The following is a 63,641-nucleotide window of genomic DNA, read 5'->3' as shown; positions in this document are numbered from 1 at the left end:
AATATATAAGTATAAAAAAAATTTCAAGCTAGAGAAAGAAAGAAAGTTTTATTTTCTTTAAGAACAGTTATAATGTGTAAGTTATTATCATGTTTGTTAGAGTATAATTCATAATATTAACCAGTTGAGTTCTTTCTATCATTGTTAGAAGATTTCCTTTCTAAGAAACAAGCTTAATATAAATGATATTAGTAAGTAGTTGTAAATAAATTTAATATTAACATCAATATATTTCCTTCATGTATTGTTTTGGATAGCATATTAACAGCTTCAAAAAATTCTTAATATGTCTACTTTTTGACAAAATCATTTTAGTTAATAGATATGATCTTTCTAGCTAATATAACAATTTTATTAGCAAAACTTTTAGTGATGGTTTTACATTTGAAATAAAAATAACAATATGAGATTTTATCACAAATTTAACTTCAAAATTTTTAGTGGGAAGAGAAATAACAATAACATTAATTTTAGTGAGAACCTTGTTAAGAGTCTAAACTGTGTAACTATGGTGTAGCATCTTCAAGAGAGTGTTGATAATAAACAAGTTAGTTGGAAGAATTAAAACACTTTTAATAATTGTGCAAAAGAATTATACAAATATAGGATGTTAATACACTAAGCAATAAACATTATCATCGCTATATGATATAACTCAATATACGCTACTAATAAACATGTTATATCATATGATTTAAGCTATTAAGATCTAGATGTTCTTGAATGTAGTTCAATATGCAAGGTCGTGCATTCAATAAGGAGGTAAACAATTTTCACTATATATATATATATTAAAGTAAGAGATATCTCAATTGCTAAATGAAATAAATTTAGCCTTAAGCAACGATGCTCTTAAAAAAAAGGTAAGATGCAAAACATCACATTTTCATCAATAATGCGAAATTTGGTGTACGCATTAAACGTCTAATAACTTGGAGGCTATAGGGTATTTAAACTTTGATTTTTCTGAATATCAAGAGAATAAACATTTCATATCTAGATACATGTATTTGTTGGTTGAAGGAGTTATCTCTTAAAAGTCTACTAAAAAAACTATTGTATTTTCTTCAACCATGGTCACCAAGTTTATTACTTGTTTTTGAAGCATTCAACATTTGGATATGATTGTGAAACTTTGCCATAAGTTTGCATGTCGTCAATGATATTGAAAGATCATTGAAACTATTATGAATTTCTAATCATCAATTATGAGTTATTTGCTTCAACAATAATTGGAGTATAACCAAGTCAAAATCAATGACATAAAATGTTTAGTTAATTTTTTTTTCATAATATAAAATATTTCATATAATATCTAAGAACTAATTTCATGTTAGTTGACTCCCTTGCTAAAGGTTTAATGGTTAAAGATTTTCATAAGGATATTACTCATACGAGTGTAATTTCTTTTAACACCTTAGTTTAGTGGAAATCAATGTTATTTGTCTTTTTATTTTATTTGGATTATTTGTGTGCTTTTTAGAATCAAAGTTAATGTTTATAATTTTATTCTAAATTTAATTTAGTGCAACATGTATTGTGTCTGAATTCATATCTATATAGATTGAAGATTGAATTAGTTAGAATGTTTAATATCACATCACATGTAATTTACATACCATTTTGTCAAGTAGAGTAAGAATGATGATTATAGTCATAATCATGGTTGATAGTAATGAGTTTAGTGATTCATCATTGTTATATGATGTTAGATGGTTTAATGAGAATCTAAAACTAAATAACAAATATTTGCACACCAATTTTTTTTATATACATTTTGTTGTTGATTAATATAATAGTCAAATTGAAAATCACTGAAAGTTTTATAATCCTAATAATAGACTAACATAAATTACGTATTTTACTAACATTATAGTACTTTTTTACATATGGATTGAATCAATATAAGTTATCTTATATAGTGAATTTTCTACGTACCAACAAAAAGTGATATGATTTGATAAAGAGAAACTAAGGGTGTTCATAGATTAGATTTTTCAAAATTTAGTCTACATACAATCTAAATCCAATAAATATATTGGATTTAAATTCTAAATCCAATTTAATTAATCATATTGATTATATTTGTCTGATCCAATTTAAATTGAATTAAAACTAGATTGAATTCACTTTATTAATTACATTAAATCCAATGTGGGGTCACCCTAATCAAATATGGGATTAACTTAACTCAACTTGTCATTAATCTCAATCAAATGCCAATGTATCAACAAAACCCAACTTATGGACCAAATTGGCCTAATTTGTCATGACCTCTCCTAAGCCTAACTCAACATGGATTTGCCAAACTTGGCTTATTCTAAATTTTTCTCAAACGAGACGCGATCTAGCTTGGTTTATCCTCTACTTAAACCGATTTAGCTTTATCTGGACCTAACTCGATTCGATTTAATATGAACTTAACTCAACTAAGTCTTTATCGAACTGAACACAACGTAGTTTTAATTACGCCAAATTCTATTTTCTTAAATTTAATCAAATTTAATATTTCATTACAAGGTACCTTAACATAAAATTTTCAAAATTCAAATAATACTCAACAAATTCAATTAAATGAATTAAATTTTAAATTCAAAATATAATTCAAATTAAAGATAAATCTATTTAAATAGATTTCGAATAATATAAATTTAAGTAATTATGAATTAGATTTGAAAATTGGGATTGGAAAAAGTAAAATAAGCTTAAAAACAAAATCATTTTGTTTTAGTAATAAATAATAGGTTTGAATTTTTTTCAAATAAATAACCATACATACTAATAGAAAATATAATTCTTTTTTTTTTCTTTTACCAACTTGAATTATATAGGATCTAATTCAAATTGTTGTAAATATAATTCTTAGCAAAAATTTATTTACCACAAATTAATATTTTAATTAATTTTTTTTATTGAAGAAGTTAAGTCTATGAGTTTTTTTTTAAAGTACATTAAAATTTTACTGAATAAATTTAATTTAATAATAGGTAATATTGATCGGAAATATAAAGAAATATTTTTGGGTATATCATAGGCTGCAATTATAGCTTTTGAACATTTTGTTGGAATTCGGAGAATGTCCTTTCTCCCAGAAGAACTATGGCAGCGAATTCTAGAAATTGGAATCGAAAGCAGGGGTCTCAGCTGCCAGGATCTCTGCTGCGTCTCCATCTCATGCCGCCGCCTGCACCGCCTCTCCTCCGAGGATCTTCTTTGGAACCGCCTTCTCTCCGCCGACTATCCCCAAACCCATCCTTCTTCTTCCACTTCTTCTAAATCTCTATATAAATTAAGGTGCGAATTCTGTTCTGTGTTTTCAACACTTCTTAGCTCGCCCTCTTGCTTTTTGTGTGATTTTCTTGTCTGGGTATTTTTAAAGCTCAAATTTTTATTACTTATTTATGAAGTGAGTTTTTGGGTAGTTAGGTTTGAGAGGGACAACGAGTGGAGAATAGCTGCTCGTAGGAGGGCTGTGTTGAGAAAGGAGAGGAGAATAGCTGCTCATAGGAGGGCTGTGTTGAGAAAGGAGAGCCAGATTGTGGAACATTCTAGAAAACTCAGAGAAATTCAGACACTTGTTGCTCAAGAAACCGCCACAGCCACACAAACTGCTCAAGACTTGTCCAATTTGCTTAGGGCCAGGTACTCTACCCACTTAATCTTTCGTCTCACACACACATATCAGAGCCTTTTTTCTTTTATTCATCTGTGTTTTAGTTGAATGCTAATGCCGATCCTATATGGACTCTGTTGTGGGGGCCAAAATTCTTGTTGCGGATTGTTTTTCAACATATTGGTTATGCTATCTTTTTGGTGTTATGTCTGAGTTTTATGTTCTTGTTTATATAACAGAACAGTAATGGGGTGAATTGATTTTTCATTTCCGGGGTAACTAGCTGCAGCTATTGACTAATGTAATTTTTATCCATTGGAAAGTCACCTAAATAAATTACAGTCACCCTTACCTGGCATAGTCGTGGCCTCATTGGAGGCCATAGTTGCTACATCATTGGAGACTCAATTGGAACCTGGATGGTGTTTTGTCTCATAGAGACTACAAATATGGCTTATATGAAGTTTGGATTGTTCTTACCTTACCAACTGATTTTACAAGATTGAGTTAGGCACCTAAACTCATATTCTAAGAGTATGAGCTATATTTTTTGCTCCATGGTGGGTTTGCTGTAGGCTTTATTGCATTTATTAGCTTAGCTAGCTTTGGTGTTGATGGGGGTTTTGTGAGTTTTTTTTTTTTTTTTTTTTTTTTTTTTTTGTAGACAAGCCTTTGTTCCTTTGAATGTGTGGCAACCGGAGGTTGTCCGAATTATGCAAAACCAAATGGTTGAGCAGAGTGCTGTGGCTGCTGAATGTCGGATACACGCTCTTGAGATGGAACTAAATCTTTGTAAGCAACAGATTGAAGGGTTGGAGCTGTTCTATGTAAGTGTTGATTTCCGTATCATATGTAAAGCTTCATCGGGTTGTTACTTACAGAAAATTGTTCCAGAAAGATGAAAAACGCAGGCTTGATACTGCAAAAGAAGAGTTGACGTCTATGAAGTATCACCCTATGGAGCAGCATAAGACCATAAGCCAAAGGGACAGTAAGCATGTCAAGCGGAAGAAGATGAAAATAGGCAATAGCTGTGAGTCTCTAATATGCTAATTCCTCCTAAAATATCTGTATACAAAATCAATTCTATTGCTTGCCCTAAGGATAATATTTCTTTTCCTGCTTTTTTGCTTGCTTGATTCACCTTTTCTACTCTGTTTACTTTTTAAATTCTTTCCTTATAGATTAAATGATTGTCATAGCAATTATGACCAATATCAATAATAATATTGGAATTTTTTTCCTTTCTGGTTTTTATCTTGTTGTTCAGTTTTCTTGCAAAACTAGTATTAAGATTGAGGCATGTTTTCTCCTGATTATGCAGTACGAAAAAGTGAAACAAAACAGGATAGATGAATATTTCTTTTGCAATTTTCTCCAGGGGAGGGACCAAACATTATGGTTCATATTTGTTGCTGTGATTCTGACCAACTGTTTATTGCAAAATTATTTGCTCCCTGTGAAGAAGATTGTAATGAACTTGGATAACAAATGGAATAATAAGTAATTGATGAGAATAGAACACTTTGTATCGTAATATGGAATATGAAAGTTTTCATATAATTGGAAAAATGATAGAGGAATAAACTGTCCATCAATACAAGTAGTGGAAATGCAAAAATAACAGAATTGGCAGAAGAATATCCCAAAAGGGCCAAGAGAGAGAAAGAGACAATTTATATCTTGCACACCCTTCTCCTGTAGCAATACCCCCCCTTTTTTTATAATCACGTAGTGCTCCACACGAAATTCTTCAATGCTGAATTGGCTATTCTTTTCTTGCCACTTTTGCGGTTGCTCTGGTTTTCCTCCCTGCCACTTTTGCAATTGCTCTTGTTTTCCTCCTCTTTGGCATGTGTCCATTGGGTCCCACATCCCCCACTTGCTCACTACCCTCACCATTCATAACATTTCTTTCCCCGTAGGTTGAAGTTACGTACGCAGATTTTCTCAAGTAGCTTTGGAGATATCTAACCCTTCCATTGGATCAGTACTTAAGGTATATGTTGATTCGCTCGTAAGATGACTCTGGATTGTAACGCCTTGAGCAATTGAATGACAAGGCCACATTCATTTGTGAGGAAAGGCAAGGGTAGATATGGTTGTTGATTTCCTCCTTTGAACTCTTTCAATAAAGACATGGAAAATCGGGTGGATCTTTTCTGTAAGTGGCAATGATAATTTGTAAGCAACATGTCCAATTTGTTGCATTACTGGGAAAGGACCAAAATAACAAAGGCCAAGCTTTTAGTTTTTGTGAAGAGCAACTAAATGTTGCTGATACTGTTGGAGTTTCACAAGCACAAGGTCTTCCACTTGGAACTCCACCATGAACTCGTTTATGATCTACATATTTCTTCATTAGATTTTGTGCTTTTGTCAAATTCTTTTGTGGCATCCTTCACATATTAGGAAGATTAGGAGGGTCTCTCTCATAAACTGATTTGAAGGGTGTCATGCCAATGCTAGTTTGGAAGGAAGTATTATACCAGTATTACACAATCTGAAACTATTGGCTTTTGTATCCCATGCAACTTTACAATGGATCATGAACACTTTAGCTACTTGCTTGCTTGAATAATTTGCCTTAAGCATGCAAAAATGTGCATACTTAGAGAGGCGATCAATGACAAACATAATCATGGAGAAGCCATAAGATGGGGAAGGCCAACAGTAAAATTCATGGCCAAGTCTTCCCAAATCTAGTGAGGGATAGGGAGGGGTTGTAAGAGTCCACGGGCAATGTAGTGGAGGATTTGGCTTGTTGGCATATCAAACATTGTTGGACATAAGCTTTAATATCATGGTGCATACCTTACCAGTAAAACTGAGAAGAAATCCGTGCCAAGGTGCGCAATACCCGAGTGGCCACCTATGGGATTGTTGTGGAACTCTTGCAAGATAGTTTTAATCAAGGGATGCTAGTATGGTACCCCAAGTCTGTGCAGAACAACAATTGATTATGAATGGAATAATGAGGACTTGAGGGTGCTAGCGTTACAAAGTCTTATAATATCACAGAGTTTTGAATCAGAAGCAACTGCATCACGCAGGTTTGTGATGAGATCCCACTTAAGCTGAGAAAAAGCCTTGAAATAGGATCTTGACAAGGCATCTGCAACTAGGTTCTCCGTGCTAGGCTTATACTCGATGGTAAAATCATACGTTAATAACTTGTGTAGCCAAGCTTGTTGTTCTGGAGTATGAATGGCTTGTTCCATGATACATTTTAAGCTTTTTTGATTGGTGCGTATGACGAACTTATGTCCAAGTAGTGTCGAAATTTCGCTATAGCCTTGGTGATTGCATGGAATTCTCATGTATAGGCAGATTGCTTCTGCATTTGTGGTGACAATTTTTGGAGAAGAAGGCAATTGGGTGTTGGGATTGACTAAGAACGACACCGATGCCTGTCCCTGATGCATTAGTTTCCAATATGAATGGATTGGAGAAGTTAAAGAATGCCAAAACAAGAGCCTTGGTGACGACTGTCTTGAGGTTATCAAAAGCAAGATTGGCTTGAGAATCCCAATGGAAATTAAACTTTTTCAGCAAATTGGTTTAGGGAACAACTATGGAAGCATAGCCCTTTATTAATTGACAATAGTACCCAATCAATTTCAAAAATCCATGTAATTGCTTCACTGATGTTGGGATTTGCCAATCCAAAATTGTCTTCACCTTATTGTGGTCCATCGAGACATCCTTACTTGAGACAATTTGACCAAGGTATTCCACCTTATGTATACTAAAATGACACTTGACAATTTGGCAAATAGATGGTGTTATTGTAAAATTCGAAGTATAGCTTCCAAGTGGTGTAAATGAAGTGGCCAAGATGCACTATAGATCAATATATCATCAAAAAGTACTAACATCGATTTTCTCAACAAACTTTGGAAAACAAAATTCATTAAGCTTTGGAAGGTAGCAGGGGCATTGGTGAGCCCAAAGGGCATAACAAGCCATTCGTAATGGCCTTGATGAGTTCGAAAAGCTGTTTTGAATCTATCCTTTGGTGCCACCAAAATTTGATAATAGCTTGAGCGAAGATCAAGCTTGGAGAAATATTGAGCACCCCAAGTTCATCCAATAATTCATCGTTAGGGATGGGAAAGCTATCCTTAACGGTGACCATGTTTAGAGCCCTGTAATCGGTACAAAACTGCCATGTGCCATCTTTTTTCTTGACTAAGAGTATTGATGAAGATAATGGGCTATTGGTAGGAGAAATAATGCCTTCATTAACATCTCAACAACCATGTGCTCAATCTGCACCTTATGGCCATGTGGATACCGGTAAGGTCGAACTTTCACAGGATTAGTACCTGACAACAAGGGAATCTAGTGATTATGAGACCTATCCGGTGATAAGCCAAAAGGTTTGTCAAAAATAGATTTGTAATTATATAGAAGTGCTAAATCTGGGTGTAAGTCAGCCGGGAAGTTAACCCCTTGATCCTGTGGCATCTCGAGAACTTGAAGTTGTAATGTATAGCATTTAGCAAGAACATGTGTGTGAAACATTCTCTATATGTGATGGAATTGCGTTGGGGTTGGAATCGTAGAGTTATCACCATGGAGAATAATAAAATCACCATTCAAGTAAAATTTCAGAGTCAAAACACTATAATCTAAAATATGGGACCTAATGTCGCCCGCTAGGATGCGCCTAAAACCAAATCTGTGCCAAAAACCGGTAATAAATACACTGGAAGAGTAAGTGTACAGCCCTGTACTGCCACCTTGAGTTCTCAAATCAGTCCTTCAACGTCAACGAGTTTCCATTGCCCACCATAACTGGAAAACTAGAAATGGGTTCAATAAGTAATTTCAAGTAATTTGCAAGACGTGGTTGTAGAAAATTATCAGAATTGCCATCGTCTAACAAAATCTGAATAGAAAAACCTTGAATAGAGCCCTGGAATTGCATTGTACCCACTGCGTGAAAGCCTTTAAAGGTGTTGAAGGAGAGATGATGGTCGAAAAGAGGGTTAGTGTTGGTATTAGTAAGTTGTGGGTACGGGTTGGTTTATCCGGAGGTCCCTCGGCCTTCTCATATTAGAGCAATAGGTATTGTTTATTAGGACATCTATGGGTTGGGGTGAAATTGTCATCGCAAGTTTAATACAACCTTTTCTCTACGACTTTGCATTCCAACCGGGGTGATGTTTTTGACAGTGGATGGTTTGAAAGGTTGGCTAAATGGTTTCATGTTTGGTGGGGTTAATAGGGGTGGTAAGGCATTTGGTTTCAATTGTTGGCTTGAGGTTTGTTTTGTGTTGAAGGGTTTGGGGTAGCTAGATGAAAAGTAAGGTTTCGGGTGAGGAGTGTATTTTTTTTCAAAAAGTTTGGCTAAAGACACAACTTTAAGTACAAAATTAGGTGACTGAGCCAACACATCTCTTCTAATTTCAAGTTTGAGGCCACTCAAGAAACAATCTAATATGGCGTCAACTGGAAGTCTTGTAACACAATTAGCCAAAGTAGTGAACTCTACATAATAATCATTGACAGCCCAATTGTGATAGTTTAAATAGAGCTGAGCGTGGACATGCATAAGGAGAAGGACCAAATTCGAGTTTTAATGCCTTAGTAAAAGCTTCCCAGGAAAGGGTTGTTGTTTTGCGTCACCTAAAACCAAGGTACAACATCCTTCTCCAAATGAATCACAACAATAGTGAAGCTTGGAGCTTGGGTGGAGTAATACTCAAAAAAGTGTTCAGCCTTAAAAATCCAATGCAGCACATTTGTACCGTCAAATTTAGGAAAATGTCAAATTTAGGAAAATCAAGCTTAATATTCCTTACCTGAAATGGTGGATTGCTTTTGGAGTTTGAACCACCAGGGTTATTCTGTGGGAAACGTCAAGGATTTTCTTTACGTTGGCCTCAAATTAAGGCGTGTGTTTTCGGCCATGGTGGCGAGGAAAGAACCAAAATGTAATGAACTTTGATAACAAATGAAATAATAAGGAATTGGTGGGAGTATAATACTCTAAGTCGTAATATGGAATATGAAACTTTTCATATAATTGAAAAAATGATAGAGTAATAAACTGAAAATCTGTACAAGTAGTGGAAATGCAAAAATACCAGAATTGGCAAAAGAATATCCCAAAAGGGCCAAGAGAGAGAAGGAGACAATTCATATCCTGCACACCCTTCTCCTGTAGCAATGCCCCTTTTTTTATAATCACGTAATCATTCAGTGCGGAAATGGCTCTTTTCCAGTCACTTTTGCAGTTGCTGTTGTTTTCCTCCCTCTTTGCCATGTGACCATTAGGTCCCACGTCCCCCACATGCTCACTACCCACACCATTCGTAACAAAGATTTGCAAATTTGTGTTAGTAATGTTCTTGGCTTGCATAAGTTCTCACATATTATGACTTTTGTATCTTGTACTTGTAAAAGATGTGATTTCTCAATGTGGTAGTAGCAAATCCAGGACCTTGGACCATTGGGGACAATATATTTTAAAAAATAAATGTAGTAGTATTGACTATTATAATCATCGTCATCATCATGGAATGGATAAATTGACACGGAATGGAATGTCTAGGTAAATAAAGTGAAAAGTACTCAGTTAAAAATGGAACCGAATGAATGAACGAAACTTGATAGCAAAAGAAAATTTGACGTCAGAATGGAAATTGGGGATGGGGGTTTTAAATATATAAAAAATGAGGGGCTAAAGTATAAAATTTCAGTTATATACAGAGTGAATGCACCCCATCAATTTAACATAGGTCCTCGACTGATTGTGACTCTGAGGCTTAGGTGTCACAATAAATTTCAGATACAGATCAGCAAAGGGGAATGTTTTATATCTATAATATAAATCTGATGCTGGTGTAACAATTTATACTTTCTATACTTTCCATACTGACGCATATCTACAGAATTTGCTTTTGGTAAAAACACAGGCATTGTTTGATCCATGTACCTGATCACAAATGATGAGAAAAAGCTTTGGTTAATCTTTATTCATTGACAATTATAGATTCTTATGTAACTAGTTGTTAACCAAACATTGGTTTCTTGTTTGTGTGCTTTCTACATTGGAACATGAAGAACTTGCACTGTCTATCTTTCATTTTGTGCTAATAATTATATTTTTGGGCAGGAAAACATTGCATCGGTTGAGGTGTTGATGAAATTTGCTCATCCTTCTTCCATTGAAACTTGGAAATTGTTCCGTCCATGAAGACTGACTGTGCAAATTCTGTGATTACTGTACGGAGAATGTATTAGCAATACGTAGTGAAAGCCTGAGGGTATCAAAGTTAAATCATTATGTGTAACTTGAGTTCAGATGACCCCTTGTTCATTCGATTGTAGCCTTTTGACTTGTGGAAACCTTTTAAGTTTGAGGAAAGCTTGATCAAAGGATGGAGTGTATCATATGCAGATCAATAAGTACTATTAATGAAGTATCTAAATTTAAAAAATAAAATTATAAGGGCTTCACGTGTGGTACCATTATTCTTTAGTTAGATGAATTACCCAATTACAGCCATTTGTGAATGTTTTAGTTATTTTCTTCTGGTTTTTGAGTTATATCATTTCTGTTCAGTTGATGCATGCTCCTTGAAGCCAAAATTCCTTAAAAGAAAACGTTACTGTTATGGGTAGGCTTAGAAAACAGTGGTATAAATAATTGGAAACTGGGTTGTGTGGTGGTAATTTGGCAAACATTTTACCGACCTATTTGGTGAATTTGGATTTTCTGTTAGGTTTTTTGTGTTAATTTTCTGTTATGTCTTCAAAATACATTGATGGATTTTGATGTTTCAAAATATATTAATATTTTTTTAAAGTATCAACATTTTTGAAAGTTGGTACTTATTATGAAAAAAAAATTTAAACTAAAACTAGTAGAAATATCATTAAATCATATATAAAAGTTAGTACTTATTATAAAAGTGTTTACTTCAATCTCAAAGTTAGCACAATGATTGTCTTCATAATAAATCTGAGAAACCGTAGTGTTTATATTATAACAACTTTTAATTAGAAACCCAAGAAATAATTTGAGGAAATTAAAATTTTGATGAATTAAGATAAATCTAACAACAATTCATATAAATTTTTATTGACAATACAGTAGTCATAAGCTCCGCATAAAAGGATTTATTAATTCTAAGGTAAGAAAACAAATGTTAATGAGAATTCGTTGAAAATATCTCCATAAGCAATATGATTAAGGCCTCTTTAACAAGTCCATCAGTGTTTCATTTTCATCAATATTAGGCATTTTCCAAAGGATTCGGAAAAATCTACTTGCTTTAAATTTTTTTTTATCATAGAATTTTAAAATAGTAAAGTTAATAATATCATTATTCATATTTTTCCAAAAAGAATTACATGACATCTAAATGCACCATTGAATTGTGTGTATGGCCAAATCCAAGTTTAGACTTTGCTAAACATGCCATGATTTCGTAGCTTATGTTATTTCTTGCATAAAGAACACATGTAACACATTAATTCCTATAAATCGAATCTTCTTATCTGAGAGAATTTTATTACGTAAAATTTTTCAATGAACAAGAGTCTTGGAAAGGAGAACGAAATTCTCCTAAATCAAACTTCACTTAGAAAAAATAGGAGAAATGTAAAAGAAACTTTTAGTCACTTTCTCACTAAGATTACCATAATTATTCAAGGTCTAGTTAGGAAGGTCATAAGAACCACATTTTGAATATTGTTAAAACCCAAAATGGTTACCAAAGAGAATGAAAGAGATAAAAGAATTAACTTTAGAAGTAAGACAACCCTTCTTATTACTAGAAATCCTCGTTAACTCAGAAATTTAGAATTAAAGCACCAACAATCATTTCAAAAGTTAATTTGCTCACCATTTCCAACAATATAAAGAGTATTTTTAAAAATAATATCATACTATCAAGCAATACCAAGTCATACTAAAGAAGATTATAAAGAACAAATGTATTATATTTGGTCTTTAGAATCTAGATCGCATTAGTCCAACTAAAAAACATGAGTATAAAAAAAATCTCAAGCTAGACAAAGTAAATAAGTTTTATTTTCTTTGAAAATATTCATAACGTGTAAGTCATCATCATGTTTGTTAGAGTATAATTCATAGTATTAACTAGTTGAGTTCTTTCTGTCATTTTTAGAAGATTTCCTTTTTAAGAAGCAAGCTTAATATGAATGATATCATAAACGGTTGTAAATAAGTTTAATATTGACCGATAGATTTTCTTCATGCACTGTTTAGGATAGTATATTAATGACTTCAAAAAATTCTTAATATGTATAATTTTGGCAAAATCATTTTAGTAAAGGAGGAGATATCTCAATTGCTAAATGAAATAAATTTAGCCTTAGACAATGATGCCCTTGAAAACTGTAAGATGCAAAACATTACATTTTCACCAGTAATGTAAAATATGGTGTACGCATTAAACATCTAACTTTTTGGAGGCTATATGGTATTTCAACTTTGATTTTTTTTGAATGTTAAGAGAATAAACGCTTCATATCTAGATGCATGTATTTATTGGTGTGAGGAGTTATCTCTTCAAAGTTTACTAAACAAACTATTGTATTTTCTTCAACCATAGCCACCAAGTTTATTACTTGTTTTGAAGCATCTAACATTGGGATATGATTGTGAAAGTTTGTCATAAGTTTGCATGTGGTAAACGATATTGAAAGATCATTGAAACTCTATTGTGAATTTATGATAATCAATTGAGTTATTTGCTTCAACAATAATAAGAGTATAACCATGTCAAAATCAATGACATTAAATGTCTAGTTAAGAAAAAGTTTCATAATATAAAGTATTTCATATAATATATAAGAACTAATTTCATGCTAGTTGACTCCATTACTAAAGGTTTAATAGTTAAAGTTTTTCATGAGGATACTACTCATACAAGTGTAATTTCTTTTAACTCCTTAGTTTAGTGGAAGTCCATGTTATTTGTCTTTTTTTTTTTATTTGGATTATTTGTGTGCTTTTTAGAATCGAAGTTGATGTTTATAATTTTATTCTAAATTTAATTTAGTGCAACATGTATTGTGTCTCGATTCATATCTACATAGAATGAAGATTGAATTAGTTAGAATGTTTAGCATCACATTATATGTAATTTTGATATCATTTTGTGAAGTATGAGTGAGAATGGTGATCATAGTCATAATCATGGTTGATAGTGATGAGTTCAATGATTCATGATTGTTTTATAATATTAGATGGTTTAATGAGAATCTAAAACTAAATAACACATATTTGCACACCAGTTTATTTTATATACATGTTGTTGATTAATATAATAGCTAAATTGAAAATTACTGAAAGTTTTATAGTCCTAATAATAGACTAATGTAAACTACGTATTTTACTAACATTATAGTACTTTTTTTTATCAATATAAGTTGTCTTATATAGTGAATTTGGTAAGGAGAAACTAGGGGTGTTCATAGATTAGATTTTTCAAAATTTAGTCACATACAATGTAAATCCAATAAATATATTGGATTTAAATTCTAAATTCAATTTAACTAATCATATTGATTATATTTGTCTAATCCAATTTAAATTGAATTAAATCTAGATTAAATTCACTTGTTAATTACATTAAATGTGGGGTCATCCTAATCAAATCGATATGGGATCAACCTAACTCAACTTGTCATTAATCTCGATCAGATGTAGGTCCAATGTATCAACAAAATCCAACTTGGATTGGACCGAACTGGCCTAATCCGTCATGACCTTTCCTAAGCCTTACTCAACTTGGATTTGCCAAACTTGTCTCAATCTACATTTTTCTTAAACGAGGCGCAGGCTAACTTGGTTCATTTTCTACTTAGGCCAATTTAGCTTTACTTGGACCTAGCTCGATTCACCTCATTATGAACCTGACTAAACTAAGTTTTTATTGGACTAGACCCAATGTGGTCTTGATTAAGCCCAATTCTACTTTCTTATATCTAGTCCGACCAAACATTTCGTGACTTGAAATGAAGTAGAGGTACCTTGATATATGATTTTTAAAATTCAAAATAATACCCAACAAATTCAATTAAATGGATTAAACTTAAAGTCCCACAATATGAATTTGGATTTGAGATAAATCCATTTAAATAGACTTAGAGTAATATAAATTTGAATAATTATGAATTAGATTTGAAAATTTGGATTAGGAAAAATAAAGTAGGCTTAAAAACAAAATTATTTTGTTTTAGTGATAAATAATAGGTTTGATTTTTTTTCAAATAAATAACCATAATATAGTAAAAAGAACTCACGTAATATAAAATCATTGTGAGGACTTAGAAAATAATTAGGAATAGTAGCAAGTTATAAAAATAACGCTAAATTATTTTATTATTTAAAAGTCAAATCATAAACAAAATTTTTTATTAACTAAATTTTATTTTATAAGAACCACTATCTTCATAAAAATCTTTGTATGCCTTTTCTCTAGTCCTTTAAACTTCATCCTTCATATGTTTAAAGATGAAAGTACGCCATAGGGCTCCTGGCCTTGAGGTTTACAATCGTATCTAATAAGAATCTTGAACAGATTAAGTTCATCTTTTGCTCTACCTTTGAGTTTTGCTAGTAAATTTGTTGCATATGGGTACGAAGGAGTTTGAATATGATGTTAAAGGGCTCAAAGTGAATCTTTGTTCGGTTAGAATGGTAAGGGTGTGCTCTGATCGTTGACCAGATTTTCTATAAACAGGTAGAGCAACCTATGTGAGATAGAGTTTGTGTGAAACACTTTTTGAGTTTAGGAGTGTGTAACTAGGTAAGGGAAGCTAGTAAATTATAATAAATCTAATTGAATTTGATTAGTTGTGACAAAGCATGGTTTGATTGATATGATAAGTATGTAATTCTCATTTCGATGTGAAGAGATTAATTGTATTGTCTAATTTGGTAGTTGGCTTTTTAAAATGTTTAGTTAAAGTATTTGAATTTTAAGTTGATGTGTTGGAAAGTATATAGATATTTTTGAAATGTGAATGTTGGGACTTGAGTTATAATGCTATCAAATCGGTTGATTAACACTATTTGAGAATGCTTAAACAAAATTATACCTATTAAATGCTTGAGAAGAATAGAAATAACTCATATGCAAATGAACCCAATCTAATATGCATTATTAAACTACGATATTTTGATATGATTGGTGATTTGAGATAGTGATTAAGTTGGTTTGAATTGAAAAAGTTGTTTGTGGAACTAATTTAATTTTGTTAGGATTATTCAATTTGATTTATCTGGGGATTTTTTTTAACCAAACAAGGTGTTTTAAAGTAAGAAAAAGCTAGAATTTCCTAGATATGCAAGTTGGATAACCTGTTTTAGTCAAATCAAAAGTTAAGAATACTGATACAACGTTAGGAACCACTCTTAAAACTCAAGTCAATAAGCTTCAAAGGTCCAAAGTGTTGGGTGCCTTTTTCAAAGTGTTGAATGTCCTTTTTAAAGGTTTAATGGTCTAGGGTGTCAAGTGTTACCTTGTACTGTTGGATGCTCACTTACTATTGAGCTACAATATCCAACTTACATAGAGAAAGATATCTAATTATGAGAGTCGAGAGAGGTTCCTATACCGAGATTTGGTGTGAAAGGGAACCATTCTAGTGAGCTATAGGACTTAACCCTATCATAACGATGGGAGCATATGTCCTATATTAAGGGTGGAGTATACCCTAGGTGGTAATTACCAAAATCTATTGAGTGTTCACATGACAGGTACAAAATCTCCGTGTCTGCTCAATTCATGTATCTTCCGAAAATAGAGTCAAATGTCTAAGTCTTTGAGAGTTTGTGAGTTGTGATTTCATATATATGTACGTGAGGACATGTTTTGTGTAGACATTTGATTGTTTTTGTTCTATGTGATTGGCTAGTTAAGATGATAATAAAATTTTAATGTGTATGGTATCTTATAATTATACTAAGCGATCATATTATCTGTTATATTGTAGTTTGTCTATCTTCAATAATCATATATTACACATGAATATAACATAATACATGTGAGTAAGTATGTGAAACAATAAAACTGTTGATGGTCTTTCTAAAAATAATATTATTATTTTAGGTATATATTTTTTATATTATATAAATCTTCTTAGTTGGTGAAATATTAATTATTTTTAAAATATTTAATTTTAATTTTCTTATGAAAGATTTGTAAATATATTTTATATATTATAATAATATAGATGAATAAAATACTTAGGGTTTTACAATCATGATCATGTTAAATGTAGAATAGAATAATCTTTTCCATTTTTCATTTAATTCGCTAATAAGGCTTATTTTACATCTTGTAGGTGAAATAGGATAATCACGTAATAAAGTTTCGTATATACAATACATTTAATGGCGATTTGAACTTTAAATTACGTAATCCTTTCACATCAACAGTGAACGGTGCGACCTATTTGGACATAAATTTCTTTAGAAAAGTTTTAAGTTGAAACTTTGAAAGTGAGATCAGTTGCTTTCTAATTAATTAATGTTTTCTATGGACAGATCCAAAACGTGAGAAGTATATGTGATCAGTATCACTCTGCTCAGTTCTGTGCTTCTCTCTCTCTCTCTCTCTCTCTCTCTCTTTCATTTTATACACACTTTTTATTTATATAACTTTTCTTTAAATTACACGTTACCTTGGTCATTATTTTTTGATACTCAAATATTCATTGTTTGAAATTATTCACGTGAAAATTAAGAGTTGGATATTGTTTTTTCAAACCCATAAGATTTTATATATTTTACATTGATTATAAATAATGTTAACTTAAAATATATAGACAAAATTAATTATTATATTACAAGTTCGTTTTATAAGTAAGTTTCATCTAAACTCATTTTTAATATAATATTAAAGTTTATTAAACTTATTATCAATTTTTGTTAATGGACAAATAGTTAGTTCATGTATGATATATATATGTTTCATAAATCAATTTATAATGTGTAAATGGGATAATTTTTATCATAGAAGTCAAATTTGTAAGAGTAAATTAATTTTTAACCTACTTTTTTTTTAAATTAATTAGAGTTCAACTGATTAGTAATAGTATTTGTTCTTATAGAACTAAATGTATATTCTCTAAATAGTCCAAACGTTTTAAGTCTTTAACTTCAAGGGTGCTAATCCTTTTTAAGGTTATTTGTTCTCTCTAAGCTGGATAGGGATTATGTCTCCAGAAGACATTCCAACACTCAAGTCAACCAAATACCTTAGCGAACAATAAATACGATAATTAACGAATATAATTAACATACCTCATAAAATGCGTTATTTATACTACTGTTCATGGATCCTTACCTGGAAGTGTTTGGGCCACATGATTCAATTACCTATTAATCTTGAATTATCATAATTAATTGTTGAAGACTATGACTAGTAGGAGGTTGGCATGATGTCGTCCTAGTTGAATCTGGCATCTATAAGATGAACTTCGTAGTGATTGTCCTACACAAGATAAAGATACATATATAGCAAATCTACTTATCTTTAATGTTTTTATCTTTTTAGGATTCTTGTCTTTTGTTATCACTTTATTTTTGAGAGTCTTTTAGTATTTTACTTTTTTTGAGGTTTGTTTCTACATAAGTTTTATATTACTGTTTCCTAGGGAAAGATCATTCCCTGAATGTCTTTCATGTTACCTACTTCTGATATGATTTTGTGTTGGAAGTCTCACATCTACTAGAGATAAGGTCAATTCATAGTTTATAAGTGGGTGCAAACCTCACCCTACAAGCCGGTTTTGTGGGGTTGAGTTAGGCTTAAAGTCCACTTCTAACATGGAATCAGAGCCATGGTTAGAACCTATCCTAGCGATATTTGTTGTTTGTTGGACATATTGTTCCACCCGCTATTGGGCTGCTATTCGGACCATCCATTAAAAATGTCTAATCCCACGCTCGAGATGTATATACCTCGGCATGAGGGATGTGTGTTGGAAGTCCCACATTGATTAGAGATAAGGCCAATTCATAGTTTATAAGTGGGTGCAAACCTCACCTTACAAGCCGATTTTGTGGGGTTGAGTTAGACTTAAAGTTCACTTCTAACATTTTGATGTACAATCAAGTTTTGAACGTTGAACATTTAATGTCATTTAATGCTTACTCAAAATGACAAAATGTTTTTTGAATTTCTACCATTAAGTAGCATTTTGCAATTAAGTTCTTTTCTGAAGATACCAAGTGAGTGTGTGTGTGTGTGTATATATATATATATATATACACACACACATCATAAGATGAGGTACTTGTTAAGCATATGATACCGTTTAGTTAAGTAAACACTTATTTAGCTTTTGTCTCTTGTTAGACAGATAGCGTTTAACTTGCTTAAGTTTTTTTTCATATTTTAATTATTATGTCTTTTAATATGTTTTTTCAGAGACATTGTCTTGACTTGTTTTGTTTTCGAGAGAAGTTGAATACATATTCCAGGTATTATAAGCATTGATCGTTTAATGCAATATTGCTTAGATGCTTTAGGCATAACAGTGTTTAGACATGCGTTTGGGTGTTTTAGTCTAGATGTTTTCCTATTTCCTAAGACCTAAGCGTTTACCTAAGATTTTCTATGTTGTGTTTTGTGTTTCAGGTTCTAAGTTTTTTGTTTTCATTCTAAGTTATTTTTTGATTATTATCCTAAGTTGTTTTCTTGTTTTCCGAAGTCTTGAGTTGTTTGTCTTTGGTTTATGTCTTAAGTTTTCTTAGTATGATTTTTCATTGTTTAATTCTTTCTCCTAGATGATCATCTACAACTTTTGGATATGTTCTTTCTGGTTAGAGTTCTATCCTACTATTTTAGACCTTTTGTTTTCTACTCTATTTCCTGAATAGAGTTAAATTCATTTCCTTTTTTTGGCTCATGGCTTTGTGTTCTTTTATCCTAATCTATGGTTTTCTAATCTCGTATTTCTTTTATCTTAGAGTTGGTTTTCTAGGATGCTCTACCTCAGTGTTTTGATGATTTGTCTTCTATCTTAAGAGTTGTCTTGGGATTTTTCTATCCCAGTGGCTAACTGAAGGTTGGTTTCCTAGTTTAGGTTTGGGGTTTTCTAACTTAGTGTTTTTTATCCTAGTTCCTACTTGAAGTTTGGCTTCCTAATTCGGGTTTGGGGTTTTCTAACTTATTGTTGTTTGTTTTCTTAGCCTAGATGTTTTATCGTATTTGGTTTGCTAAGTGTTTTTCTAGTTTGGAGTTAGCTTTCGATACATAAAGACTTCTTCGTTAGTTTTCCATACACAAAGACTTCTTTGTTTCATGTTATTTAGTTAAACTTCAAAACCAAGGTTTTTATTAGATGAAGTTGTCTTATCCTGACAGATACAAGAAACCAATTGTGAGAGATAGGATAATCTTCGAGACTTAGGTCTACTCCACCCATCTCTTTGGTACACTGATCTTGAACAAGAACAAAATTATTAGCAAAAAGAAAGAGTGAGTTTTGGTGGAGTGAGCTTGCTTATGAAGTTAAAAGGATAGTCAGGAATATAAAGCACAATCTGCCAGGTTGGAGTATGATCGACTGGGTTGGAGCAGTGAATGAAGCAAAGTGGTCGTTAGAGGAAGCTAGTTTTAATCGCAATGATCACCGAAGGAAAATGATTATTGATGAAAGAGAAAAGGGTCATATAGTGGCCGCATGTACTGTTCACCGAGAATAAAAATAGAGAGAAATCAAATCTAAAACCTAAACTACTAATACCATATAGAATTGTATATGTTATGAATAAATTGTATGCCTAGACAATACGACATGTATTTATAAGATAATACATAATCAATTATATGTTAAAGACTTGCAAAGACTTTCGTGATGTTGATTGTTAGTAGTCGACCTTTAATGTTCCTTTTACTAGTCTTGATATCGATACTCAGTTTTTATTTGCAAAATAAAAAATTATATTTTTTAGTTACAAGTATAATTTTCTTTATCAAATTGTTAATTGTTATTAACGTGAATATTTTAAAATAATATTTTGAAATGCAATTTTATACCTATGAAAAAAAAAACTCACTAAAATAATATTTAAAATATTGATATTTATATGCATGTCTCTAGTTAGAAAAAAATATAAGTACTAGAAAGAATAATGAATAATTTTATTCTTTGACTTGCAAACCTTAACAAAAGTCATATACATAAAGTACATATATTGTGATGATTTTGTAAATTTAATGTGATTTGTTTGTAATATTAGGAGTAGGGTGTGGGTACCATGCTAGTATTTACCTAATCGGTCCAGAAGAAGGGTTTGCGTGTATGACCAGTTTAGATAAACGTTATCACTTACCATCATAAGCAAATTTTGCTTTCACAATTAATTAATATCCACTATTATTCTTTAACATTATTCTGTGATGATAAAGATAAACCAATAGGTTGTACCATCTGCAAGACTCAGAGATTGAAAAAGAAACCAAAGGAGAAAAGGAAGTAAAAAACAACACACATTTATTACTACCTTTAACTAAGTAAAGAAATATTTAAGTCCTCTTAATCTAGCACTTTCTCTACAACCATGGAAGGAGACATGTAGGGCAAAAATTTATGACCAAAATAATAGTAATAATAATAATAGCTATTATTATTATTATTATTATATTATTATTATTATTATTATTATTATTCAAGAGCAAATCTTTTAACCCTTTGGTATTGTGTCAGAAAGGGAGCAATTAAATAAAGAATAGATGGATTCTACTATTTATTTTATCACTAATTTTAGATAAAAAGAGAGAGAATTGATTTTGTTTTATTAAAATGCTAATGATCATTGACAAAAGACAATAAAAATAAGTTCCATTTTTTAAAGAAGATAAAATAAAGTAAAAATAATTAAAAAAATTAGTAAAATTCATTATATCAATCCTTTTTGTATGGTTTTTTTCTTTATTTTCTTTTTTTCTACCAAAACATCTTTAATTTTATCATTTTTATATAATTTCACTTATTTATTTTACTTTCTTCGCAATATATCCCACCTAAAAAACACAAATATTTCTATCTCTGAAAAAAAAATCATTATAGAGTAAAATTTACGTCATATTGATAATATATATATATATATATATATATATATATATATATATATATATATATATATATATATATATAGACACACGGATCTTAAAGGTCATCTATTTCACATCACCAAAATGTTTATACATTTATTTTGGTAAAATATTTTCTGAAAATTTGATTTATATCTATATACTAGAGATATATAGATAGATAAATAATAAGAGATGATTAGCATAATATAAAAATAATTAATAAATGTGTGATAATGATAAATGTAGTGAATTTAGTTAGTGGTAATTTGTCACAATAGAAAAATAGTGATAAAGTGATGAGAATGATAATTATAATAATTGCTAAAAAAATCAAAGAGAATAAAATTTACCAACCTCAATAAATCTTCACACATATAGTTGTTGAACATACATACGAAACTTAAACTTTTACTTATATTACTTTTTCATTACATCAGAAAAATTATTTTTATGATAATGATAATAAAAAAATGATTAATATATCAATTTAACTAAAAATATCTGCACATATAAGTAATTATATATTTTCCTATTTATTAATTGAATGAATATCACATAATACTAACTTTTCTTTCTTTGTTGACAATATGCAAGTGATGTCAATGTTGGTGTGGTTTTTTCTGGAAAGCCTAAGATGCTAATGGGGTGATCGACACGTACAAAATGTCTTGGTAAGCAAAACTTGGCTAAACCTAAAACTGACACACATGTTACATTTTTTTTTTGTTGATATGGATTTTGAGGTTTATTGGTTATGATATTTTTTATTCTGTACGTATTTACTGCCTTTGTTCCTTTATACTGGTTAATTAAAAATTAATCTTAATTAGCCACTTAGTTATCTCAACTTTTTGATTCTTTACTAGTTAAAACAACTATATATATATATATATATATATATATATATATATATATATATATATATATATATATATATAAAATACAACTATACGAAATTTAGTATTATACCGAAGCACAAATGGACCCAAAATTCATTGTAGACGTAAATGAAAAGGGGACATGCATTAAAACTATGTTTAGATATTTTTAATACTATGTTTTTGTAATGCCCATGAAAAGGAAAGTAGTGAGAGAGAGCGAGAAAAAAAATACAACAACCATCTTGCCTTATTATTTTATAACTTGGATTTTTAAGATAAGAAATGTTGATGAAAATCATTTTTAACCGATACACTAAGTAATTTATCACAATAAACTACGATAAGTCTAAACCCATCACTATTTCATAAATTAATTTTGTAATTTATACTCACGTACAAATAATGATAGACAAAAAAAAATATCATGCATGCTATAGATGGAAATCATCTTGGCCTAATAAACATTAACATCGTCACCTTAATGTGATAGAAACTAGTGAATCGTATCTTATTAGAGTATTAATCACATGACAAGACTATTAGCACACTTAATTAATCTAATCTAAGCATATTTGAGTAAGATGTTATAAGTACATTAAGTTCATAGTAGATGTTATTGGCTAATATTGTTTCTATTTATTATATTTGTTTTTATCACCAAAAAGAAATATAAGGAGATTTTGATCAAAGAAGAAAAAGTTTTGTCGAAAATAGAAAATATAGAAAATTTTTGTAGAGAGAGATAGAAATATTTGTAAAGATTAAAAGAGATTGAAAGTAGATGACATTGGATAGAAAGTGAAATAGGAGTAGGAGGATGGGAAGATTGGGTTACGTACACGAAGGTCAATTGTTTGTGGGGTACGTCTTTGATTAACACATTCAAACTCATCGGTGGAAGAGGATGGAACCCTTCAAGCCTCCTCTTTAATGCTTTTTACTCCCAGGACCGACCTCTCCTCTTTATTTTATTCATCATTTCTTCAAATATATATTAAAGCCTTTCAACCATTCCAAAATACTTGCTTAGTCTTTCATTTCCAAATTAATGATCCTTATGACTTTTCCTTATCCAATACTACCACTACACTTTCTATCTAACTCTTAACTTAATTTCAAAATTATCTTAACCGTTTTTGTCTTTTATATCATTCTTTCACTTGTCCTTTTCTCTCCTTCAAACCCTTCCTTCTTTCTTCTCTTTCCTTTCCATATTTTCACTACAAAAGTTTTTATTTTTTGAGTTTTTAGGGGTGAGACAATGTTTATATATAAGGAAGAAAACTTATTTATTTTAAGATTTTAGATTGAATGTGGTGTTAGTTATTTATATAGATTTAACTTGTATTTTATTGGTGTAGTATTTTTAAATGAATCTTCTTGAAAGAATTATTAATAATATTAGATCTAAATAATTTTCTTGATGATCGGTTTAGATGAATTTAATATAATTTATGTACCAAAAGTCTTTCTTAATAAAAATTCAAGCAAGCATGTTTCATTATATAATAAATGACGAAACAAGTAAATATTATTAATTAATAAAGTACTCAATGATTGAATTATTAAGATAAATCAGATATAATATAAATGTGAGAATTAAACTTATACTTAATAACGTAACATTGTTTGTTTCACATGTAAATAATTGTTTATGCTATTTAATAATTTTATTTATTTTTAACACTACAAAAATTGTTCTATGTAGACAATCAATGGCATAAAGCCTACTACTACCTTCATACTCTAGTAAACAAATTCACGCGGTAATTAATTGAAGATGATAGATAATGGAAGGAGTTATTGTGAATTGAATAAGCATAAGCAAACTATCTAAAGGGATAATAATAGGTAATTAATTATTGTGAATGAAAGAAGTGAAATGATTGAAACTTGGAACAGATCATAAGTAAAAACCAAAGCATGTAATGAAGAAGTTTATTTCACCCATAGCGATACATTGATGTGTTCCATTGCCTATATAAGGAAGTTGAAAAATTTAGTGGAGTTAATTAGGATACTGAATTAGGCTCTATGGCATACATATTTTTTTAACTACAAGTAAATCAAACATGTATGTGTTTTGGTTGAAAAAGTAGTTCACAACAAAAAAAATTATGAGACTAATTTTTGAAAAAAAAATATAGAGTGATTATTAGAAATACTAAATTTATTGATGTTTATGTAGGTATATGTGTAGGGTTGAGAGACGTACATTTTTGAGGTAACCTTCATGTCTTCCAATGCTTGGATCCACTCTTCCGTTTGCTTTCACTCTTGACCGGGGAAGGTACTTGCAAAAGACACCCTGATGCTCAAGTTAGGTAATGTAACATCCCAAATTCTCACATTAATGTAACAACCCAACTTTTTACATTAATGTAACATCCCAAATTTTCACACTTGATAATTAACATTACATTTACGGTAACATTCCGTAATCTCACCCTTTAAAATTTCCTAGTTAATATAAGTCTATACATGTAAAAAGATTCTAATTATAGTTCTTCTACTCCTCCCTTTCCTTGGCACTATGTGAGGCGACATTCCTTCATCTGCTCCCGTATAACGAATTATACGATCATCGCACATACCCAAACACAAAACACAAACAAGTAGGGTGAGCTAACATGCAACAAATCATTTATAAGACATGCATAATTACTTCGATACAAACATCATATAATAATTATGTCAGACACCCTCATACCATCGTACCACAATTCCTATTGAACACTCGTCCCACAATACACAATAAACACCAAAATACCCAATAAACACCAAAATACCCAATGGACACTCATTCCATAATACCCAATAAACACTCATTGAACACTCGTCCCACAATACCCAATAAACACCAAAATACCCAATAAACACCAAAATACCCAATAGACACTCATTCCATAATACCCAATAAACACTCATTGAACACTCGTCCCACAATACCCAATAAACACCAAAATACCCAATAAACACCACTATACCCAATAGACACTCATTCCACAATACCCAATAGGCACTTATCCCAACGATATTCAATAGGCACTTATCCCAACGATATTCCATAGGCACTTATCCCAACGATATGTTGATGAGCGATACAACGGAAGGTTTTTCACTTGTGATGTCATTCTTAGTCCCCTCACTATGTCCAAAACCGGCACATAGACCAGGACATTCTGCCCTCCATACCATTCATAATGTTAGTCCCCTCACTATGTCCTAAACCGGCACATAGACCAGGACATTCTGCCCTCCATACCATTCACAAGGTTAGTCCCCTCACTATGTCCTAAACCGGCACATAGACCAGGACCTCCTGCCCCTCTCACCACATAATTCATCATTCTCTACTTGAGACTGATTGATTATTAGAGTATCAGGATAACCTCCAACTTCATGACCCTCAACATCAACATATACGCACATACCATGTCATTACAGAATCTCTCCACTAAACTCATACCATGCTCACATTCCTTAACTCATATTATACCATTACGAAATCTACCCATAATCCTCATACACATACCATGACATTACAGAATCTCTCCGCGAGACTCATACCATACTCACATTCCTCGACTCATATTATACCCTTACGACATTTCCCCGTAATACTCATACATGTTCATATGCATAAATTCAAATCAAATAAACTTTAATCATTTCAGAAATCATACAAACTGAATATATTCCAACAAGATATATTACATGATAATTTAACAGTACATAATATGTACACAAGATTTAAGTTAAAAACCTGTCGAGTAGACTTCCAGGAAAGAGAGGTGCGTCACAATGGACAACTTAAGTACCAAGTCTTTCCTTAGCCAAAGTGTTCCTCAACTAGTTTTTAACAAATTTCTTATTAACAGATTCAAAACAACAGCATATAATATTTACACCGAATATCAATATAGATAAACATACAGTAAGCATTAACAATATTCATACATAATTTCAAGACATGAATAGTAATAAAACAGTACTAAATCATAATATAAAAGCTTAGAAAAGTTAGCTCCCCTACCTCTATTCCAGATTCCTCTTGATCTGAATTTATTTCCCCGAAACCCTTCAGAACCTCTACTCTTCTTGCAACTAAAAATTTCTCCCTAGCTCTTTCTTCTCTATTTCTCAAGCTCTCACTTGATTCCTCTTTTCTTGGTGCAAAATATCCTTCCCTCCCATGGCTATTTATATAGTTAAAAAAATTTACTATTCATTAATATTTTAATATTATTTATTATTTTAATATTATTTAAAAATAATATTTCAATCATTTTCTCACCAAATCTGATCCTAATTTCTACCTACTACTTTCTTCCATGCTAAGGAATCTTAATGCTGAAAATTTATTTTTACTATTTACTTTTTACTATTTACTATTCACTTTTTACTATTTACTATTCACTTTTTACTATTCACTATTCATTTTTTACTATTCGATTTTCTTAAAAAAAAAAATACTAAATAAGTTATCAAAAATTTTAACCTCTCCTTCTAAAATTACTATAATTTTATATTCAAAATATATATTTTTCTATCCATTAAAATTATTATTACTAATAAAATGCTAAAATTTACTATTATAAATATTTTTTTTTTCATGGGTCTTACATTCTCCCCAACAACAAAAATTTTCGTCCTCGAAAATTCGAAAATTCGATATAAAAATAAAGTTATGATTATTTCACCTTACCTTCTAGTTTCCTTGTAAACTCATTTACTCTACTTATTTTGTGCATAAAATTTCTAGCATCTCAAATTGAAATGTACTCACGAAAAATTTAAAATCATAAACCTTCAAAACACTCTTACTTGTCACTTCTAGCCTCGTCAAAACCACCATTAAACATACCCCACTAGTCTCAAAATAATCCATTAATGTTTTAAAAGAACTCATTACTCATAAACTATTAATCACAAAATTCCAGAAAACTTTTCATTCCTACTATAACCAGAAAGTGATTCTCCTTATAGATCCCTATTTAAGACTTTCATGACCCTATAAAACTCTAAGAATCATTCTTTTTCCGTAACAACCTTCCATTATATTTTCTCAACACAATTTCTACTCCTAGAAATCGTACACCTCTAAAAGCCACTTATGTTTACCAAAATTATACTAGATTGTTCCACCTTACCCTCTACTTCTATTCTCCGTAAAATTTATAATTACTCTGATGATTACACGGAGTCCAAAACACTATTACTAAACAATTCATCCTTTATGTTTTTCTTTTCTATACCCATTTAACAAGGGCTTGTCCAAAAATAATACCTATATTGAGTATGCTTTATAACATCCATAGAAACCCTTCCATACTTAAGATCATGCATCATTTCCTTCACTCGTCCTTGATGAACTTATCTGACTCTCGGTAATATTGCCTTCACCCTTAACCACACTTAATGTTCAACAATCAACTCACAATTCTTGAAGACCATAAACTTCTAAAAACATATTGGAACATGACCAAACCATCCTTTCGATCATACCCTTAGACTATAATATCTATCATTCACTTGCATTGGTCAGATATCCGTAAAATATTGATCCTCATCCTTTATTTAACCCACACTAAATGTTGAACCACTATTTTCTTCACCTGATAAACATTTCTGAAATACTTAACAAAACTAGAATAATCAAACTTCTTTCAAGATTATACTCCAAATTATCTCAACCTTCATGTAATTATTTTCCTAGCAACCATTACTAGCCTAAGTTAAAACATTCTCCAAGAATTAACTTATAAACTCTAAATCTTAGGAATATAAACCTTGTCCTCAAAATACCTTCCCACATCCTAACCTAACATGAATCCACAAACTTAACGTTGTCTCTAACCCAATACCTAACAATTGTGTATCTCTGATAAGACTCAACAGATCACTCAATCAACAATGTTATAAATTCTGAAACCACTTATTTTAATCTCAATAAGGCCGAATTTAAAACTAACTAGATTCCTTATCAGTACTGCACCCACTCATTTAAATAAACCACTTATGGCACATAAGTTAAATGATCTAGAGAGATTATCAAGGCAATCAACCACAACCAACCTCAATTATAACGTGCTTCCCTAGATCAAAACCATATCCCCAGGATATCTAGTGTTAACTAAATCTAAAATTTTTTATCTTATGCGAACTAAAAGTAAGTATCAACAAGTTCACTCACACACATCACTCGATAGAGATCAAGGTGCGACATATAAATCTTTACCCATCCTTTACATCACCATTGAGGTTTGAATACTACCATATAACTATGCCTGATGAAATTGCTCCAATCACAACCTACAACTTCTTAATTATTCCAAATTCCCTAATCACATTAGTATTGCAACTCTCCTTTTTATCTATTTCCAAACTCTTCTTCTTCCTTGTCTTGCCATGTTCATAATATTAATTCAACCTACACTGCCTCTACTAACTTTAATATTCCAAAATCAATAAGATTTTCAACCATAAATCATGACTCTTCAATCCTCTCATAAAAATACCAAAACTTTGCATAAGCTGAAAGCCAAAATTTTCGTACCTGGATTTTCTCTACCACTCATCATACCAAAATCACATACTCTCAAATTTTATCTCTAATACATTTACTGGAAAAATCTAACCATCTCTTTTTGATCATCCATTTAGCTTAGAATCCATTTAATACTTCATTCTTCTCTAAAGACCTCGTGTTCTCTTAACTTACAAATTTCTCCTCCTATTAAACTTTCTCTCAATCCTCTTTATGCCTTATACCATTTCTCTTCTACTCTTCTTCGTCTAATATTTGATTTATCCTTAATCTACTTCAGTATTCCTATCCCTTTTTATTTTAAACTTTATCTTCAAATCTTCCACCATTTTTTTTTTCAGATTCCAACCATCACTGATACATCAATCCATGTTACCAATCTCACACAATGCCACTCCGTTTCTCATCAACACTTCCCTCTCTTCTGACTTCTAACATTACTGATATACTAAACCAAACTGATTTCTCAAACCTTACTACATTCATGCTTATCCAAAGCTTCTCTTAATCTAGCCTTTGAACTTAACTCCTTTTTGTGAAACGTAAGATATCTAATCTCCTGATTTTGTCCTGCAAACATCTTAAAACATAACTTCTAAACACCAACATCTTCACTTATCCTTTGAAACTCAAATTCTAGTATTATATCTCCCTATGAAGGCTTTAACTAATTCTAATATCTTTCATAAACCTTGAGAATTAAGAAAGGAAAATCATCTCTCGTAAAAGTCATGAGTAGTTAGACACAATAATCTACTATCTAGACTTGGAGAAAATGGTAAGTATACCATTTAGACTCAATTCTTCATAGAGAAGACACGACAGACCCACGACACAAAGGTCATCCTAAGGACGAACTGCTCTGATACCATTAATGTAACATCCCAAATTCTCACATTAATGTAACAACCCAACTTTTTACATTAATGTAACATCCCAAATTTTCACACTTGATAATTAACATTACATTTACGGTAACATTCCGTAATCTCACCCTTTAAAATTTCCTAGTTAATATAAGTCTATACATGTAAAAAGATTCTAATTATAGTTCTTCTACTCCTCCCTTTCCTTGGCACTATGTGAGGCGACATTCCTTCATCTGCTCCCGTATAACGAATTATACGATCATCGCACATACCCAAACACAAAACACAAACAAGTAGGGTGAGCTAACATGCAACAAATCATTTATAAGACATGCATAATTACTTCGATACAAACATCATATAATAATTATGTCAGATACCCTCATACCATCGTACCACAATTCCTATTGAACACTCGTCCCACAATACCCAATAAACACCAAAATACCCAATAAACACCAAAATACCCAATGGACACTCATTCCATAATACCCAATAAACACTCATTGAACACTCGTCCCACAATACCCAATAAACACCAAAATACCCAATAAACACCAAAATACCCAATAGACACTCATTCCATAATACCCAATAAACACTCATTGAACACTCGTCCCACAATACCCAATAAACACCAAAATACCCAATAAACACCACTATACCCAATAGACACTCATTCCACAATACCCAATAGGCACTTATCCCAACGATATTCAATAGGCACTTATCCCAACGATATTCCATAGGCACTTATCCCAACGATATGTTGATGAGCGATACAACGGAAGGTTTTTCACTTGTGATGTCATTCTTAGTCCCCTCACTATGTCCAAAACCGGCACATAGACCAGGACATTCTGCCCTCCATACCATTCATAATGTTAGTCCCCTCACTATGTCCTAAACCGGCACATAGACCAGGACATTCTGCCCTCCATACCATTCACAAGGTTAGTCCCCTCACTATGTCCTAAACCGGCACATAGACCAGGACCTCCTGCCCCTCTCACCACATAATTCATCATTCTCTACTTGAGACTGATTGATTATTAGAGTATCAGGATAACCTCCAACTTCATGACCCTCAACATCAACATATACGCACATACCATGTCATTACAGAATCTCTCCACTAAACTCATACCATGCTCACATTCCTTAACTCATATTATACCATTACGAAATCTACCCATAATCCTCATACACATACCATGACATTACAGAATCTCTCCGCGAGACTCATACCATACTCACATTCCTCGACTCATATTATACCCTTACGACATTTCCCCGTAATACTCATACATGTTCATATGCATAAATTCAAATCAAATAAACTTTAATCATTTCAGAAATCATACAAACTGAATATATTCCAACAAGATATATTACATGATAATTTAACAGTACATAATATGTACACAAGATTTAAGTTAAAAACCTGTCGAGTAGACTTCCAGGAAAGAGAGGTGCGTCACAATGGACAACTTAAGTACCAAGTCTTTCCTTAGCCAAAGTGTTCATCAACTAGTTTTTAACAAATTTCTTATTAACAGATTCAAAACAACAGCATATAATATTTACACCGAATATCAATATAGATAAACATACAGTAAGCATTAACAATATTCATACATAATTTCAAGACATGAATAGTAATAAAACAGTACTAAATCATAATATAAAAGCTTAGAAAAGTTAGCTCCCCTACCTCTATTCCAGATTCCTCTTGATCTGAATTTATTTCCCCGAAACCCTTCAGAACCTCTACTCTTCTTGCAACTAAAAATTTCTCCCTAGCTCTTTCTTCTCTATTTCTCAAGCTCTCACTTGATTCCTCTTTTCTTGGTGCAAAATACCCTTCCCTCCCATGGCTATTTATAGTTAAAAAATTTACTATTCATTAATATTTTAATATTATTTATTATTTTAATATTATTTAAAAATAATATTTCAATCATTTTCTCACCAAATCTGATCCTATTTTCTATCTACTACTTTCTTCCATGCTAAGGAATCTTAATGCTGAAAATTTATTTTTACTATTTACTTTTTACTATTTACTATTCACTTTTTACTATTCACTATTCACTTTTTACTATTCACTATTCATTTTTTACTATTCGATTTTCTTAAAAAAAAAAATACTAAATAAGTTATCAAAAATTTTAACCTCTCCTTCTAAAATTACTATAATTTTATATTCAAAATATATATTTTTCTATCCATTAAAATTATTATTACTAATAAAATGCTAAAATTTACTATTATAAATATTTTTTTTTTCATGGGTCTTACAGGTACCACTCAGTATTTGGAATTTAGTAAAATGTACCTGCCTTCTGGACTTAACCTTCTATTTATAAGTTATCCCGCATTTAGCACAGATCTAATAGAATAAAAACAAACTTATTTTTAGATTCGGTCTGATTGAGTGGACTATAGCGTTAGATTGCTAATCCGTTGTACAAATTCTTGTACCGAGGGTTTGAATCTCTCTCTTTCCGTTGATAATTTGGTATTTTTTTTTTGAACTTGTTTTTTTTACTAGTGAAAGATGTTAAAATAGAGAAAATCCTAAAAATATTTCAAAATTCCACACAAGCAAGAAAACACAGAATCCACTTTTTTCTTATTCTATTCTTCGCGTCCTCGATTACGTCCTGGATCGTTAGATAGGAATCCGAAGATGAAAAGAGAAACGAAAAAGATCACTACCGTATAAACAAAAAGTTCTAGAGTAATCATTATGAAATCTCCAAGATAATTAAAAAACGACAAAGAAAAGCTTAACAATATCTTTAATCGAATATCCTTAATTAATATCCTTTAATCATTCTAGTATTATTTTATTACCTGCTGGATTATTGGTCCAACCATAATATAATTATGGCTCATCATAAATAACTTAGGCGCTTGTCTCCCTACGGTCCAATAACTTATGTGTTGACCCATCATGAACAAGACTATTTGCTCTGACCAACCCTCATTGACTAAAAGAATAGACCAAACGGTTGTAAATACGGGCCGCTCGGCCACTCCTATACCATACAATTGACAAAATATTTCCAAGTAATACATATGAGAAATATTAATGGTGGATTTTGATATTTGATTTACTAATAAAAAATTTCACCAATAAATGAGTTAGATAATTGTGGAGGAATGATACGTGGATAATATTTATTGACAAGATTGTCATAGTTATTTATCAACGAGTTCTAACCAATAGATTCAAATAGTAGTAATTGAGGTTAGAGAATTAAAATAAAATATTAAGATTTTGATGAGACATTTCCTTTCCTTCTCCATCGAAGAAGTGAGGTCTAAGCTCATCTTCTCTAAAATTCGTCATTCCCAAGCTCATTTTCTTCAAAATTGGAATTGGTCACAATTTTGTTTTCCCAAACCGTGGTTTCTCATATCATATGGCTTTAAAAAACCCAACTCCGAGTAAGGTTCTTGTACTATCAAGTGTGATTAAATATGGCATCACTGCTTGGACTTCATCATCGGTATCAACTGTTGTGCTAAGTCCCTTTGTTCTAATGTTTAAGGTTCTTGTGAGTGTAAAGAAATTGGCAATAGTACTAAGATATATATATATATATATATATATATATATATATATATATATATATATATATTCTCAATATAATAAATAGTTGAATTCAGTTATTTATATTAATTGAATGTAATTTTTGAATAAATCGAGAAAATAAATATTATAAAAACAATTTATTATAGTAGATAAGAACAAAAGTTTTAGATTATAACTTTTGTTCCTATAATAAGAACATTTTTAAATTGTTTTGACATAATTTAACCATTTTATTAAGAATATGACTTTGGTTTACGAGTCGTTTGAGGGTTAGAATAAAGTTTAGATCCGTATAAATAAACCAACAAGATGAAATTGAATTTTGTAAGTGTTGTGAATATTATGTAGTGTATATTGGATCAACAAATATTTCTAGTTGTAAATGATAACACAATAACTGAAGAACTTAGAGCTTTTCACAATCGTACCATCGATCATCTAACTAAACCAGAATATGATAATTATGATATTCAATCACAAATTCGCACACAATTTAGATCACAATCTCACCCTTCCACTCGCATAAAGTGAGTAAAAGACGACTAATAAAAATGTCACGTTATGCCATTAGTTTTCACATATATTTTATTAACATATACTTTAGTATTATTGTCTTAAATTTCCCAATACATTCCATTTACATAAATAATTTGATTAATTAATTAAATTAACTATAATTATAAAAATAAAAATTACAACGTCAATTATTTTTTAAAATATTCAAATAAATAAAATCCACAAAATTACACTCACCTACAACAAGAAAATACAACTAATTAAACATAAAATATGATATTTTAAAACTTCAAATTAAACATCATTGCAAAACTAAATCAGGAGTTATTAAACAATATTCCCTACGTTATAAAATTGTACACCGAATCAACTTCTTAAAAAAAATATGTGAAAACGTACTTAATCACAACTTTAAGAAATTAAAAACAAACATGAAAACGTCTCTAGAAACCACAATTTTTTTGTGAAACAAAAAAAGATAAAAATAACTATTAAACATAACTTTTCTTTGTTAGAAATGTTATTTTGATAATACATATTTTTTACATGTGATATTACTAAAATTATAAAAGTTTATTATTTTATGGTCATTTTACCTTTCTAATACGTCAATCAAATGAATGTAAACAAGTGTGTCTTTCTTATTATTTTCTTCTTTTATGATCATATATTGAAGCATGTCATACTTTAGAGAGTCTCTCCCTACGTTGTACTACTTACACAGTAGAATACAATTTATCTTGAAGTGTTGTCTTAGCATAATGTCGATGAAAGTCGAGCTTTGAGCAGTTGCATAGAAGATCGTTATCCCTTTTACACAGAAGAGGGAGTAATTAAGATCAATGGAAAGTGACACAACCTAAGTACTAACACACCACTTCAGTACATCCCACAGCTCGGACACATGCTTAAGAGAACGATCTCGCTGCTCCTCATAAAGAAGCAAGCACCCACACACACTCTCTCTCATACCATAACATAAAAAACAAGCTCAATTCTCATCAAAATTCAACCTTTTTTTTCCATCATCTTTCATTCTTTTACATTCTGTTGCTCTAAGTACTTCCATCACTCCAAAAAGGCCAAAAAGATAACATAAGAGGCTCGAATTTGACACCACAGAAAGGTGAAAGCATTACTCCTTATGGAACCATATACAACATAGTTCCATGTCTCCTTCATATGTATATGACAATTTCATTTTTATATATATAATATGATAATGGATATTGAGGGTTGAATTCAACGTCTTTACAAGCTAACAAGTACAAATTAAATATTTATCCTGCACAATAACAGACAAGTAACCACAAATCATTATTCATTTGTTCCAGATTCTGTAAACATTCCCCAAAAGCCAGAAGCAACCTTACCAAAATCTCTAACCCCTCTGGGGATCCTTACGGCACTTTCTGCTCCTCTCTGTGAAAATTTCATTTATTGTTAGCTGTCCGCTAAATTTTGGCAGTACCACACATTGAATTGTGCAGAGGGTAATGAAAATGAGAAATAAAATGAAAATGAAAATGAAAAACCAAGTATTCGTTGGAAAATAATGAATGCCACAATTAAGTTTGCTTTGAATTTTACGTTTGGTTAGGGACTTAAATTTTAATAAATCAGAAGAATAGATTAGAAGAAAAATGTACACTTCACTTGGAACCTCAATTTATTAGATGTCGACAAAAGTTGTATATGTGAAAAAGGCAACATGGTGATTGATTAGTGTGCTAACGACATGAAGGGTCTGAAGCAAACAGTTTGAAGGGAAATAAAAGAGAAGGGTAAGAAATATTAAATTAGATTAAGTTTTGGTGAGAAGGTGCCACGTGACAAAGAAAAGAAAGGAAAAAGAGAGAAAATGGTTAAACTCCTCAGTGGCTGACTTTGGTTTCCACATTGACTGCATAATTATAAAGGTAGTAAAAGAGTTAGGTGACTTAGCTTGGTAGATGAAGGATGGTAAATCTCTTAAGTTTTCCTTTCATCAAAGTCATCGAGTATATAAACCACTCACATGCATTGGTACTATTTGCAAGCTCTCTTGGGAAGTTTGGCCTAGCTAGAAAAGGAGATCAGTGCGTATTCAGTTTTTGGGGAGAAAGAAAGAAGGTGGATTCAACCAAAGCAACCCATGGGGAGGCCTCCTTGCTGTGACAAAGTTGGCATCAAGAAAGGTCCATGGACACCTGAGGAGGATATCATCCTTGTCTCATACATCCAAGAACATGGTCCAGGAAATTGGAGATCAGTGCCTACTAATACTGGTAATTAATTACCTAATTTCAACATCTCCTACTATTATATCTTCAAATCCTTTTCCTGTTTTCTTTACTGTATGTATATCTATTACTATGAAACTGCCTTCTTCTTCTTCTTCTTCTTCTTCTTGAATCAAACTGATCATATATAGTTCAAACTTTTTCTTGAAAAGGGTTGTCAAGGTGCAGCAAAAGTTGCAGGCTTAGATGGACAAATTACCTCAGGCCAGGAATCAAGAGAGGGAACTTCACTCCCCATGAGGAAGGAATGATAATTCATTTGCAAGCTCTACTGGGTAACAAGTAATTCTCGGTCAAATATCATAATTTTCTCTTCTCAACAACGAAAAGAGAATCAATATACATATAGCATGAAGAACTAAACATCAAAATTCAGATGCTTTTTACTTATTTGCTTATGATTTTAGCATATATATGTATATGCATATGATATGCCTGAATCTGTGAAGTTGTTGATTGTTGAGCAGATGGGCAGCCATAGCTTCGTATCTTCCCCAAAGAACAGATAATGATATCAAGAATTATTGGAACACCCATCTAAAGAAGAAGCTTAAGAAATTTCAAGCTGCCATAGATCCCCACTCAGCATCAGACTCAGCCACCAGTGGTCAGTATCTACCAAAGAGCTTTAACGACAGAAGAAGTTTAGACATGAGCAGCAGCAACAATAACCATGTCTCATCCGTTAGGCTTAGTCAGTCTCAGTCCTCCACATATGCCTCAAGCACTGAGAACATCTCAAGACTCTTGGAAGGTTGGATGAGATCTTCCCCAAAGCCACTCAAGAGATCCCAAGATCAAGAGCTCCAAAGCATTGATGATGATAACAACAACAACAGCAACAACTTTGAGACCACTAATAAACTGATGAAGTGTGCATCGCTGCCTGCTTTGAACCTTCACCATCAGCACAAAAGAAACAAAGATGAGCAAGAGGGTGGCGTAGATATGGCTTCTCATGAAGAGTTTGATTCTATTTTGTCCTTTGAGAACCTAAACAATGCTGCTTGGGACAAGTCCACATGCGATTCCATGCCTGATAAGAGTCCTGAAGCTGCTGCCGAATCTTCTCACGAAGTCTCTCAAGAAGAGAGGATTAGGCAAAAATCTGAGAACAACAGTGCTCCTCCATTGTCATTTCTTGAGAAGTGGCTCTTAGATGAAAGCGTTGGTCAAGTGGAGGAGATGATGGAGTTATCTCCAATGTTCTAATTGACATGGAAATCACAATCCCTATAAGTTTGGGATGTGACATTCAAAATCATATATGACTAGCCAGAAGAAAGAAGAGAAAGGAAACTCTTCAGAGATCTGACTAGGGTTTAATCCATTACATGGGTTGAGGCTCTCAGAAGCAGCTGGGATCTCCTCCAACTTGTAACTTGGAAAGTTTATCAATGGTTTAATTATTTCAAGTAATACTATGCTTAGTGCATGTTGCTCTTTCTCTTGTAGAAACTTCAAATTAATGTTAACTTCAGTCCAAGAATAATGATAAGAATAATTCAATAACAGTTATATATATTCAAAGGCTTCACAAAATCTTATCAGTTTTGGTGGTAAAATATCTGCATGAAGATGCATTTTGAATAACTCTATGTTGTTTCTTTTCCACTTACGATATCTGATTCTTTAGCAAATTACTATATCCGCTAAAAAGGAAAAGTGAAGAAGTTGAAAAAATGAAGAACAGTTAATTTAGTATGGAGAGAGAGAGAGAGAAATTAAGCATCTTGGTGTTAATTAGCATATATCAGCTCAAGTGTCAATAATTGACGTAGGGAAAAAATTGATGTGACTAGAGTGTCCATGTGTACAAGTTAATGGACACATAAAAATCTTTGATGTTGTGGCCAGAAACCTTTATCGCCCTACTCTATGAATTGTTATGCTAAATCACAGTTGAATTATTAATTATCACTAAATCAATCAGATACATGGAAACAAACCATGGCTGCTACTACTACCTAGCATTTTGAATATTATTTCTCTTTCATTAATGATTCACAGAAATTAAAAGGGCATCTAAATTTCATACCAGACAAGGGATATTTTAGTAAGTGACATAATATGAAAGATGAGGTCAATGTTATTTGAACAACACTCTGACCTTTTCATAAATTTTCTTCTGTATAAAAAATAGAAAGCAGAAAAATCACCCAAGTCCATAACACTATAAGTTCTGAGACTCCTAATAATTGATTAATTCGTATGAGGGGTGAAAAAGAGCATTAATTATAATTAAGTTTTGTTATGTGGGATGGGACCATGGATTGCATTTTGCTAATTAAGCAAGAAATGAAGTCTAGAAAAGAGGAAGAATAGCCATATCTGAGTGAAACATGATGCTGTCACGAAAGTCTTGCTAACAAATAAGGAAATGGGTGCTTGAAACTCCTTTTCTTTTGGAAAAAAATGGTATGGGAAGCATGTGATTTCTTTTTACCTTTCGGTGTGAGAAGCTGTCTACCATTGCTAATATCATGCTTGCCATATATATATATATATATATATATATATATATATATATATATATATATATATATATATATATATATATATATATATATATATATATATATATATATATTTCATGCTTATAACTTTCACAAGATGCAACAATTGGGGCTGCAATCCTCTGCTCCTACGGTGCATCTAACCATCATCTTTCTACCCTACTTCGACCAATCACTTATTCCTCCTCCTTAAAAAAGAAATATTAACAATGGACCTTTTTTTCATTGGTTAAAATTTGTAACTTTTAACCAATTTTAGATGTGTAGTTACTTATACCCATCTATAGCTAAAAAGTGCTCCTATTTGTTTGCAAAAATGTTAAATACTTTTGAGTTATAGACTAGTCTATATGTATATATTCATGATTTTTTATTTTATAAGTAAAATAAAAATAAGAGTTAATGAATGAATGAAGAGTGATAAATAGTTTAATTTTGTTGGGTAATAATAAGTCAATAATTTGATGTTAAATTTGTGGATAGGCCAGCTTGACTTTAAGAGTGTATTTAATGCAGCAGCTTTAAGACTAAATGCGGCATGTTGTGATTGGCAGTGCACAACTAGAGATGAGGTGCATCATTTAATATTTCTAATAATTTCCTATTTTCCAAACTAAATAAATAATAATTACAACACAAATTTATTATAACTATATGCCTACTGAGTTATAACGTGAAAACAATAATTTTCTGTTACATAGTTGTAGTAGTACTTGCATACCTTGTAAATACCTTGCATACCCTGTAAATACTCACCAAACTTTGTCATATAAATTATCATTAATTAAATTTAAAATAAATAATTGATATAGTACATCATTAAAATTGTTATTAATTAAATTTAAAATAAATAGTTATTGACATGTTTTGTTTTAGTATAAAAAATTTTTATATTATTATCACTGAGAGTTTAGAAAATCGTACTTTAAAATGATAGTATGTTAAAAAGTGAAAATCAATTATTTTAATATTAAAAAGTTTAAAGTATAATAAATAGTATTTTTATAAATAAGTTTAATTATTTAAAAATTTACATTTTTTTCTAAAGCGTGCTCTTTATTTTCTCTATATTATCTAACTTCTTGTATAGGAATGACAACAGATTGAATCGAATACAGATAGTGCTTACCCGCAACACGATCCATAACAAAAAAGTTCATTTGTTACCAACCTTATTACTAGATGTATATCCATTTAAAAAATATCCGCAAGTATCCGTTGATATCTGTGTATATTTAAAAATGTATATTTTATAAATTTTTAAAATAAAATCTAAATAAAATTACAAAATAAAATATAAATTAAATATATATTAAAATTGTATTTTATTTAAATTTAACCAAATAAAATATAAATTAATTTTAATTATAATTAAATTTAACTTAATAAAATAAAAAATAAATTTTTATTTTAATTTTTTTTAGTAATGGATATTCGCAGGTACAAATAATATGATACCCGACGCGTTTATAAGTGAGTATTAAAATACTCACTACCTGCGGGTATCAACTATCTGCTGTGCATTTTATATGCGGGTACAGGTATTTTTCCATCTTTACTATTTCCTATTTATTTGAAGGTTAAGACTCCTAGAGAAATCCTTGTAGTTAACTCTCCATTCTTGACCTATTAATTTCTCAGTTTAAGTAAGTTAGTTTTTTGCCTCTTTTATAGGTTCAAATTGGTTCTTCCTTTGCATGTGGGCAAAATCTTATGCTTGCATGTTTATTTAGATTCATCTATAAGATTCTCTATTGATCAGTGGTTCTAATAGTATACCATAATCATGTTTATGTTATCTATAAGTGTAGATAAGGGTTACTCTATGTGTTAGAATATGTTTTGGCTTGTGAGTCGTCAATTAGCTTTGTTAAGATAAAGGAAACTAGTTGATTGATTTGCATAAGTTTAATAAATCTGACATATTGATGAATCTAATAGATATGTATGATCGAATTGATTGGTTTGAATTATTGTTTTGTGTTGATTGTTGTTTGGGTTTGTGTGACTGAAAGAACTTAGGATTTGAACAATTGAACAAATTTAATAAAAGTTTAATGTGTAAAAATTATTTTAAACCAACTCACTAAGAAATGAGTACCAATTTGAGCAATTGATCAAGTCCAAGTTTATTTAAAATCACAAAATGTGATTGTTGTCAACTAGTATAGTGCTAATTAAGCAGCGTCAGGGTAACGTTGAATGTTCCATTTTGCGAATAAGATAGAGGTGAGCAGTGCTAAGGTGACGCTGAACACCCAATTTTGTGAATGCTTAAGTGTTGAGTGGTAGCAGGACACCACTGAGCACCATTTTTCACTATAAGTCTGGAACAATTTAGTTTTAGGATGCTGAGCGGCAAAAGAGTGTCGCTGAGCGTGACCTTTTACAAGATGAATGACACTCAGCGCCATGACTAGCATTGAGCCCCACCTTTTTTGAGAAGTTTGGCGTTGGGCGCCATCTCTAAGTGTTAGTCTATATCTTTGAATTTTTTTTCTTCTTTGGCTATTTGAGATTGATTTAAAAGAGCTTTAAGTATGTTTGTGAGTATCATAGTTCTATATTGAGATGAGGATATCGTTATGGATATGTTTGGTAATGTTGTTGAGAATTTTAAGGAGAAATTCTTTGTAGTGATAATTTTTTAATGTATGCGTTGACATATAAAGAGGCATATCTTGATATTCTGTCAACTATTCAACTCATATAGAGACGAATTAGGAGGAGAGAATGACAAAGGTCTTAACCATTGAATAATTTAGTCCTAGGCATGAAGGAGACTAATCTTGTGAGTAGTGGGATGATAACCATTGTGTTTATGACTCTACAGAGTATAAATATCACTATAAGTTCATACTTATAGTGAAGTCTTATTTTAAAGATATATATCCGGATAATTGAGTCTAATATCAATTATTGTGTGAACATGTATGAATTATTGTATTGTATACATGTTTAGTTTGTAATTGATATAATTTAAATAATTTAGAATATTTTTTTTGTACACTAACTTATCTTATTTATTTATTTTTTGTATTTTGTTGTTCTTTTACGATAATATTTCACTGTATGAACAAATATTAAGATAGACGATAATATGTCTTTAATGAAAGACGAAGTTACAATGAAATAGTTATATAGTTTAATATAGTGGTTTTGATATATAAGTTTTTAAGTTTTTGAAGAACTCACTTAGTATCAGTTAGTTTGTTTATATATATATATATATATATATATATATATATATATATATATATATATATATATATATATATATATATATATATATATTCCTACTTCTTTGTTTTAGTTTATAAATTTTATAATATTTTGTTTAATAATTTTATATTATTAAACAAGAATGTTACAAATATAATAATTTAAATTTTATTTGAAGTAATTTAAGACATGTTAATGATTATCAAGTGTTTATTAAAAGAATTAATATTAATACACAATGAATTTTGAAATATGTGTTATAAGTTCTAAATTTATAAAATGAAAAACAAAATAAATTATGACTAATTATATATCAATATTATTTTTTTTAATAAATACACGTAACAATTATTCAAGATTAGATATTGTATTTAATTATTCCAGTTATTGATTAAATTTAAATAAAACAGTAAAACCATAATTATTATATTAATTCTTTTATTATACTAAAAATAATATATTAATTTTTTACGTTGAAATGGTTATTTATTTCAAAATTATATTAAAATGTTTTTTTTTCTCATATATGGTATGATTACTCAAAACGAAATATAACCATACAAATATTTATAACTAAAAAGAAGGCTATTTTAGAGTAAAGAAAAATTAAGAACGAGTAATTCTCTCGTGTTATCATTAACTTTATTAATAAAAATGAATTTATTTTTTATAATTAACTCTAAAACTAGAATGTAAGAGAAAATAAAATATAAAGTTTACTAGTCACATCCCGTATGTAAAATAAAATAAAATTGTTTTGGATAAGATTTTATTTATTATAAGATAAGATAAAGTCTTATTAAACAAAATAAATAATTCAATAATTACAATTTTGTGATATTTTTTTATTATTTGATCTTATATCTATTATCCTTTTATTTTTTTCTCTTCTCTAATATTTAGCCTGATATTATAATTTTCTTAAAAACTCAATCTTAACCCATTATAATAAATAAAAAATTGTAAAAATACAAGGGTTCTAATGAAATCAAACTATGCCAAGAACCAGGCTATTTCTGGTTGTTCAATTTAAAATATGCACAGAATTATTTATTTAAATTAAAATTTGATTCATCATATCAGTTTAATTTATATTTTTTATTCATATGCAGTTTTAATTAAGTTTTATTAAAAAAAATATTTTATTAAATTAATTTTACATAGCCGGATATATATTTTGTAAAAACTCAAAAAACACGTTAACACTTTAAGTAATCAAGCTTAAAGATATTTGTCTTTTTTAAGAGTGTATGTTTTTTCACAGGATTGTTTATGTAGAAAACACTCAAATAATCAAATCAATTAAGTACATCAATTAGCAATAAATATAATAATTAATAAACATAAATTATATATATCGTAAAATGTATTATTTGTATTGTTGTTCATATATCTTATTTGGATCACATATTTCAATAATATTAAACTATTGTAGTTAATTGTGAATTGTTATAAATAATAGATACTCGGTGTGATGTGATTCTAATCAAATAGATACAAACCAAAGACTTAACATCCTTTATTATCATGATCAAAGAAACCTTGAAGGTATTCACAAAGTAAATGATCAAAGAGTTTATTAAATGACATATTTATCTATTTTTATATTGAATTGATCAATCAACTCACCCACTCTATAATTTAATATATAATATATACTTTAAACTAATACAAAGTTGTACAATTCATTAAATAAGATACTTTAATAATAGATATTGTTCAGAGGGTTTAAAAAAGTAAAAGAGGTTATATAGAAAAAACTCAAAATAAGAAGAGAGATGAAAGTGGAAAATGTGAGTGAAAAATGTAGTATCCTAAACAAGAGAAACAGTGGAAGACAAAGTAATAAAGTTACATAATTGAGACAATTTGTTATCCTTTGAGTGATTTATTTGGAGGGTTAGGGGTGGGTAGATTATTGAGAAAAGGTTGTAGAATAGGAAAATGTAGATAACATTGTGAAAGTGTGAGGGAAAAAGAAAGCATGTGAGTGATGTGAACTTGGTGAAAAGTGGTGAAAAGTAAAAAAAGTGAAGTTAGTAAGAGGAAATAAATGAGTATGTAGGGTTGTGGTGGAGGAGTGTTGGATCATTTATGTTGTTGTTATGAATATGCCTTTGTAGGTCACACCTTTCTTCATTGCCTACTTTTCTGGGTAATCAAAAATCTCTGCCCTAATAAAAATCTGCTTTTTCATCCAAAAATATCATATTTTTTTTTTCACAATTCAACCACACAAAACCATGTTTTTAAGCATAATATTCTCATTAAAAAAATTAACTTTTATGTTGCTAAGGAAATAAAATGAAAGATAAAATAGTAAATATTATTTGGGGGTGTCAAAATATTGTCATTTTTCTTCTCCACTCATAGAATATTTACTCTTTCTGACTCATTCATTTATATTATATAAGGTAGCCAATTCAGAAAACAGGTGGTCACCATTCAACACATTCACTCTCCACTTTCCTTCTTAACCCTATATACCATAATTCACTGTACAACATCTTACACTCTTTTCCTACATTTTCTCAATATCTAATGCTCATATATTTATAATAATAATAATAACCTTTTTATTTTTCCTCTTTAAAAATTAAAAATTCTCCAAAAATTTGCATTCCACATTGTCTCGTGCACATCTTTTTCAAACCTATACAGAAACTCTTTAATTGATTTAACAACTTTACACTGATATAACATTAAACTAACGCCTTTTAATTCTTTAAAATATATCCCAACTATATACTTTGATAAAAGTAGTCATTGTAAAGATTAGAATTGCATTTTAATTTAATTTGGAAATTTCTAAAATTATAGTATTGTATCATAGGATGAGTATGTCAGTCTGTATCATGAGAAGAACGAGAGTAACAGTGTAGGGTCATAAAAAGCGAGTATGATTTCAGGAGGATCCTCTGATTTCAGATCTGAATCTTTGTACCACATACGTTGTCACAATTTTTATTTTCTTATTTTCAAAACTTTCAAGACTTGAAATTAAATACTACAACTATTTTCTTTTTCTTTTTCTTTTTCTTTTTCACATATTTGTAGAAATTACTTCTTATACAAAAGACACACCATAGCCAACTTAATTAATGAAGATAAAGACAGCATTTAGTTGCACATGTTAGTATATATATATATATATATATATATATATATATATATATTTCAAGTGCCCTCACAAATGGTGCATATATGCATAAATCAGTAATACTTGTGAGCTTTTTAAAAACAATGCCTTATAATATAATCCTAACTAAATGGAAATTCGTATTAAAATGACGATAAAAATAATAATTTATGTAATAACCAAACTCGTGTTATTCAATAGGTAGGGTCGAACTTTATGTATATAATAATGATAAAAATAAAAATGTTATTCATTAAGTAGGGTCGAACTTTATATATATATATATATATATATATATATATATATATATATATATATATATATATATATATATATATATATATATATATATATATATATATATATATATATATATATATATATATATATATATATATATATATATATATTAACAATCAACGATGGAAAACAGTGATTCCAACTGAATAGTTTAAGGTTGAATTGAAGTAATAAGGAACTCTATAGTATTATTTTTAATTTTGGTATAACATATTATGGCGTGTTAAAAGTATAATATTTGATTCAACAGAAAAAGAAAAAGAAGTATTTCAACAAAATTTTAATGATGTTTTAAAGTTTTCTTAATGTTTAAAATTTCTAATTTTTTATTCAACTTTCTTTTCTGGTTCTCTATAAGTAATGGAATAGTGTATATTAAAAATGCTATTGTAATATATATAATAGAAATGCTTGTGCCTCTGTTTCTATTATACTAAAACTATATATATATATATATATATATATATATATATATATATATATATATATATATATATATATATATATATATATATATATATATACTCTTGAAAAATAATTAGCTAAAAGAAATATTTCTTAGTGCCATAGAACTGATATTTTTTAATCATTTAACATTTATGGTGATTACTTATGAGTGACGAGGTAATGCAACTTCTAAGTAGGTGTGTTTAGTATTTGTACTATTAAATTATTTTTATTTGGTAAAAGATAAATTAGTTTAATGTAAATAATAATGTATTATACACTACTAATGGGGTAGAATGATGTTTCAAGACTTATCTAATGCAAAATAATATTGATCTAATATCTTTAACAGAAAACAAAAATAAAGTGATTTTTGTATATTTTCACATATTACATAAAACTCTAAGTTGGTTCCTTAAGAGTTGATACAACAAACTAACATTGGTAAATGCACATTGATAAGCATATCGACATCGATGACAATTGGAACAACACAAGCAATAATCTTAACAACATCGTCGACGAATAACCCAAAAGCTTCAATGACCAAATTAATAATGATAGTTTCAAAAACAACCAAATAGATTGAGACAGCAAAATCACAACAGTTGTGACTACGATGATGAAGACCGCAACAACTATGACAAGCAAATCACTAGGTGGAGAGAGGAACAAACCCATGACTGCTTAGAGAAAAAAATAAAAATGTGAAACCTATAGTGGGAAGGAAGATGAAGATGAAGGAAGAAGAGAAAGGGTTGCATTGAAAGAGAAGGTTTTAGGGCTTTGAGAGTTGAAGAGTAAAGAAAAAGTGAGAGTTGCATTGCGAAAGATGAAAATACAAGGAACACCACGAAAAGTTAAGAAAGGATTTTGCACATGATAATGAAAAAGGCCTATTATATCGATTGAGTTTTTAAACGATTTAATATACACATATTAGATTGATTTCCTTTATAACCGATCTAATATTATGTACATATTAAATCGATTTCCACTACAATAAATTGTCATCACATTTTGCATTATATCAATTTCTCTACAACCAATTTAATGTTCTAGTATGTCTATTTTGCACTAATGTGATAAATCTTCACACAGTCTTGTGATAAATCTTCACACAATCGTATAATAAAAGTTAATTGAAATGTTTAAAATATAAAAGATAATATCACTAATAAAAGAATTTAAAATATAGTGTAAAGAAGATAAAATACATATGTTTTTATTTACATCTACATCTAGTTTTACTCATCCTAAATTAATGGGATTGCTTCTCATTATCTTGAAAATCATTACTATAACCAAATTAACATGCAATAATATGACAAAGATTCTTAAAAACCCATTAAAAATACTACAATATCATGTCAAAAAACTTATTACATATATGAAGACATGAAACCTATGTGTAGTGAAAATTAAATTTTGATAATAAAAGAAAAGAAAAGATATAATCTATTGTAATGAATGTTCCAAAACATTTAAATGATTTCCCCAATTATCTAAAAATGAAAAACTTCTTGAATAGATTATTTATGAAGAAGAAAAAGCTTAGCATTCTTGAAGAATGCTTGTAGGCTAGAGAATTTGATTTGAAATAATTAAAACTTCTTAACTTCAAAATTCTAGTAAAAGTTTTTATTTAAAAGGTTTTTTTTCTCATCTCATAAATTATTTTTAATAGTAATCAATTATATTATTCATGATTGAATATGGAAACTCTATACAAATAATAATCAATTCTTAGAATAATATTTCAAATAACAAAAGATACATTTAACAATTATTGTGAAAGATATATCAGTTGTATTGAAACTTTGACGATACTCTTTTTTTTTCTTGTCTGTTTTATTACACCTTATTATGCACTTACGGCCAATCCTCTGTCTTTTTTTTTTCACCTCCATTCCTTCACCCTTTTACTCCTATTTATAACACCCAGCGTAATGATTACAATTGGTTTAGTTTTAACTAGCATCTTTCTAATTACATTCATTATAAACTTCTCATTCATTATAAAGATTATTTTTATGATACTAATATTGTTATTATCTTTAGTGAAAGAAAACATCATCTTTAATTAATTGATTAACTAATTTATGTTAAACAATGAATTATAATATAATGTTGATATGAAAATTATGGTATTGTAGAAATTTAGATGTTAGAATATTGAAAACATCATATTCTTGTTTCTTTCCTCTTCTCTTATATCTGGATCACTTGATTCTTCTCTTATTCCCATCTTTTCTCCTCTTTATGGTGTGGGAAATGACTTAGGATTTTTACAGGGTCATAGGTTGTCAGACCCAAACCCAGTCATTTTCTAAAAATACATGTTTTATTTCAACCTTCAGTTATTTCTAAAATTTATGTTCTCATAAGATCTAGTTCTGTGTATATGGCGATTTTGATTTTACTATTGTATTTTATGACGGAATGAGAAATTTGAGAAAATAAATTATAAAAGTATTTTAGTTTAAAATATCACTTGAAGAGTATTTTGATCTCTATGGTAGGATATGAGAACCTCTTGAGTTAAAATTCTTCAAGGAGATATGAATATCGATAATTCATGGCACATATGAGAGAGATGCTTCTTAGAATTTTTTTAGCTCTCAACATCATGCCAGCAAGACAAAAAAACATAAAAGTTAAAGAGATTTTAGAGACAAAGACATAATATTTTCTTACTATCTCTTTGTATCACTCACAATATAATACTTTCAAATAATCTTTCTTTTCAAAATAAAAAAGTAACCTTATCGAAAAATGCAAGACAATTTGCTATTTGATTCGGTTTTCACTTGTTTTAAAAATATATGTTTAAAGTTGAATTAGACGTGATTTTTTTTTCCATTAGGATGTTCTTATATACATTTTAATTTTTCTATTATTAATAGATGTATTTAGTTATTTTGAATGTAAGAAAATTATAATTGAATTTAAATATACCATAATACTTCTTTCAAATAAATAGATTATATATATATAATAAAAAATTCAACCAATATAGGTTATATTATAAGGAGATACAAATTTAAAATAAAATATGAGAAAACAAAGTGTATGTAATTATAGTATGTATAGGTTAGATACATTAATCAGAAAAATCTATCATAAAAACATAAAATGTAGGGAAGTTATAAGTGAAATGCATAATATAACTTTTGTATGAAAACATATTTAATCAATATTAATGAACAAAGTGATTTGTACTACCCAATTATTATATATACTATGTGTGAATAATTTGTATTATTATTAAACTTAATTTTTTATTTGGTTTAGGTTCATTGTGCTTGAATTTATAAGACCCATCACAAATATGATTATAATTGATAGTAAAAAAGTGGATTTGATTAGCTATCGTCTCTCTTTTTTCCTTTAAATATCAACACCTCACTTCTCCTTAAAGAATAACAATATATTATATGTGTCTAATAATAAGGTTAAATATATTTTCTGTTCTCAAACTATTATAAAAAAAATTAAGTCTCATCTCTAAATTAGATAATCAAGTATTTTGTTTTTGTAGTTTTATGAAAGTCATGTAAATTATTTTTTCTAAAAAATATAGGTTTAAATATTTTTTGTCACTATTTTTGTCAATTTTGTTCAATGTGAGATTTTTTTTTGGATGCTTAATGTTGTTTCTATTTTGATAAATTATGTTCAATTTGGTCATTTTTTATGACGTTATCTAAATTGTTAATAATGAATCGTGTATGTCAAGTGTCAGTTCATAATTTTATTTTATTTTTATTTTTTTATTTTTTTTAATTTATAAAAGTTGTTCATGTGTCAAGTTAAATTGTCACCTGTCAACATTTGTATCATGTGTCAAGTCAGTGACACATGTCAAGTCAATATCAATATCTCGTATTAATGATGTAATTACATGTCAATGTCATATAGTTAATTTAGTCCCAAATTTCATTAATTTTGTTTAATTTAATTTCAATTTTTGTTAATTTTGTTCAATTCAATCCCCATTTTGTTTTTCATTAAATTCAGACCAAATTTAATTTGTATTAAAATTCACATTTTTATTAAATATTTTTTTCATTGTTTTTAAACCAACTCTAATTATATTATTAGAATATAATTATTAGATTTATGTTTGACTTTTTCTACTTGTAAAAAATAGAGAGTTGATTTAAAAATAATGAAAAAAATTGTATTTTAATCTAAAAAATAATAAATAATTTTCCTTTTAATTGTAAAAATAATGAATACTTTTCTTTATAATTTTAAAAATAATGAAGAAATTTCCTTCTAATTTAAAAATAAAAAAAATTCCTTTTAATTTTAAAATTAATGAAGAATTTTCCTTCTAATTTTAAAAATAATGAAGAATTTTCTTTCTAATTTTAAAAATAATGAAGAATTTTTCTTCTAAAATTTAAAATTGGGACTGAATTGAACAAAATTAACGAAATTTGGGACTAAATTGGACAAAATTAATGAAAACTTGAACTAAATTGAATACATGGCATAGACACGTGGCACTAACACATACACATCACATTAATACTATACATGTAACACCAATATTGATTTGACACGTGACACTAACATTACCATATGACACAATGTTGACTTAATACGTGAACAATATTTTTAAATTAAATTTAAAAAAATAATAATAAAAAATAAAATAATAATAAAAAGATCATGAAGTGGCAAGTGACACACACTATTCATCTTTTGTTAATAATTTAGACGATGTTATAAAAAAAACTAAATTTAAACATAATTTATCAAAATAAAGACTACATTAAATATATGGAAAATACATTACATATATTGTTTGTTAAAAAGAAATTGCATAACTTTCATAAAATGATAGGACTAAATACTTTATAATTTAATTTAAGAATAAAATACAATTTTTTGTAATAATTTGGAAAATGAAAAATATATTTAATCTATAATATATATATGTGAGAAAGAAGAAGTAAAAGGGAAGCGTGTATCTTCATCTTGCATAGGAATCATTTTCTTCTATATACCATAAGAAAGATAGCATGAACCTTTTTCTTTCTGTGGTCAAGATTTGTTGAACTTTGTTCTTGTGTTTTATTTGATCTAACAGCAACACTAACTTCTTCCTACATCTAACTCTTCTTTCTTCCATTGCAAATATACCACTTTCATTACTCATATTTATTAAAGATTCTTTTCAAGTTATAGTAAGGATTTAACAAAGATGATGAATTATTATCTCCAAAGTGCCAAATTAATCATAATCAAAGAAAAACCTTTCACACAATACATACCTCGCTTTTTGTTTTACTATACATTAAATGTCACCCTAAGCCAAAGGTAACTTTAGCAGCAAGTGGGTCAATCATAGAGTTTCAACTTCTCAAGAAAACATTTTCAAAAATAAATTATATGTCAAGGAATAAATATCAGTCATATATTCAAAGGGTCTAAATATTTGTTTATTTAAAATAAAAAAAATTAAAAAACTAAATTTTTTTTTCTTTATTAGTGCATGCACACATGATTTGCTCTATCTCAAAGGCACTATTTTCATTTATTTATTTTCATGGTTCCTCGTCTCTCATTCATTCCAAAAAAGAAAAGTGGTTGTTGAATACGAAATTGAAAATTTTGTTTATCTTTTGACAATGAATCGGGCATAGCTAGGTATGGGTAATTGCTTCTCCAATAGTATAATGTTGAAACGTGATCCAAACGTGCTTTTCAAAAGGATATATGATCCACGTCTAAGTCTCCTTTTTCACCCTTTAGAAACTTGTAAAATGTAGAATAAAAATTATGGATATGGGAGATTCACATCTATTAAAATATAATCAAATTATAACTTGTGAAGGAAATCTTCCTCTTACAAAGTCAACTTAAATTTAAAGTCTATATTTCTTAACAAGTTCGTAAGATTTATATTACTATTAAAGTATACTTATTATTAAATTTCTCTTTCTTTTCTAATGAATATTAAAGTTTTAACAATTGAATTGGTAGTAGGAGAGATGAAATGTTTTAATGAGAGTTGAATAAGTTAGGTTACTTTTTTGCTACAGTTGTAGAAGTATTTAACTAGTATGAGAAACATAACACAATAATGTATCTTTAAATTATGAGAATAATTAAGTGAAAATGAATGGTAATGGTGTAAAATATGGCAGCAGTAATAAATCTGTTAGCCTGGTTGCTATTATAATTTTGACCTAACATTGCATGGCTGTCATGTGAATTAAGATGAGAGTTGCATTTGTTATATCCTCATGAATAGGCCTTCCCTTTTCTGCACAACACAACACAACTCCAGAGTGGGACAACACTAACATACCAACCACACCCTCATACTCCCATTAATCTTTCCAAATATTCAAATTCATTTTTTTAATCACTCTTATTTTCATAGAAAGTTGAAATTTTAACCAAATTTAAAAAGCACTTAAATATGTTTTTTTTTCTTCTTTAAAATATAATAAAAAATTATGTTACATCTCTAAATTAAATTATAAAATTTTTTGTTATATTTTATAAAAATCAATATAAAACATCTTTTCCAATAAATGACACGTTAAATGTTTATTAAGTAATAAGTTGTGTTTCATAACAAACTAAAATATACCATGTAATTTGTTGTTTGAGAATGATGTTTTACATATGAAAAACATATTTAATCTATTTAAAAATCATTGAAAGTTCTACGTGAACAAGAGATAAGATCAATTTGGAGTATATAAGTAGATTTAAACCTCATCTTACAAGCTAATTTTGTTAAATTGAGTTAAATTTAAAGTCCATTTTTTAACGTAGCGTTAGAGTTTGTCCTATACTTCAGCATAATTGGGTGAATTTTCGTATTGTTCCCGCATTGTGTTTTTAAAATACACAAATAATATTGATTTTGAAGATACTCCAGAGGATGACACCAAAAAAACTAGTAGAGAATCTGAACTTGAGAAACAATAAACACCGCAATTCAAATTTGAAGGAATGAAAAGATGATCGATTGCGAGATGAACCCTTTGGATTAAATGTTTGAAGATGAAAGAAAGTAGGAGACTTTTTGGTGTTGATTAGGGTATGAAAAACATAGGACTGAAAATTTTCTTTGGTTGAGTGTGGATTGAAACAAGACAGCTATTGAGGAAATTAAGACTAAACAGGCCAACCTACTAAATCATTGTTATTGCCCAAATACAAATGTGATCCCACTGCCTTCAATGCAATTTAAGTTTGTCCTGTTCCTAAAATATAATTAAACCCATTGCCTTCTATCTTTGTGTTCTCTCTGCTTTCTCTTGCAAATCAACATCTATGCAATAAAGTAGAAAATGAACTGCTTTGCTTACTACAAGTCAACACCATTTAATTCGCCTTCAAATTAGGCTAACCATTTGGACCAATCCTGCTAGAAAAAGGATACCACTTTCTTCAAAATTATAACACAGATCATTATGGACCAGTAATAAAGATTTTGTTAGTATTAACCTTGTGTCGTACTCAATTGCGTGTATGACCAAAAGGATGAAAATGTTACTCAGGTAGAAGAGATGTTTCAATTATACAGGTTAAAATATAAATACTTATTTTATCACTAATAACTAAAAGTAATTATTCTGCATGTCCTCATTTTAATAAAGACAAATTTCTCAATCATGACAATGTTGTATGCTAGAATGGACTTGGTGTGAACCAAATCTTTTTAAAACTGCATCATCATTCTTATCAGAGGGAAAAATGAAAAATGGACAAACTGCTATATAGTTTCTGAAATCCTTGTCACTAATATTTTGGTTCTTAATTAAGTATTCACCAATATCACTTTCTCATAGTAATTTAGTTGAGATAATAACTAACAATGGTATATCAGTGCTAAGTATTAGTATGAAATTCATTGAGTAATTGTTCTTGCTAATCAAATTCAAGTTGGAAATGGTGTTTTCTGCACCTGTCAACTTCAGAAAGCAAATGGTACAACCGAGGGAAGTGTTAGATGTAATAAATTTTAACCAAAAACATAAGGACTTTACCATGTTACATTAAGATTTTAGAAATGCAGACGTGAAAAATATGAATTGCCAAAAGACTGATAAGAGTAACTTTCAATTATCTCACTGTGTTTTCGGATTACACCTTCTAAACATCAACATTGCCTTCTTCATCACAGGTTTGAATTTAGCTGAAAAGAAATTAGGTAAATCAGAAATAACATACAAATAGCTCACACATGAGGTCTTACAATTACAACAATAGTCACTTACGCTGTGAATAGGATGGGACTGAGTAGTCTGATTACAATAAAAAGATGAAAAGGACTCGAGTTTGAGAAAAGTCTATTGCAATGAATATAAAATAAACCATTTGAACTCAACAAAGGTTTGACCAGATAAATTTATGAAGATATAAAATCTAAACCAAGTGAGTCTTCAGAGTAATCAATTTCTTCTGGAGTTGTCTTCTCACTCTCATCTCCATGGCCCAATGCATCACACTATCCTTTGCCCCACCTGGACCATCAATAGCACAAAATTAGGGTAATGCTCACAATCACTTCAATAATAGTGCAAGTTTGTATTAGTTTTGTCTTCAGTTTGCACATGCTTAGAGATCTAAGAACTAATGCAAAGTGAAAAAAGTTAGAAAGATTTATAAAAGACTGTTTTCAACTTAAGTAGTGGTTCATATGATACAATTATCAAATAAAAGCGTAGAATAGATCGTGTATAGAAATATTTTCTAATGCAATTAAGTGTAATCGTCCAACATTTCTCTATCACCTTCACAAAAAAAAGGTATATTATAAACATGTAGGACAACATTAAGCATCACTGAACAGACTTTTGTCTGCAATCGCATGGGACTGATGATGAATGATTGTGTAACAGTCTCTGTAGACAATAATATTTTAACACAACTTTTACTCCTATTCGTCACCCTCTTTTTCTTTACAAATACAAAAATTCATTTTTTTATAAGCATTTTAACAGCATGGGATGTAAATAGTTGTTTTTGGTGCATATATAAAGCTGTTATATATATATAGTGGTTGCAACAAGATTGAGCATGAGAACTCTTGCTTGCTCCATTCCTCCCTAACCCCAATAGAGCAAACATCAACTGACAATTCTATCCAAGAAAAGGAATAGAGGAAACGATACATTAAATAAATAAAAAATAGTTTGCAACTTCTAAGAAGCTCATTTAGCACAAGTTTTCAGGGTAAAATGTCAGATGGAACCCCCATTCTTGAATAGTTTGATTCCGGTTGGAAATGATATGGAAGAAGATTGAAGAAAAATGTGTATACTTAAGCTCAATGGAATTTTGAAGTACCTTTGTAATTCCATATCAGCTTTTAACCCTGGAAGAAGGATTCGTGGGTGCAAAACTTTCCAATTGAATTCACCGTTACATGTAATTTGCAAAATCAGGTATTTAGAAAAATGCAAAATCACCTTAATGCATAGGAAGCGTGGACAACTTACAACGTACTCCTTGGAAAAGCAATCAAGATTGATAATTTAAAACGACTATTTTGCATTTTGATTGTAATACGTTACATAAACAAAAATTAGTTTATAAATAGTATTTCTTTTTAATTTTACTTACTCCAAAATACTTCTATAAAATGTGTTCGACAGTAGATTGACATCGTCACCTCTCGCTATGGTTTCTGCCTTAAGAGAGATGAGATTTATTTGCAATCACCACTAAAACTGGCTTATCAGTACGGGGACTGACTAGCCAATTTTTCATACTTCATACATAATCGATGCAACCGTTTGTTTAATTTTTTTATTATATCCAACGGCTGATATGCAAAGATATCATGGGCCCTGATTTAACAAGTCCATGTTAGACACAACTTTTCTAGATGAAAACTAGTATAACCAACCCTTTTGAAACTGATTTTGGAATAAGTTTTTCAATTGAAACTCGTAAACATAAATCATCACCAATAAAGTACAGCACACAGAAATTTCCCCCTTAACACTCGGGGCTTTGAAATATAGTTCTTTCTGTCATTCTGAGAAGCAATATTTAATGGTTAGGCAATAACTAATTATGCAGAGTAAATAATGGTATAGCGCACTGACAAACCATCGTCAACCATAATGTCAATCCGTAATGCTTCCATATATCTACATATATAAAATACAGTCTGATAATAGTAAATAGAAAAAAGAATGCTAACAATTCTGTAGCACATTTCAATGCTACTCATCATTGACACTGGGAAGGGAAAGTGAAGAATAATGAAAAGAATAGGCCACGCTAGATTACCAGTATAAAAATTGAAAATAAAAAAGACATTGTACATCATGTCAGTTCCCCCTTTTAGCTTCCTGAAAGACTTCGGCTTCAAAATTGTGCTTTGTCGAAATGATGCATCTGATGCATAAAATCCCAAGATTAAAACATACAGAAGACTGGTTTATCTTGTAACAATGATTCTACCCAACAGTGTGAATATATAATACATACCTATACAAAGCAAGAGACAGCTGCTACTTCTTCGAATGGCAGTGCCATGAGAGCAGCTTCAATCTTCAATTGGCTATTGACCTCGTTAAGGTAGAATCTAAATTTTACATTTTCTGAACCTCTTCGTAGATAGATTGGAAGAGAGCAGTAGAAATATATCTCTCACCAAAACTTGGAAAAATAACCTTCAATGTGCAAAATAAGAGGTGAAGAAAGAATCAATAGATTTATTTATAGAAGAATAATTTATCAGGAAAGTGGTAAAATAGAATATCTAACTTCATGAGTTCAGCATACACTAAACTCGTGCTATCCAATTTCCAACTTTACTAAGTCTTGGGCAACATCAAGTCATGTTTCCTAAGCACTTATTCATGGTCACAGTTTTATGCTTTGCCATCAATTGACACTTCTATGAACCGAAGCACAGAAAACCAACTTCCGTCAGTCCCAAATCCAATTTCCAGTTTTTAAACCCAGATGAAGACAGAAGTATCGAGATTCTACAGAAATTTTGATTAGAAGAGGCTAATTTTGCAAGGAGTCATAATGTTCTAATTAAAAAAGAAGAAAAGAATAGCAAAGAGCGACCATGTTTAACCAACAACATATCCTGGGAGGTTGGGACCAAAGAAGACGCAAAAAGCATAAACTATTGAGTTCTACATTCTACGACTCAAGCACTAAAGTGATTAGAGAGAAACATGTATCTAGGCAGAAAGCCTATTAGTTGTGAGAATAAATCACTAGGCTTCATTTTATTCTATCAATTCAATTTTCAAAACCTATCCTTATATATAAAATGAGTCCAATAAATCCAATGGAAACTACAAAAGAAAGCCAATATAGTTGGAAATAGGAAATAAACTCACCACAATGAGTTTCCCAGAATTCTCAGGCCGTCTTGCTAATTTAATGGCAGCAGCAGCTGCAGCTCCTGAAGAAATCCCAACCTACACAGAAATTTGAATCAATTATGATAAGCCATCCTAAAAATTATAAACCTAACCACTTGGTAGTTTATAATGACTTGCAATAACCAAAACATACACACAAAATAATCATGAAAAGCTAAATGCAGATCACATTATTTAGTTTATAGACATTCATAATATTAAAATATTGTAAGGGTTTGCTAATAGTTGACATTAAAATATGAAACATGAAACAAATTAACAGAAAGATATTTACAAGTAAACCCTCATTCTAGTACTTGAACTAGTAAGCATCCGTCATTTAGGCCCTTAACTTCACAAAAATGTTAATTTAGTCCTGCTTAGTTAAATAGAACGTGAAAAATGAAGTGAAAAGGAACTACAATGAATTACTTTTTGTAGGAATAAAGTACGGGTTTTGTAAAGCAAAGGACAAGTGACCAACAGTTACAATCTCAAGACTAGAATAAGGTATATTCAATATATTAACTCATAACTTACCAGCAAACCTTCTTTCAATGCTAATCTCCTTGCCATTTCAATAGCTTCAACATTTGTAACCTGTTATTTCATGTGTTAATTATAATGATAATTAATTACTTGAAATAATCTGTTTCTGCAAATTATAAGATAACAACATTGCATATTTATAAACAAAAAGCCACTACAAAAATAACTAAAAAGGGTTTAGTTGTTGACACTTTAGATTATGTAGATCACTCCAAAATTGAACTAATGACCCAAATTCAAGAAACAAAGCTTGCTGTTCCTCAGTACAGAAATACGAAAGCCAACTAGAATAACCATAAGCAGGTTATTGAGAAAGAAATAAAGAGAAAGTGAGGACAATAATTAATTTGTACCTTGATAACTTCGTCAAGCAGTTTGCTATCCAAAATGCTTGGCATGAAACCTACGACAAACTCTTATACAATCAGAAGCTGACGAGAGAATCTTTTAAGTGAATATTGGCATAGAAACCAATAATCTGAAGGGGGTGAATATACAATTCATAAACTTTGTAAAATATTCATACCAGGACTGTCACCTGAAACGACACTTCGGTCTGCAGGTTCCACCCCAACCACCTATCCAAGAAACAATATACAACACTTTTAACACTAGGTTAAACAAAATGGAACAGATAAAGCATTACTTGCACTTAACATGTAAGAAGCATAAGCCAATAGTTGTCTATCATAAGCTTAATAATACCCTCAGGCATGTCACACAAACTACACAGTTTAAGTCAAACAAATATATGTTAAAACAGTCAAGCTAATATTTTTGGTTATCCTTCTGGATCCTTTTTCCTTCCTTATTCATTATCCATCCCACCCCCTCTCTCTGCCAACACAGAAATATAGAGCCAAGTTCCTAGAGGTTTGTTTGGAATATGAGAAATATAAAATGCAAGCCGACTGATTCAATAACTACATAAAATTTCTTTTAATTCAAAAGAAGCAAAGATTAGGGGATTTGAATTCAAGAAATGATATACTTAGTAGTGGAAGTTAGAACCACAGGACCAATAAGTATATATCATTCAAATAGATAGAAACAACAACTAAATGCATATAAAATGAATAATCAAACCTCTATATTTTGGTTCATCATTTTCAGATAACGTCCAGTGCCAGTAATGGTGCCACCAGTTCCAATCCCAGCAACCAATATGTCAACATTACCTAGGGTATCCTCCCATATCTCTGGCCCTGTAGTTTCGAAGTGTATCTGTAATTTGTGCATATAAATCTTAATAACATGCAACTTAATTTATATTGTAATTTCTATTTTAACTGATGCACTAAATAATTCAAAACACAGACTAATAAGTTGAAGGTCTTACAGTAGATGCATTAACACTTAACCTTGGCATTAGTCACATTATCAAACTGTCGAAACATGTAAGCGTCAGGTGTGCTGCGTACAATTTCTTCAGCTTTGTCAACGGCCCCTTTTAACCCCTTCTCAGAATCAGTCAAAATAACCTCTGCACCAAAAGCACGTAAAAGGATTCTCCTCTCAACATTAACAGAAGCAGGCATTGTGACTATAAGTTTGTACCCTTTTGTTGCTGCAACAAAAGCAATGCCAAGTCCTGTATTTCCCGTAGTTGGTTCAACCAACACGGTCTGAAACAGTACATGATTAGGAATGTAAAGAAAATTCAAGATCCAGTACCTTGGATTTGAACAAACTATTACATGACAATACAGTAAGTTTAAAAATAGCAAATATTATATTGATTCGTACACAAAAGAAAATATTTATTGTGTACCTTCCCGGGAGAAATTGCTCCAATCTCTTCGGCATTGGATAACATACTATAGCCAATTCTGACATTTTGAATAATAACAGATATTAATACATAATACATACAAAAGAAATCGCAAAGTGAAAACCATGGAATGTTGAAAACTTCTAATCAAATAAAGTCCCTCTAGAAGGGAAAAATAATTAAGAAAAAATTTAACTTATGAAGAAAGTCATTTCCTTTTTTAAGCCAACAGAGCAGCAGTGAATACAGGAAAGTGAGTGTTTGAGTGTGTGCATCGTAGTAACAGACTACCTGTCCTTAACACTGCGGCAAGGTTGCATAGACTCAAGTTTGGCAGCAATGTTAGCCACACAACCCTCCGTAACTTTATTCAGGTATACCATTGGCGTGTTTCCAATCAACTGCAGAAATTCGCAAAATCATTCAAAAGTAAAACAGAAGAAATTGCAGAAACATAAAGTAATTAACTAAAAGATTAAAATGTGTTGAAATTGCGAAAGGCAGTAGGAAGGAACCTGAGTGACATCTTCGGCAATGTTGACGGTGTCAAACCCTTGTCTGGTGGAGTGCACTAACGGAGTAGAAGGTCTGGTGGCGGCGGCGGCGAGGGTGTGGTGTGGTTGAGAACGAGTGTAGGGTTTGAGAGGAACAAAACGATGTCGTTGGATGAAGGGAGGAAGCGGTGGAGGGGAAGAACACCAACAAGGTGATGAAGAAGATAGCGCCATTTTCATTCTTAGACTCTCTCACTTTAAGATTTAAGATGGGTTTTGCTATTTATTCTTCCATCTTCTGTTGGCACGTGTGCAAGTTTGAGCTCTCTTTCGATCCATTTATCTACACTAAAGTAGACAAAGTAACTAATTAACTAATACATATAAAAAAATTGACATATACATATTAAAATTAAACTATTTTATTCAGTCATTTTATTATATATAAATGTTATATGATGATAAAATGATTTTTTCTAATGGTTGGTTTGCATAAAAGTATCCTCTATAAATTTAAAAAAAAAATAGCATTTATTCTACTAAAATTAGTGATGGCAACGTGACTCTCGTCATTTGAGTTGTCTGTTAGTTTATTAAGATTTAGTAAGTCAGGTTTGTAATTTTGATTTGTCGGTTTTTTACATCACCAGTGGATAAAAATGACGTAGAACGAACTGATCCACTAATATTTTTTAATTAAAAATTAAAATAAAAAACTTAAGAGATTTGTTTTTTGTATTATATTATTTATAAGATGTTAATTGTAATATCCCAAAAATACAGTGTAAAATCATATAATAGAATGATCACATCTAATAATATTACAACTCAGTCTTTCAAAAAAGATTCAGTACAATTATGGCCGAACGACCTTACAATATAACGAGGAGTTAAAACAGCACACTGGCTACAACTAGGCCGAACGATTTACAAAAGACCTATCCCGATAGGTCCTACAAAAGAAATAGCCAAAAGATGACTGAACGGTCATACAAAGAAAACCAACAACTGACCGAACGTCGGCCTTAACTTCCACTTCGACCAGATTTTCTTCTAGTGCCTCTTCCAGCAATTCTTCTCCTTCTGCTCACATTCATACGGATGATCATTGCAACAGAAGGACAACGAACGAACGTACAAAACGGACAAGACAGGAAATAGGGTAAGCTTATGTAATTCAATTCAAGTATCAACATAGATTCCACACAATTCAAATAAACGAGATAACTTCATTCACTTTTACATGCAAAGCCTAATACTAGACTCTGACTGTCCGGACTGTATGAATTATGTGTAGCTACGACGTTCGTGCACTCGGGTGATGTAGTAACTAGGATATCCTCAATAGCTGCCACCCGAGGTTAGTCCGTTCCGTCCGAATTAACCATAAGGACGAGGACCTCCTGGCATTCTCACACATAACTTACCCTTCTCTACGTGAGAAACGAGTAATCACGAATATCAGGATGAACCGCCAGCTTAGCATGCCCACATTCATACTTTACAATATACATTCCTGAGTTATTCCTCCCCGGAATACTCGTTCATAACCCAAATCATTTCATTCATATCATATTTCATCATCTTTCATTATTAATAATCTCAATTGAACCATTCGTACAAAGATCCCTTAGGATACCAAATACCGAACGTTAAACATCAACCCCGAACAAAACCGAACACTAAACATCAACCCCGAACAAAACCGAACGCTTGGAGTGAGGCCAAAGGTCTCCAGTTCCAAAACGGATCAAAACCGAGAGAGTGAACATCGGGATTAAGAAAGAGACTGATTTCAATAATATTTCTCGAGGACGAATAGAACTAAACGTTATTTACTAGGTGAGCCAATTGAATGAGCTGACTCACGAGAGTTAGACCGAACGCCAACAAGCCTAGGCCGAGTACTAAAACTCTAGGCTGAAACCAATTGAGACAGACACTGTGGGACATCAAATAATGGTACTTAACTGGATCCAGTGAATAAACCAAACGTCAATATATACTTAGCTTTTGAATGAGTTAAACATCAAGAAAATCAGAATACCAGTCAAAGACCGAGCACCGTAAAGAGTGAACCCTATTGAGTTTGGACGGACGTTTTTATTATCAATATATTACAGAAAGGAGAATGAGCGCCTGGTGTAAGACCAAGCACTACAAAACTTATAGAATAAAGGCTTGATAAATATAAGATTACTATTTAACTAGTATTCAAGAATGAATGAGTTATACAATTATATATAGATATACTTAGGTCTACCATCAAACACCAAGGAATAAATACCCTTGGGTGAACGCTTATATACATATATTACAGAACGAAGACGCTTGTCCTCAACTATAATTCTTCCCAAATGAAAGAATCCAGTCCAACCGAGTCTACTGGAAAACCGAACGGCCAAAGACCATTCAGTGACGAACATAAATTCTCATATGGAATTACATACTTATCATTCTTTACATCAATTCATTTCCTCAACATTTATTTTCATACATTCATACATCCATATCATAGTAAATATTCATACATCATACAATCAAAACATATCAACAATCATACTTCATATTCATTCAGCAATCAACGAACGTACATCCATTCAAAACAAGAATCTTAATCAAATTATATAAGCTTCCCTTACCTCTAATGTGACCGAATGCTTCTAGATATGGTTCACCTCTATAAGTCCTTCTACCCTCAACGCTCAACAATCTCCAAACTAAACCAAGTGAAAACCAACACTATCAGAGCCACTCATTTGAGAAGAGTGATCAACACATGAAACCAGAACTTGGTTTGCATGTCCAGGAAAACGCACGACTGAGTGAAGAGAAGAACTTATCAGCTCAGCTTCACAAACCGATCGGTTCAATCGAAAGCCTTTGACACCGGAAGAGTGGAAATGGTGCCTGAGTGATGATCGGAGAAAGAAAAGTGAGTGTTTCTTAGAGAGAAGATGAAGAAATCTAGAGAGAAGGAGGAGAAAATGGTTCAGAGATTTGGAGAAGAAGGTAAGCATGCGGAGAAGTGGCACAACCTTTTGAATTTGGCATTAACTACTGCCGTCATCAAGAATGAACGTCTACTCTCCTGCAGCCACCTGTTTTCCACTTTCTGATTTCCAGATCCCCTCCCTTGACACTTGGCGTCCACTCAGATGGGGTTTTGGGTGCGTTTTTAATGAGGTCTGACATTAATATTTAAATTATTAATACTTATAAATTATATTTTTTAACATCCAATAATATAGTATTTAACTATAAAAAACTATTCCATAATTAATTAATTAGATGACAGAAAACATAAAGTTATTTTACAATCATTATTCAATCATAAAAATTAATTTTATATATAACCTACAAGTACTAAAACTATGTACACTAATGATTTTTTATACAAACCAAACAAAATATAACT

At 30.3% G+C, this 63,641-nt stretch overlaps 3 protein-coding genes across 5 annotated transcripts; 2 read left to right on the top strand and 1 right to left on the bottom strand.

The window, feature by feature from the left end:
- The first annotated feature begins 3,035 nt into the window (after positions 1-3,035).
- LOC108326768 (F-box protein SKIP24) lies at positions 3,036-11,069 on the top strand. 3 transcript variants are annotated; one of them, XR_008247008.1, is made up of 6 exons: positions 3,036-3,294; positions 3,427-3,642; positions 4,278-4,440; positions 4,508-4,646; positions 5,539-5,612; positions 10,740-11,069. XR_008247008.1 is itself a non-coding variant. In XM_052873076.1 (5 exons), the coding sequence occupies exons 1-5, from the start codon at positions 3,077-3,079 to the stop codon at positions 5,541-5,543; spliced, it is 741 nt and encodes a 246-aa protein (XP_052729036.1). In that variant the 5' UTR covers positions 3,036-3,076; the 3' UTR covers positions 5,544-5,613. The 3 variants fall into 3 exon arrangements, 2 of the variants coding, with proteins under 2 accessions (XP_052729036.1, XP_017415811.2); XM_052873076.1 differs by lacking the exon at positions 10,740-11,069 and having other exon boundaries at positions 5,539-5,613; XM_017560322.2 differs by lacking the exon at positions 5,539-5,612 and having other exon boundaries at positions 3,037-3,294.
- A 25,086-nt stretch (positions 11,070-36,155) lies between these two features.
- LOC108327909 (transcription factor MYB60) lies at positions 36,156-37,937 on the top strand. The gene is made up of 3 exons (XM_017561641.2): positions 36,156-36,398; positions 36,566-36,695; positions 36,881-37,937. Exons 1-3 carry the CDS (start codon positions 36,266-36,268, stop codon positions 37,623-37,625), a joined length of 1,008 nt encoding a protein of 335 aa, XP_017417130.1. The 5' UTR covers positions 36,156-36,265; the 3' UTR covers positions 37,626-37,937.
- An 18,154-nt stretch (positions 37,938-56,091) lies between these two features.
- On the bottom strand, positions 56,092-60,504 carry LOC108327785 (S-sulfo-L-cysteine synthase (O-acetyl-L-serine-dependent), chloroplastic). Its single transcript, XM_017561488.2, has 11 exons — positions 60,245-60,504; positions 60,021-60,130; positions 59,730-59,787; positions 59,320-59,583; positions 59,045-59,182; positions 58,485-58,536; positions 58,312-58,361; positions 57,950-58,009; positions 57,386-57,466; positions 56,514-56,698; positions 56,092-56,420 (listed from the first exon to the last, which is right to left on the bottom strand). Exons 1-10 carry the CDS (start codon positions 60,461-60,463, stop codon positions 56,618-56,620), a joined length of 1,113 nt encoding a protein of 370 aa, XP_017416977.1. The 5' UTR covers positions 60,464-60,504; the 3' UTR covers positions 56,092-56,420; positions 56,514-56,617.
- Positions 60,505-63,641: the final 3,137 nt, after the last annotated feature.

This window comes from Vigna angularis, chromosome 2, assembly GCF_016808095.1.
Source record: "Vigna angularis cultivar LongXiaoDou No.4 chromosome 2, ASM1680809v1, whole genome shotgun sequence".
NCBI classification, from domain to species: Eukaryota; Viridiplantae; Streptophyta; class Magnoliopsida; order Fabales; family Fabaceae; genus Vigna; species Vigna angularis.
This window is presented reverse-complemented; position numbering and strand designations above follow the sequence as displayed.

What these genes read in the sequence shown, in the direction of transcription:
- LOC108327785 (XM_017561488.2), bottom strand. Translation starts at nt 60,463, where the DNA reads ATGAAAATGGCGCTATCTTCTTCATCACCTTGTTGGTGTTCTTCCCCT. An exon ending in ATAATGTGACTAATGCCAAG is followed by an intron (nt 59,183 to 59,319) that starts GTTAAGTGTTAA and finishes CACAAATTACAG; the next exon opens with ATACACTTCGAAACTACAGG. An exon ending in ATTCTGGGAAACTCATTGTG is followed by an intron (nt 56,699 to 57,385) that starts GTGAGTTTATTT and finishes TGCACATTGAAG; the next exon opens with GTTATTTTTCCAAGTTTTGG.
- LOC108327909 (XM_017561641.2), top strand. Translation starts at nt 36,266, where the DNA reads ATGGGGAGGCCTCCTTGCTGTGACAAAGTTGGCATCAAGAAAGGTCCA. An exon ending in ATCAGTGCCTACTAATACTG is followed by an intron (nt 36,399 to 36,565) that starts GTAATTAATTAC and finishes TTTCTTGAAAAG; the next exon opens with GGTTGTCAAGGTGCAGCAAA. An exon ending in CAAGCTCTACTGGGTAACAA is followed by an intron (nt 36,696 to 36,880) that starts GTAATTCTCGGT and finishes ATTGTTGAGCAG; the next exon opens with ATGGGCAGCCATAGCTTCGT.
- LOC108326768 (XM_052873076.1), top strand. Translation starts at nt 3,077, where the DNA reads ATGTCCTTTCTCCCAGAAGAACTATGGCAGCGAATTCTAGAAATTGGA. An exon ending in AAATCTCTATATAAATTAAG is followed by an intron (nt 3,295 to 3,426) that starts GTGCGAATTCTG and finishes TTGGGTAGTTAG; the next exon opens with GTTTGAGAGGGACAACGAGT. An exon ending in AAGGGTTGGAGCTGTTCTAT is followed by an intron (nt 4,441 to 4,507) that starts GTAAGTGTTGAT and finishes AAATTGTTCCAG; the next exon opens with AAAGATGAAAAACGCAGGCT.